Here is a 71,201-nt window from a genome sequence, read left to right on the forward strand (position 1 = left end):
GTAGGGTCAAATGTTATGCACTGCACCTGCTACATATTACAGATACAGGTGGTCTGGGATCTGCCAGCTGACAGTGGGAGTGAGTTTGCCCCGCACAAGGAGTCCTTCATTTCTCATCTTGTAGCAACTCTGTGGGTGGAGTGTGATTACTCTCATTTTGCAATGAGAATATTTAGGTTCAAAAAGGAGACAGCTGAGGCCACAGCCATAGATGGAGTTAGTGGCACTGCAAGACTGGACCCCAGCTGGGTGCTCAGGTTCCTTTTCTACCTCAAAGGAAAGGTAGAAACCATCCCTATCTGCCACAGAGGAGCACACTCCAGAGAAGCCAAAGCCTAGCCAGCGAGTAATCATAACAATGTCCGTCTTTTAGCGAGTGTTTGTCATGTAGCAGACACGTTATTGCACACTCCCACTTAATGGTTACATGACCTTGTCCGGTCTATTTTCACGTTAGCCAAAGGGAAGCCGAGAAGTCCACAGTCCCCAGGAGCTGGAAGCCAGGCAGTGACAGCGCCAGCGTATTCTTCTTGACTTGATTTTAAATTTCACAACTTTTGTAGCTTCAATAGGGAGGAAGAGGAGGGGCGCCGGCTCCCGCCCGCAAAGGCGGCGCGGAGCGGATAGCCAGGTCCGGAGCCGTCCTGTGCCGGGCCGTCCGGTGGGGGGCACTGCAGACCGCGCGGGCGCTGCGCCCGCCTCTAGTTCCGGGCGCAGAGGGGTGGCCACGCTCTCCTGTGTCGCTCGCGCCCCTGGCCGCGCCTGGGAGAGCGGACTGGCCTCCCAGAGAGGATGCGGGGGAAGCCGCACCGGGGCCCACGGGGACCGGGTAAGAGCGCGGGATGGGATTGGCTCTGGATGTGGGTGCCCCCCGAGCCGCTCCCCACCCCGCGAGCGCTCCCATTTGCACCTCCACTTGAGCACGGAGCTTCAAGAACGGGCTATTCTGGGGTGCGGGTTCCGACACTAGGCCCCATACGGATCTGGGGACTCGTTTGGCTACGATCTGGCGGAAGAGGGGAAACCTGGCCTGAGAACGGAGACTGCGGGACGATCCGGGGGCGCACTTAAATCTGGCTCCGCTGCTTCCTCGCCCCGCCCCCGCTGTCACCTTCCTCTGCTTCTGCGCTGCGATTCCACACCCCACTCCACCCATCCCACCCAGACCGCTCACCCGATTCTGACTTTGAACCCAAAAGCGATCAGGCGTGTTCTGGGCTCGGCCACAGCCAGCTGGCGCTCTGGGCCTCGCAGAAGCCTCCGCAAGCGGGCATCGCTGTCCCCGGGGAGGGGACCCCAGCTAGCACCAGTAGAGGTGCAGTCACCCTTTTTAAGATTACTCGGAAGCTAGATACACGGCATCCACTGACCTTGATCTTTTCCCACAGTCACCTGGGACCCAGGCATATAATGTGGGCAGTTTAATGAGGTGTAAACGAAGTGCAAATGGCCTAGAAGCCCCTTGAACTTGAAGCAGGATGGAGGCTTTCTTTAGAAGGGGGGTTTATGAGTAGATTACTCACTCTGGGAATTCTGGTAACAGCAATAGTCTCTGATTGTTAATTGATCATAATTACTTTGTTAGAAGTCTGTACACCATTCCAAGTTCTAAGGCGGCAAGAGAAAGAATATTTCTGACATTTACAACTGGGAGGGAAACAGCGTATTACTTTCTGCATTAGGGTATACATTAGCATATTGTTGAATTGAATTTTCCGCCTTCACTTTTTAATATATTTCCAATTTCCAACTACTCCCTGGAAAATTTTAAAAAGGGGCAGCAGAAGGATTGGTGATGTGCACGCCACAGATGGGAGATGGAAAAACTGCCCAGAACATGTTGACATTTGTAAAAAAGTTAACATCCCCCCACACTTTAAAACTATGATATTAGGAACAGTATAATGGCAAAAGTTACTCGTACAACATCTGTTCCTTCCAATGGGAGGATTTCTTTCCTGCCAAGAATTTATGAATTTTCTATAGGAGCTTGGTTCTGTTTGGGGAAGAGGGAAGGAAGCCAGCCAAAGCAGCCCCTTGGCTTCGGGGAATGCACGGATGCATTGCTCCCGGCTTTTAGATGGCTCCTGAAGCTGCTGATGGGGCCAAAGTCACCCTTCAGAAGGACTTGGCTGCAAACAAGAAAAATCTCCAACAGCCACCCATGGTTTATAGTGACTAGGCCGTCACTAAGAAAGGTCAAGGCCATATGGCCTGAGGATGGAGATGAGTTGGTTATATCTCCCATTCACAGAAGACCTAATCCTTTTTGGAGGGCAAAGGAAAGAGTTTATTATAGGGATAAAACCCAACCAACTCCTATCAGTTCATTTCAAATGTTTCATTCATTTTCACATTGACCAGATAAGTGTTTGTTCACTCATCTCAGAAACTTCAATCTCTTCATCTACCATCAATTGTCTTTTACCCTTGCTCAGTTGAATCTGGTGACTGGAAACTTTTATCTTTCTAAAAAACCATGACGTGAGTGCTCAAAACAGCCATCTAGGTGAACAGGACACTAAGTAGATTAGCAGTTGAAATATTAATGATTCACTTTTGACTCAAAGCAAGTTTATCTAAGCAGATTTCCAATGGTCTTCTCTTTTGCAATCAAAAGAACTTTCTGCTCTAGGGAAGGCTCTGTCCAGGAAGGGGGAGATTACCTTTTTGCACTTTAAAGTGGACCATTTTAGGTTCTTGATTTTTGTTGTTGTTGTAGAGACAGGGTCTCACAAAGTTGCCCAGGATGGCCTTGAACACCTAGCCTTAAGTGATCCTCCTGCCTTGGCCTCCCTGGGATCACAGCAGTGAGCCATCATGCTTGGCTTTTTTTTTTTTTTTTTTAAGACAGAGTCTCTCTGTCACCCAGGTTGGAGTACAGTGGTGTGATCTCAGCTCATTTCAATGCCCCCCCACACCCCCGCTCTGACCCCGCCACTCCGATGCTGGGTTGAAGAGATTCTCCTGACTCAGCCTCCTGAGTAGCTGGGATTACAGGTGCCTGCCACCAAGCCCAGCTAATTTTTGTATTTTTAGTAGAGATGGGGTTTCACCATGTTGGCCAGGCTGGTCTCATACTCCTGACCTCAGGTAATCTGCCTGCCTCAGCCTCCCAAAGTGCTGGGATTACAGGCATGAGCCACTGCACCCAGTCTTTTTTTTTTTTTTCCACTTGGAATATTTTTAACGAAATATGAAGAAAAACTTTCAATCCATTTAAGTATCAGGAATCTAAATTGGGAGGCTCTCTGAGCCTACTCTGGCTCAGGAAGCTGCCTTATAAAAATAATAATAATGATAATAATCTAAGTTGTTCCCATTTGGCAGTGGTTGCGGGGTGGAGAAGGACAACAGCAACCAACATCAAGGGTTTGGTTCAGTCTTTCAAATCAACAATGTTTATGGAACACCTACTACGTGCCAGGTAGTTTCCTAGGCATTGTCCTCCTCCTCATTCTAGAGGGAAGCTAGAGAATAAATAGATCCAGTATATGTTACAGTTCAGGTAATGGTAAGTGTCATGAGACAACATCAAGCAGGTTAAAGAGATAATAACATGAGCAAGGTGGGAGGGCTCTTTTAGTACAGTCAGAAAAGGCTGCTTCAAGGAATTGATATTTAAGTGGCCCTTCTAGAATTTTCTGAGTGCATATATACCCCCCAACACATAAACATAAATGTATTTTACCGAGTTGGCTAGTACTTTCTAAGCTCCTCTCCTTCACCCCACCCCCTCCCTGTTAACTTCTGAACATTCTTCTGCATATAATGAGCAGGTGGCTCAAGAATATGGGTCTGAGTAGAATCAGGTTTAAATTCCAGCTCCATCACCTGCTTGTTTTGTGACTCAAGGTAGGTTACCTAAGTTCTTTTTGCCTCAGATGCCTCATCCCTAAAATGAGAACAGTCATGACTACCTTATAGGATTATTGTTGGGACTGAATGAAAAAAAATGCCTGTGAAATGCTGAGTACAGAGACGGCATGGAGTAAACCTTCCTAAATGTTGGCCCTTATTTATTATTGTTTGTTTGTTTTTGGAGACAGAGTCTCGCTCTTATCGCCCAGGCTAGAGTGCAATGGCGCGATCTTGGCTCACTGCAACCTCCACCTCCCGGGTTCAAGCGATTCTTGTGCCTCAGCCTCCCGAGTAGCTGGGATTACAGGTAACCTGCCACTGCCCCCAGCTAATTTTTGTATTTTTAGTAGAGACGGGGTTTCACCATGTTGCCCAGGCTGGTCTTGAACTCCTGACCTCAGGTGATCTGCCCCACTTGGCCTCCCAAAGTGCTGGGATTACAGGCATGAGCCACTGCTCCCGGCCTTTATTATTGTTTACTAGATAATTTTAATGGCACATAGGAGTCCATTCTAGGGATGTCAGAACTTATATAACCAATGTCCTACTGTTGGGCAGAGAGAATGGGATATAAACCTAGCAGATGACGTGAATGAGCTAAAGGAGAAAAGTGAAACAACAACTAAACAAAATAAACAAAACCCAACACATGTAGAAAATAGTCCAAATCAACACATTTTCTAGGAGGGACTCATTTTTCTTCTGCTATCCCTGATGCTAAACATACCCACTCATAAAAACCTGCCTGCTTACCTACCACCTGCGTCTTGGTTAGGAGACCCCCTAGGTCTTGCTTCTATGACCTCATGTGCAGGCAGGCAGAGGACGAGGGTCAGGAAATGTCAGGTTGGAATGAAGTTCTGCAGTGGCCTAGCTATTGGGGATGTGAGGTCTCATCTTCCTCATTTGTGCAAAGCAGCCTTGAAATAAAATGTTCTTTGGGGTTGGGCACAGTGGCTCATGCCTATAATCCCAGCACTTTGAGAGGCCGAGGCAGGTATATCACTTGCGGTCAGGAGTTCGAGACCAGCCTGGCCAACATGGTGAAACTCCATCTCTACTAAAAATACAAAAATTAGCCAGGCATGGTGGCGGGCGCCATAATCCCAGATACTTCGGAGGCTAAGGCAGGAGAATCTCTTGAACCTAGGGGGCAGAGGTTGCAGTGAGCCAAGATTGTGTCACTGTACTCCAGCCTGAGCGACACGGTGAGACTCCGTCTCAAAAAGAGAAAAAAGAAATAAAATGTTCTTCGGAACACCTTTCAGCTCTGTCACTCATTTGTTCCCAGACTATGCTGGTGCTCCAAAGAGCCTTCCTTGCTTCTGATATCTGAAATGGCTCTCTGAGTCATTTGTTCATGCCCAGTGACACAGACCCAGATCTATTTTAGGCTGAGATCCTGTTTAGGGGAAAGAAATTATCTTTAAATATTGGTAGCACTAGGAGAATGTTGGCAAAGCATTTTGGAAGATGAGCAGAGAAGCAGGAGTGTTTCCCATGGGCCATGGCCGAGAATGTGGGCTCTAAGCACAACACTCGAATGTGCCACTCCTGGAGTGAACTTCCTCTCCCGCGTTCTCCATTTAAGGAGGCCTCAGAGTGTGTGACCTTCAGAAAAGATTCTTTCTTCGGAGTACTTCCAACTGGCCCAACTATAAAAAGGGCTGCTAGTTTTTGTTTCAATAGATTGAATACATGCGTAAAATGCTTTGAAATCCGTGAGCAAAATACCCGAGAAGAAAGGCAATGACCTATTTACTCTTGGTGATTTTATAGCGGTCATGAGGGTGCTACCATGCAGAAAACTGTTGCCTTTTCTTAAGTCACTATCCAAACTGGATCCTAGAAGAATGTGGTGTATTTTTAATCGAGCCACAGATAAGATTCCTTGCCTTGCCGGGCGCGGTGGCTCACGCCTGTAATCCCAGCACTTTGGGAGGCCGAGGCAGGCAGATTACGAGGTCAGGAGATTTAGACCATCCTGGCTAACACGGTGAAACCCCTTCTCTACTAAAAATATTTAAAAAATAGCCGGGCACGGTGGCTCACGCCTGTAATCCCAGCACTTTGGGAGGCCGAGGCGGGAGGATCACGAGGTCAGGAGATCGAGACCATCCTGGCTAACATGGTGAAACCCTGTCTCTACTAAAAATACAAAAAATTAGCCAGGTGCTGTGGCGGGCGCCTGTAGTCCTAGCTACTCGGGAGACTGAGGCAGGAGAATGGCGTGAACCTGGGAGGTGGAGCTTGCATTGAGCCTAGATAGCACCACTGCAGTCAGACCTGGGCAAAAGAGCGAGACTCTGTCTCAAAAAAGAAAAAAAAAAAAACAAAACAAAATTAGCCGGGCGTGGTGGTGGGGCCTGTAGTCCCGGCTGCTCGGGAGGCTGAGGCAGGAGAATGGCGTGAACTCCAGCCTGGGCGACAGTGCGAGACTCCGTCTCAAAAAAAAGATTACTTGCCTGTATTAGAAAAGGGATGAGTTAGGCCAATCTTGCCCATATAGCTTCACGTGCACCAAATATAACCCTTGTTCAGAAGAAAAAATCAAACACACATTCCAAGGAGGTAAGGAGCAGATAAAGCAGAAGTTAGCTTTACTTTATCTGACAAATGGTGTGATATGGCAGTAGGAGCCTGGGCTTGCAATCCGGCACATCTGGGTTCCAATCACAGCTCTGTGACCTCGGACATGTCACTTGACTCCTCTGGGCCTCAGTGTTATATAATAACAAATTCCTAAACATCTAGCAGAGTTCTTGGCATACCATAGGTGTTCAATGAATGTGAATGCCTTTTTCTATTCTACCTCCAGCTCAATCAACCAGCAACTGCAATTTTATGTTTCCCAGTACATTCATCCTGACATGCAAAAAATGTTTTCCTGTGGCCAATGGCAAAGATAAAGGAGCAAGAATCTGAAGCGTTTAAAAGGAAACAAACAAATAAACCACGTGATCTAAACCCACAATCTGAGAAATTGTCCCTCCTCACGCAGTTTCTATTCCAGGCTTCACGTGGCCAATTTGAGAAGGTTCTCAAAGCAAATGTTAATTAAAAATGTTTACCACACTGGGCTTGGTGGCTCACACCTGTAATCCCACCACTTTGGGAGGCTGAGGCGGGTGGATCACCTGAGGTCAGGAGTTCGAGACGAGCCTCACCAACATGGAGAAACCCTGTCTCTACTAGAAATACAAAATTAGCTGGGTGTGGTGGCAGATGCCTGTATTCCCAGCTACTAGGGAGGCTGAGGCAGGAGAATCGCTTGAACCCGGGAGGCAGAGGTTGTGGTAAGCCGTGATCGAACCATTGCACTCCAGCCTGGGCAACAAAAGCGAAACTCTGTCTCAAAAAAAAAAAAAAAAATGTTTACCAGGGCCGGGTGTGGTGGCTCACCCTTGTAATCCCAGCACTTCGGGAGGCCGAGGCTGGAGGATTATCTGAGGTCAGGAGTTCGAGACCAGGCTGATCAACATAGCAAAATCCCGTCTCTACTAAAAATACAAAAATTAGCCAGGCGTGGTGGTGGGCACCTTTAATCCCAGCTACTCGGGAGGCCGAGGCAGGAGAATTGCTTGAACCTGGGAGGCGGAGGTTGCAGTGAGCCAAAATCACGCCACTGCACTCCAGCCTGGGCAACAGAGCAAGACTCCTACTCCATATCAAAAAAAAAAGTTTACCAAAGGACAGGTAGTTAAACATCGTGTACAGCTGAGAGTATTGTTATCCGAAACCTAAAATAATCTTTCTCAAACCTTTATTTATAAAGAAAGACATTGAACAGGAGTGTTCAAATATGTCCCCAGGCAGTCAGAGGCTTTTCTCTTTCATTCCTTCTGCAGATCCATTGTCTGGCCATATCTCTGTGTGCTTTCTTTCTCTAACAAAGAGCCATGCATTCTAATTAAGGAAATCAACGAAACGTGCAGACCTCTACCTATGAGTTATTTGTCAGTTGGCAAATAGATTACTGGCTTGGTTTTGCTGGAGCCCAGGTAGACTCCACCATTCACAGAGAAGACCAATGTATCACACTTCCTAATCAGTACAACCATTCGACCAAGCGGTTTTATCAACTTTTTAACAAATAGTATCATTTGTGTATCGGGACAAGAAAACAAAAATAAAAGAGAACTAAACCTCCAATGGGGTCATGTGTTTCCAAATGCAAATTGAGATCCAAACATTAAACAATAGAGATCATCTAATCCTTTTACAAAGACCCAAATTGCAAATCCAATTCCCATGCCAGAGTGGCTTTGTCTAACAAAGTTGTTAATGCAAAGAATCCCCTAGGCAAAGCCTCTTCTGTTTCTATGGGCTTTGGCACAGAGAGAGCTATATGTGATGTTAGTTGTGCTCTCTCGCTGTAAAGTTAATTGTGCGTAAAACAAAATCACATGTTCTCGTGGTCTAGATATGCAGTTTCCAATCCATAGCAACCCAAGGTGTCTTGGTTTGAAAATTAAGACCCATTCTGACCAAATTATTAATTCCAACAGAATTTTGTGATATTTTTGAATAAGGCCAAAACCTTCATGCTGAATCTGAAAAACACATCTTAATATGCCTTAACATGCACCCGATAAACAAGTTAGATGTATCTAAAAAATAATAAGCAATCGGCCGGGCATGGTGGCTCACACCTGTAATCCCAGCATTATGGGAGGCCGAGGTGGGTGGATCACAAGGTCAGGAGTTCAAGATCAGCCTGGCCAAGATGGTGAAACCCCGTCTCTACTAAAAATACAAAAAAATTAGCTGGGCGTGGTGGGCACCTCTACTCGGGAGGCGAAGGCAGAGAATTGCTTGAACCCAGGAGGCAGAGGTAGCAGTGAGCTGCGATCGCGCCACTACAATCCAGCCTGGGCAACAGAGCAAGACAACGTCTCAAAATAATAATAATAATAATAGTAATAATAATAAGAAGCAATCAAGAAAATTGCAGGGGGGAGAGTGGTATATGTTGTTGTAGTTTACATGGTTGAGTCTTGCAAAGAATCATGTATCACTTTTTCAAGAAAGGTAACAATTTTTTTACTGGGGCTAGAATGCTGACTTTCATTTAACTTACACTTTATGCCCTTTGCAGAGCAGTTGCAGGAGGAAACAGTATCTGTAAACCTGTATTTTTTTTTTTTTTTTTTTTTTTGAGACTGAGTCTCACTCTATCACCCAGGCTGGAGTGCAGTGGCACCATCTCAGCTCGCTGCAACCTCTACTTTCTGGGTTCAAGTGATTCTCCTGCCTCAGCCTCCCAAGTAGCTGGGATTACAGGTGCCCACCACCACACTCAGCTCATTTTTGTATTTTAAGTACAGATGGGGTCTCATCATGTTGACCAGGCTGGTCTCGAACCTCTGACCTCAGGTGATCCACCCACCTCGGCCTCCCAAAGCGCTGGGATTACAGGTGTGAGCCACTGTGCCTGGCCATATTTACAGATTCTTACTCATCTTTGCTTCTCCTGCCCTTTGCACAGTGGCTAGTAAAGTAGATCCTTGAATTGATTACATGTGTTTGAATCAATTGCATGGAAAGATAAAGTGGAACAAAGCCAGAATGATACTATAACACTTTGAGGGAATGGTTCCTATGTTCTCTCTAGAGGGAACACAGTGACCAGTGAGTAGTCCTGTCCTAGCTGGCCGGTAACAGAGCGCTATACGGAAGGATGATAAAGCACGGTAATATACTTTTTTGGATGTTAGAGCACAACATTACATTGAATTTAGAACTTTCCAGGGCCAGGCACTGTGGCTCATGCCTGTAATCCTAGAACTTTGAGAGGTCGAGGCCCTTAAGCCCAGGAGTTAGAGACCAGCCTGGGCAACCCTTGTCTCTACAAAATAATTTTTTAAAAAAATTAGCCAGGTATGGTGGTGCATGTCTGTGGTCTCAGCTACTTGGGGGGCTGAGAGGGAGAATCTCTTGAGCCCAGGAGGTCGAGGCTGCAGTGTGCTGTGATTGCACCTCTCAGCCTGGGTGACAGAGTGAGACCTCATCTGCCATCTCAAAAAAAAAGGAAAAAAAACAACAACAACAAAAAAACAGAACTTTCCTCTGAAAACCATCTTTTCTGCATGGTGTTTGTTTTTTTGTTTTGTTGTTGTTTCTTTGTTTGTTTGTTTAGAAACTGATGTTTATTTTCCATCAACCTTATTTCCATGTTGCTTAAGAGCCCGTGCAAGAACAGAAAAATATGGAACGCTTCATGAATTTGCGTGTCATCCTTGCGAAGGGGCCATGCTAATCTTCTCTGTATCGTTCCAATTTTAGGATATGTGCTGCCAAGGTGAGCATGGTGTTTTTTGTTTGTTTGTTTGTTTGTTCGGTTTTGTTTTGTTTTTGAGACATAGTCTCTGTCACCCAGGCTGGAGTGCAGTGGTGTGATCTCAGCTCACTGCAACCTCTGCCTCCCAGGTTCAAGCAATTATCTTACCTCAGCCTCCTAAGCACCAGCTGGGATTACTGGTGCACGACACCATGCCCGGCTAATTTTTATATTTTCAATAGAGATGGGGTGTCGCCATGTTGGCCACGCTGGTCTGGAACTCCTGATCTGAAGTGATCCACCCACCTCGGCCTCCCAAAGTATTGGGATTACAGGCATGAGCCACCACGCCCAGCCAGCAAGATTTTTTTGATCATCTTGATTCCTCTAAGCTTCCCTTGGGCTGTTAGGATGAAGCCATGGGTAGTTGGCCTGTTAAGTAAATCAGATCTAGGTGCTGGTTGCTCAGATGTCAACTCGATGTGACCCTGGGCAAGGTCACAAGTCCTTTATCTGGGTCTTTTCCTTGAGTTAAATGGTCTTGAAGATGCTTTCCTTTTCAAACATCTTACGTAATTTTATTTTATTTTTGAGAGAGGGTCTTGCTCTGTCACCCAGGCTGGAGTGCAGTAGAACAATCATAGCTCACTGCAGCCTCAGCCTGCTGGGCTCAAGGGATCTTCCCACCTCAGCCTCTTGAGGAGCCGGGACCACAGGAACATGCCACCACTCCTGGCTAATTTTGTTATTTTTTATTTTTTATTTTTTGTAGAGACAGAGTCTCCCTATATTGACCAGGATGGTTTTGAACTCCTGGTTTCAAATGATCCTCCCACCTCCGCCTCCCAAAGTGTTGGCATTATAGTTGTGAGCTACCTACGCTTCAGTCCTTGCAACGTTACCCATTCCTAGGTGAGGCGGTAACAGTGCCTCAAAGGCAGGGCAATGGTCAATTCCGTGCACTGTCAGAGTGAGTTTATTTAGATGTATTCAGAGGTCAGAAAACTACTGTCATCCAGGCAAACTAGAAGAGTCTCAAGCTTGAAGTGGAGCAAACCAAATGGGAGGGTTTCACAGCACCCAAAGCTAAACCTTCCTGTTTGGGAAGACTGGCCCACTCAATATCCTAGAGTAGAAAGTACCCTCTTTTGGCCGGGCGTGGTGGCTCAAGCCTGTAATCCCAGCACTTTGGGAGGCTGAGGCGGGCGGATCAAGAGGTCAGGAGATCGAGACCATCCTGGCTAACACGGTGAAACCCTGTCTCTACTAAAAAATACAAAAAACATTAGCCGGGCATGGTGGCAGGCGCCTGTAGTCCCAGCTACTCGGGAGGCTGAGGCAGGAGAACGGCTTGAACCCGGGAGGTGGAGCTTGCAGTGAGCCAAGATCATGCCACTGCACTCCAGCGTGGGGGACAGAGCGAGATTCCGTTTCAAAAAAAAAAGAAAGTACCCTCTTTTAGCTGGTGTGGTGGCTCACGCCTATAATCGCAGCACTTTGGGAGGCCAAGGCAGGTGGATCACGAGGTCAGGAAAGTACCCTCTTTTAGCTTTTATTTTATTTTATTATTATTTTTTGAGATGGAGTCTCACTCTGTTGCCCAGGCTGGAGTGCAGTGGCACGATCTTGGCTCACTGCAACCTCCGCCTCCCGGTTTCAAGTGATTCTCCTGACTCAGCCTCCTGAGTAGCTGGGATTACAGGTGCCCACCACCATGCCCAGCTAATTTTTGTATTTTTAGTAGAGATGGGGTTTCACCATGTTGGTCAGCCTGGTCTCGAGCTCCTGACCTCAAGTGATTCGCCTGCCTCGGCCTTCCAAAGTGCTGGGATTACAGGCATGAGCCACCGTGCCTGGCCTAAGCTTTTAAAGTGCAATTTTTTTCTTCTTTTTTTAGCCTTCATTATTTGTCATATGTCCATGGTACACATACCTTTTTTCTTGAAAGGAGGCACAATGGGTCATCCAAAAAAAGGATAAAATATCTCCTTTCCCCGCTGGGTGCGGTGGCTCATGCCTATAATCCCAGCACTTTGGGAGGCTGAGGCGGCTGGATCACGAGGTCAGGAAATCGAGACCATCCTGGCTAACACGGTGAAACCCCGTCTCTACTAAAAACACAAAAAAAATTAGCCAGGTATGGTGGCGGGTGCTTGTAGTCCCAGCTGCTCAGGAGGCTGAGGCGGGAGAACGGTGTGAACCAGGGAGGTGGAGCTTGCAGTGAGCTGAGATGGTGCCACTGCACTCCAGCCTGGGCAACTAAGCAAGACTCTGTCTCAACAACAAAAAAAAATCTCCTTCCCCAAATTTTGGCATCCTGGAGGACATGCCCAGTGGTCTCTTAATTGCTTCCTGTAGGTCACCTGACATCCATCTGCCTTCACCAACACACAACAAACCCCTCAAACGAACAAAACTCTTTCCAGAGTCAATGCAGAGAATCACTTGGCAAGGAAGAGTTCACAAAAAGGAGATGCCAGGATTTGAGACAGAGTCTCGCTCTGTCGCCCAGGCTGGAGTGCAGTGGCGTGATCTCAGCTCACTGCAACCTCTGCCTCCCAGGTTCAAGCAATTCTCTTGTCTCAGCCTCCTAAGTAGCTGGGATTACAGGTGCATGCTACCATGCCCGGTTAATTTTTGTATTTTCAATAGAGATGGGGTTTCACCATGTTGGCCACGCTGGTCTAGAACTCCTGACCTCAAGTGATCCACCCACTTCGGCCTCCCAAAGTGTTGGGATTGACTCTGGAAAGAGTTTTGTTCATTTGAAGGGTTTGTTGTGTGTTGGGGAAGGCAGATGGATGTCAGGTGACCTACAGGAAGCAATTTAGAGACCACTGGGCCTGTCCTCCAGGATGACAAAATTTGGGGGAAGGAGATATTTTATCCTTTCTTTGGATGACCCAGGATTTTGGCTAAATATTCAGTAAATTATTACTTTTATTCAATTAAGTTTAGTAATTGAGGGTATTCAAGGACAAATCAAGAAACCTCCTAGTGCCCTCCAGAAGCTCACGTCTTTAGGGGAAGCCAGACCCATAAGACCTTATAATAGACTGGGTGCAGTGGCTCACACCTGTAATCCCAGTGCTTTGGGAGGCCAAGGCAGGAGGATCGTTTGAGGCCAGGAGTTAGAGACCAGCCTGGGCAATATAGTGAGACCCCATTTATACAGAAAAATAATAATGAAATTAACCAGGAGTAGTGGCATGTGCCTGTGGTTCCAGCTCCTCAGGAGGCTGAGATGGGAGGATCATTTGAGCTCGGCAGTTTGAGGTCGCTGTCAGCCATGTTTGTACCGCTGCCCTTCAGCCTAGGCAACAGAGCAAGACCTTGTCTCAAACAAACAAACAAAACACACAGAAAAACCCCACATAACCTTGTAATACATATGAATAAGTGTTTAATGCAAGATCTAAATAGAATGGAGGAGTATTCTTAAGAGCTGGGCTTTAAGAGACATATAGGCTTTTGTTAAGGTAGTAGGGGTCTTTCCAGAAGCAGTGGAGACCAGTATCTGCAGGCAAGTTTCAAATGCTGAAACAGCCATGTGCACTGGAGGACCAGAAGTTGTTGAGCATGGCAGGTTTACATAAGGAGGAACTAGATAGGGTCTTTTGTTATTGTTGTTGTTGAGACGGAGTTTTGCTCTTGTCGCCCAGACTGGAGTGCAGTGGCATGATCTCAGCCCACTGCCACCTCCATCTCGGGTTCAAGCAATACTCCTGCCTCAGCCTCCCAAGTAGCTGGGATAACAGGCTCCTGCCACCATGCCCAGCTAATTTTTTTTTTTTTTTTTTTGAGACGAAGTCTTGCTCTCATCACCCAGACTGGAGTGCAATGGCACAATCTCAGCTCACTGCAACCTCCACCTCCTGGGTTCAATTGATTCTCCTGCCTCAGCCTCCTGAGTAGCTGGAATTACAGGCTCCTTCCACCACGCCCGGCTAGTTTTTGTAGTTTTAGTAAAGCTGGGGTTTCACCATTTTGGCCAGGCTGGTTTCGAACTCCTGACCTCAAGATCTGCCCGCCTTGGCCTCCCAAAGTGCTGGGATTACAGGCGTAAGCCGCCACACCTGGCCCTAGATAGGATCTTGAACAAGCAGCTGGAAGCCACAAATAGGGACGTGACCATGTTAAATCTATATCCACTAAGCACTGGGGACCATGGGAAGTTACAGAATAGGGGATGGGCTTGACTAGATCTATTTGACCAGGAGAGCTATGTGCTGGGCTAGAGGTGAGGCCAGAAACAAGAACTTCAGAATGAAAAGTATGAATTGTGTACATGGCATAGTGGCCCCAGCTGAAGAAACATCTGCAGGAAACTGCTTTCCCTATCTGTCTACTTTGACAAAGAAAATAGTACATTGATTGGGAGACAGAAAGTCTGAGGCTTTTGACTCTTAAACAGGTTTACTGGAAGAACCTGGACGTTAGCAAATCCTTTTGAATTGGGGTGGATCCTTTATACCTGTAGCCCTACCTGCCCAGCAGACTGAAACAAAGGTATTAGAAGAGAAGAGCTTTGAGTATGTCAGCAAGAATGAGAAGTGACAGCAAAATGCTAACCTGTAAAGGGAACCTGAGTTTCTTCATCTGCATACTGGAGAAGGGAGAGGAAAATCCCATCCCTACTTTGTAAGATTGAGGTAATGTAGGGTGTAAGTACTTTGTAAGCCTCATAGAGCTGTGCAGAAGGGATTGTTATACACTGACAAAAAGTGACCTGGAGCAGGCAAGAAGCATGCTCATCCTTACAGAGAAAATCTCTTCTATTTGTCGTGTCTAAGAGATTATTCTTTCATAGTTTGTAACAATTACTATCTCCTGGTCTTTCAGCAAGTGTATCCAGGGTTTCTCCAATTTCTCCATAAAGTTATTTGCTCATTTAAGCTTTTAAATGGATATATAGGTATAGCACCTGAGTGCATTGGTTTTGTATCATGGGGATTTGGCCACTATTTAGTAATATATTGATCCAGTGCCAGTTAGTACAGATACAAATATTATCGGTGAGACAGGAATTATAGCCCCACTTGACCTTCTGGTCCTCTCTCTCTCTCTAAAAAGCTAACTTTCTTGTTTCCTGCTCTATTTAGATTATATTATTATAACATGTAAAATGGACATGAAAAGAAACATAACCAGCCTTGGCAACATAGGGAGACCCTGTCTTTACAAAAAACAAAAGCAGGCCGGGCACGGTGGCTCACGCCTGTAATCTCAACCCTTTGGGAGGCCGAGGCTGGTGGGTTACTTGAGGTCAGGAGTTTGAGAACAGCCTGGCCAACATAGTGAAACCCCATCTCTACTAATAATACAAATTAAAAAAAAATGCTGTGTTAGGTATCCTCAGGTGAGATGTCAAAGGGATTTCTAACTGTGAATTTACTTTTTGCTGTTATTAAATTGAATTTGTGTATTTCCTCCTTTCCTTTAAGAACAAGTGGAGGCCGCGCGTGGTGGCTCACACCTGTAATCCCAGCACTTTGGGGGACAGAGGCGGGCGGATCACTTGAGGTCAGGAGTTCGAGAACTGGCCAGCATGGCGAAACCCCGTCTCTACTAAAAATGCAAAATTAGCCTGGCGTGTTGGTGCTTGCCTGTAGTCCCAGCTACTCCGGAGGCTGAGGCAGGAGAATGGCTTGAACCCGGGTGGCGGAGGGTTGCAGTGAGCCAAGATTGCGCCACAGCACTGCAGCCTGGGCGACGGAGCAAGACAACGTCTCAAAAAAAAAAAAAAAAAGACCAAGTGGAGAAAGACATTTGGGCGAATGATTACAACATGCTGACTCATCTAGGGTGTCGAGAAGACCGAAGCAATTTAAAAAACTATATTATTTCAAGGGCACCGTGGAAAACAATTAAAAAGATGGGCTCCAGATGCACATGACTCCAGAGAAGCAATTTGACTAATATTTCTACCCCATGAACCCGTTCCTCCCCAGCTAAGTTAACTGGCTGTGGTAGCCTTGATTCCAGCCTGAAAGATTTTTCTGTCTGTGCTAACATTTTAGCAGTTGCTTTCCCTCTGTTTTGACTGTGACCACGGGAGTAAAGCACCAGGCTCTTCAAACGGATTTAAGAATTTATTAGTTTTTCAGGAGATGGTGAGAAATTTACTCAAGATTCACCTTTTTGTTTAAGGTAAAGTTTTCCAAAGGGAAACTTTCCAACTTTCATTTTAGTTTCATTTAATGTAGAAAAAAAGTTTTTATTTTCATGCAGTATTCTAACTTTAACAGTAGTTTGTGGTCCCCCCCATCTCCACAGGTAGAACATTCCGTGATATTTTTTACAGCATTTGTTATGTAGACTGGTCTTGGAGGTTTTATATGAAATATTATTGAATGACTCTGCGTGTGAACAATGAATGATAGTTTCGTAAACAACCTTTAGGAGGCAGACATAGCTTCGGTTTAGCACTATAAAAACATGTCACTATACAATAGCCTGTAGAAGGTGCTATGAAAATACAAAGAAGTAAAACAAATAGATAAAATGCAATATGTAATAAAATCATGAATAAAATGATAAGAATAATACATAAAGTAAAAGGGTTTATGTGGGACTGGGTGGCATTCATGTCTGTATGAGAGACAGGGAAATGGACAAGAGTGGGTTGAGGGAGTATCTAGGCTACAAATCCATCTATGTATGTATCTTATGTTGAATGGAGCTTCAGAAGCCAGAACATTTAATAGGACAGGTGGCTGATACAGGCTGCTAAATTTAGATAATCCCATTTGTTGAAGTACAACAGGTACCACCGCTGCTTGTTTTAATATTTTCTCTGGACTTGCTTCTGTAGCATAAAGACTACCTCCCCTGGGCTTCCTTATATGGAAATAAATTATATGTAAAAATTATTCATCTCCACCTGTGAAGAGCTTTTCATGTTTCTAAAAATTGTAACACTTTTTCAGTGATTTTTTTTTTTTTTTTTTTTTTTGGTAGAGATGGGGTCTTGCTATGTTTCCCAGGCTGCTCTCAAACTCTTGGCCTCAAGCAATCCTCCCACCTTAACCCCACAAAGTGTTGGGATTACAGGTGTGAGCCACCACACCCGGCCTGGAACAATTTTTGGAAGAGAAAGAAATATTTCCCATAACCATCCTACTTGAGATAGTGAAGGCATCTGTTTTGTTTCACAAACTGAAGCAGGATAGCAAGAGTCAAATACGTTTTCAGGCAGAAAGAATTTTATCAGAAGAGACATTTTGCTGGAAAATAGGTGGACTGAAAGTCTGTTGATGTGTGTAGGAAACATCATCGTTAATCCTTTGTGTGTGTAGGCACACAAGTTAAAATAGAAAACAGTAAAATTAAGTGTCGTAAGGAAAATATGATAAGCAGGCATCACAATTATTAGATACTCTTTATTGTATAGTGTATAAATGGCTCTGTAACACCATAATGACAGTACACCTAGGAGCCCACGGCTGATAGGTCCCAGAGTAAATAATTTAGCTATTGGTGTATATTGAATAGTATTTTGTTTGGTCACAGTTTTGGGAAATCTTCCTCATTCATTTTAGATATTGAGGCTTTCTTTTTCAGGCTAGAAAAAGTTAATGTAGGCTGGGTGCTATGGCTCATGCCTGTAATCCCAGCACTTTCGGAGGCCGAGGCAGGAGGATTGCTTGAGCTCAGGAGTTCGAGACCAAACCTGGGCAACGTAGTGAGACCCTGTCTCTATAAAATTTTTAAAAATAGAATTAAAAATTAAAAAAATAGGGGTTGGGGAGAGAGAGCATCAGTTAGAATAGCTAATGGATGCTGGGCTTAATATCTAGGTGCAGCAAACCACCATGGCACACATTTGCCTATGTAACAAACCCTCACATCCTGCACATGTACCCCGAACTTAAAAGCTGAAGAAAAAAAATTAAATAAAAAATTAAAAATAAAGAAAAAATTAACGTAGAGGAATGTTAGCCTATGACATCAGAAAATTTTGAATAAATTTAAAATTCTTGATAGTTTATGCCTGTTTCTTCTATTCGAGATAATATGCACTTAGTAAATATAAAGATGGCATTTTACAGTCATTTTCATACACCGTGTGCCAAAAGATTCTGTATAAGAGGTGGATTATGAAAGCAACCAACCACAATTTAACAGAAATTTAAGAAATTTAAACTTAAAGGAATCTAAACATAATTTACAGAATAATGTGTTCTAATGAGGGCTTTTTGTTTAAATTATTTTAATTGCTCTTTATTTATATCTTCATTCTTATGAAAAAGTTTTCCAAACTTATTATAGCTGTTTTAGAATGTTCGAAAACTTCAAAAAAGAAAATTTAGGCTGGGCGCGGTGGCTTATGCCTGTAATCCCCGCACTTTGGAAGGTCTAGGTGGACGGATCACTTGAGGTCAGCAGTTTGAAACCAGCCTGGCCAACATGGTGAGACCCTGTCTCTACTAAATATACAAAAATTAGTCGGGTGTGGTGGTGGGCGCCTGTAATCCCAGCTACTCGGGAGGCTGAGGCAGGAGAATTGCTTGAACCTGGGAAGTGGAGGTTGCAGTGAGCTGAGATCACACCACTGCACTCCAGCCTTGATGACAAGCAAGAATCCATCTCAAAAAAAAAAGAAAAGAAAATTAAAACTGAGAAAACCAGTATGAATATTTTGGCAGTTCCTTCTAGGGTTTTCTCTTAATTTCCTTTTGTTTCTCTCTCTCTCCTTCAAAGCACACACACTTAAATGTACACAGTTGAATTTGTACTGTTTATAGTCTTATATCCTGCTTTTTCCACTTAACATACTATGAGCATTTTTCCATGTCATTAAATATGCTTTGAATATGTTCTTGGCCACATAGAATTCCATCCTATTGATGCACCTGTTTTCTTTTAAGCAGAGACACATGCCATGCTTTCCAGTCATGCTGGACTCTCAAAAGCCAAAGAAAATACCTTGTGTTGATCTACCATAAGCCTCTTATAAACGTCCATTTTTTATTTCATTTATTAAATGTACCCATGGTACAAACGCACCTCTGGACACTAGATACAATCAATAGTTAATAAGCAGTCTAAAGAAAATGCCAGTGAGCAGTGAGCTCTGTCCCCTTGATGATAAGTATTAGTCACCCACGTCTCTATTACAAGTTTATAAGGTGTCAACAAGTGTCACAAATGCTTTTTCCATTTTGTGATAGCCCCAAATGAATTTCAATCTCTCAGGTACCCACCTCAAGAACTTCAGATTCTAACAGGGCAGTTTTGAGTTTTAATATTAAAACTTCTAATATAAATGCTACAAAATTCCAAAAACACCATTTAACTTTACACTTAGTTTTGTGAATTTGAATAATTTTTAAATTATTTTATTTCAGTTTGTTTTCCCACCTTCAATCAGGGTAACTGATTTAGCTTTAAAACAATCTGCCAGAAACTTTGGTTCTGACCTCTTTAGGGCTGTAACTAGAAGTAATGTATCTGTAACACACACCAAGCATAAATGAACCCTTTAATCCTCAGGAGGGCACTGTGGAACTACGTTCTTAGGGTTGTCTGCTGTGGGAAGGTTCTTTTGTTACTCAAATGTGAGGGGTGCTGGGACAGGCCTCCACAGAAAACTTTTGTATTTTTATTTACTTTAAAAAACAAACCATAAAGATTTTTTTCAAATATGAAACTGAAATGTATATATTTCATAAATATTTTCATACTAAACTGAGCAAATTTAAGAATGATTAAGCTGTTTCTACTGGGAAAATCATAGGTAAGGAAACTGCTTTCATGTAGCTTTATGTACATTTGGAAAGATTAAACCTGAACTGGGTTTTTAATCTTATAATTTTTAAACGTACAATATTCAAGAGTTCTCAGCCCTATATTGATAGTACTTATTGTAAAACTAAATAGTTTTTTCAAATAAAAAAAGGTATTTTAATTTGTTGACATAAAGTTGGCTTTTTTGTGCGTTCTTCTTACATGCCTTATTATCCCGGTGTGTCTAAACCAAACACTGTTCATATTTTTCCAGGAGGAAAACAAAACAATAAAGAACATTCAGATAAAATATTATAGGTTTATTTAAAACTTAATTCTCACCTTGAGTATGCAAAATACAAACTCCACAAAATGTTCATTTTACTTTGTAGTTTACAAATATACAAAATAGACGTTTGCTTAAATTTATATTACATATTTATTAAGGCAAGGAACTATATAGAAAAACACATTTGTTCTGCTTAAGGCATACTTGGGAATAAACCATTGTACAAATTATTGCACATCTGAAACCACAGTGCATAACAGACTGTCTGCATAAAAATGCTAAAGAAGTAAACCAGGTATATTACCTGACTTAGGTCATAAATGTAGATCGGAAGACAAATATAGATTTTCCTTGTCAAAGTATGCAGCAGTTTGAAAACTTTGGCTTCCTTGTTTGGTACCTTTAGAACCAAGACTCACCAAGCACCATCATTTAGGCTATTTAAACATGTTTTCTGTACCTGAATTTCTTCCTCTGCTTCTAACATCATAATAATGGCTTTTAGAAGGTAAAGAGAATACAAGGTGATCTTTTATGCTTATATTGCATCAATACACAATTCAAGGGAATTCTGGTCTTCCCTCCCCCCAACTCACGGATATAATTTATACCCTGATATCCACAACTTCCAGTCACCCCCTTGGCATTTTGTAAGTCCAGGAATATTCAAGTTGGATTTAGAATTGGAATGATAGAAGATCCAGTCACAGACCCCATCTATTCTTTGATTTTTGTCTTTTGAATTCCTCATTTTTCCTGATTATCCACTCAACAAGATGACTCAGTTGGGAACTTGACCATGATTGTAGTGCTTTCTGGCTGGGCTCCTTCCCTCATCGGGAAGACAGTGTGAAAAGTAAAAAATACTGAATTCTCTTCTGGCAGTGTGGGTCATATCCACTGTCTGGGATTTAAAAATGCCTCTTCATGTGTAAGGCAAGGTGGTCCGACCTGGAAAATGCTCGGTCGCATTTTTGGCACTGGAACGGGCGGTGCCCAGTGTGTTTACGGTAGTGCCTGGTCAGTTCATCTGAGCGGGCGAATTTCCATCCACAGCCGTCCCAGTCACAGTGGTAAGGTTTCTCACCTGTAAAGGTAAAAGAAAAAAAAAAAATTGACGCCATTGCTATATCAAAGAATCGCCCCTTTTAAAAACTGAAGGCCAGATATCAAACCAACTCTGCCCCCATCCCTAAAGGAATCCAGGATGTCTTTATACCACTGAAGGGCTGTATTGAATTCCATATCATAAACAGGAATACATTCCATGTCTTAAGTATTTGGTCTTGTTTTTAGGGGGTCAGTTAAGCACACAACCACCACCCACACCTATACTAATGTTTCACCAAAAACACACAAACACCACCTAAACCTATACTAATGTTTCTTTTGAGTCAAGACATCTCAGTGGTAGAAATGAAATTTGGAAATTGTGATTGGTAGTGTGCCCAAACCAGGCAATCTTATTCCTACTACGACTGGGGATAAAAAGCCACAGGTGGCTACTTTTTTTTTTATCTTTACCTTATTGAATGCTGCATCTAAATGACTCTGGGTACCTACTTACATTGACATGGAAGTGCTCTGCAGTGACAACCCTAAATCAGAATCTCCCCAGCAATTTTGACCCTCATATTCTTGAAGTTAAAATAAAACCTTCTGCTTGCGGGGGAAAAAAAATAAAAATGTAAATCAAAACAAACAAAAAATAAAAAATAAAAAATAAGACCGAATTGTTAAGACCAGAATTCAAAATAATAGAAAGGGAGGGTGAACCTGGGAAGGGAACAGTAAAAAACGATTTTTTTAAAAAGGCATCATGCTTTTGCATAGCAAAGTATAATTTCTTGATTACAATGCCAAGCTAGGAGAGGCCCACAGACCGCGGGGAATCTCCTGCCTTTTAAAGGCCTAACAAAATTGCACATTCAAGCACAGATAGCATCCATCAAGCAAAAGGCTCCTGGGCAGAAAAGTCGGCGCCGGTTTGCTGTTCTCTCCAGTTATCCCTGAGATCAAGGCGATAGACTGCCCTGGGAAGCCAACGAGACACTGAGGAGTGTCCACTGGTAGCCTATGGGGCTGGAAGCTAACCTCTTCCTTCTGCAGTTTGTCCCCCTACCTGTGTGGGTTCGCAGGTGTGCCTTGAGATGGGAACTCTTTGTGTAGGTTTTGCCGCAGCCCGCGTAATCACAAGTGTGGGTGGCGGTCCTTTTCCGGGGCCACGATCGTCTTCCCCTCTTTGGCTTGGGCTCCTCCGGCATGCACGAACCGGGTGGCATGAGCTCTAGGGGTGAAGAAGGTGGGGTGAGCATCATCCCGTGTGCCCCGAGGGGCCAGCACACACAGGGCTCCCCAGCCCAAGCTACAAATCCCCGGGACTGACCTTGGTAGTGGAGCGGCGGGACTTGCGGCTGCATCTGGTCGGGCAAGAAGGATGGGTAATTGGGCCCCGGGTGGGGATGGAATCCGGGGGGAAGCGGCAGGGCAGGGTGACAGTCCCTGCTGCTCAGCACTTCCTCAAGACCCAGGGTCGGGGTAGTCCTGCTGGGGAGCTGCCGCCCCAGGGGGAAGTCGTGTGCAGCCGGCCGGTGGCCATTGCTGAGAGGGGGTCCAGCGCCCAAGTGGGTGCACGAGGAGACCGCCTCCTGCTTGATCTTGGGACACGTGCGCGGCGGCCCGCCGTTGTAGGGCGCCACCACCACCGGGTGGCTGCCGTCAGGGCTGCCTTTGCTGACGCTGATGACCGACGGGCTGCCGTACTCGCTGCCAGGGGCGCTCAGCGACGCCTTCAGTACGAACTTGCCCATCAGCCCGCCACCTGGCGGCTGCGGCTGCTGCGGCGGAATGTACACCGGGTCCAATTCTGGCCGCAGGAGCTCGGCCACGAAGCCGCCCGAGGGGCTCACGTCGTTGATGTCCGCCAGGTTGAAGGGAGCCGTCGGAGGGGGAGCGGACTCCCTGCCATAGAGGAGGCCTCCGCCCGTGCCGCCCGGCGCCACGCCCGGGTCGTTCCCGGCCCGGATCGGATAGGTGAAGCTGCAGGTGGAGGGCGCGCTGGCAGGGCCGCTGCTCGACGGGGACGACGAGGAGGAGGCTGACGCTGACGAGGACACGGTGGCGGCCACTGACTCCGGAGGATGGGTCAGCGAATTAGAGAGGATAAAGTCCAGGTCCAGGAGATCGTTGAACTCCTCGGTCTCTCTCCGAGGTAGGGGCACCAGGTTGCTACCGCCGCAAGCCGCACCGGCTCCGCCGCTCTCCAGGTCTGTGGCCACGGTCGCCGCCGCCAGGTCATAGGGGCGACCGGGAAGCACCGGAGGAAGTCGCTTCATGTGGGAGAGCTCCTCCCGCCAGCGCTGCGGGGACAGGGCGGGAGAGACCTGTCAGTGGTGGTCCCCTGTTGCCACCCGACATACTGACGTGCTGGCGGGCCACGCGCGACTGTACCGCCCAGACATGGGGACTGGTCAGGCAGGAAGCACCCGGGAACCCAGGGCGCCAGCGCTGCAATCTGGGCCCACACCCGGGTCGGAGAAGAGGTGATGCGTCTCTATCGCGGGTGTTATGTCCTGTCTGCCCAATTGCGTGTGAGCGAGCGCCGCGGCTGGTCCCTCCCCCCGCCAGGTCCCGTGGACGTCCCCGGAATTGGCACACCGAGGCTCTCTCGGTGCGCTCTCGCCACGGGGCCGCCTACGCGCTAAACTCACTCTGGCCCAGCCAGTGTCTGGGGACGCGGCCACCTCCCGCCCGGTGGACCGCGCGCGCCCGCCCTGCCGACAGCGCGCCCAGGGACTGGTGAAGACCCGGCTTGCGCCCCAGGCGGCTCCGCAGTGCTCGCACCACGGGCATATACAGCTGAGCCAAGGGCACGGAAGCTATCCCGGGAAGGCTGCGGGATATCCCGTGCGGTGGCCGCTTCTTACCCTCGTTCAGTGGCTCTTGGTGACCCCAAGGCTCCGCCCGCCCCCACCACACCCACGGAAACCCACCGGGCGGTCCCGGCGGCCCGGGACGATACTCACGTTATTCGGGGCACCTGCTTGACGCAGTGTCTTCTCCCTTCCCGCCGGGCCAGACGCGAACGTGGAGAAAGATGGGAGCAGCGCGTCGCTGACAGCCATGTCAGACTCGCCAGGTGGCTGCCTGCGAGCAGGGCAGGGCGCAGAGACAGGAGTCAGGGGCGGCTTTCGGCCGTCGTTCCGGCGCGTCCCACCGGTCCTCACCCCTCCCTGCTCCCAGCGCCGCGCGCCTCACCTACCTCATTAATGTGGGGGCCCAGAAGGTCCTCGGGAGCCCGAAGCAGCTGGGGCACCCGAACCCCAAAGTCAACGAAGAGAAGAAACGAAGCCAAAACCCAAAAACCCAAATTGGCTGAGATCCTTCTTCTTTGGATTAAATATAAATTGGAAGCGTCCTTTTTAAAAAGTTCCTTTGTATACAAAAGTTCTTAGAAAAGTTGTAAACTCAAAAATAGACAATCAGCAAGGCGAGTAAGTAGGTCTGGTGGCCGGGCTGCGCTCTCTTCCCCTCAGCAGCGTCCCCCACCACTGTCGCGGTCGCCTCGAGTGCTGCCGTGGGCGCAGGGGCTGTGGCCGGGGCGGTGGGCGGGCGGTGCCGCCAGGTGAGACTGGCTACCGTGGCGCGGAGCTGCGAACTGGTCGGCGGCGCAGGGCGCGGAGTCCGGAGAGTTGTGTGGAGCGCGCGCGGCCATGGGCGCGGGCCACGGGCGGGTGGGAGGGTGGGGGGCCAGAGGGACGGGGAGGGTCACTCGGCGGCTCCCGGTGCCGCCGCCGCCCGCCACCGCCTCTGCTCCCCGCGCGCCCGCAGACACGTTAGTTCTCTCTGGTCGGGGAACTGCCGGCCGCCGGCGCGCGCTCCTTACTTATAACTTCCTTCGCTACAGCCTTTTCCTCCGCCTTCTCCCATGCCCCGCCCCTCCCTTTCTTCTCTCCGCCCCCCCGAGGCTCCCCTCCATCGTTGCTATGGCAGCTAAATCAACAAACTCGGCGCACGTGGGGGCGGGGGAGGGGAAGGAGGGGCGCGGGCGGGGCTGGGCCGGGCCGTGACGCCAGCCAGGCAGCTGGCGGGCTGGAGCCGAGCTGACGCCGGCGGCAGTGGTGGTGGCGGCGGCGGCGTCCGCCCCAGCGCGGGGCGCGAGGAACCGGGCGCAGGTTCGGTCGCTGCGCGACCAGGGCCGTACTCACCGCCATTGTTGGCTCTCTGGGTTCGAAGCCCGCGAAGACTGGTGGGGTCAGCGGTCAGGACGGTCACGCGTCTTCACCCCTGCTAGCATACGCGCTTGCCGCGCTGTCTGCGCGCTGGAGAAGAGCTCGATTATCCGCGTGACTCATCCAGCCCTCCATCTCCCCCTCCCTTTCTGCGCTCGCAGGAGTCCGCTCTCGCCGCTCAGCGCCAGTGCCGGTGCCGGTGCCGGCGCTCGGCCTGACCTCGCACGGTTCCTCGCGGGCCCTTTTGCCGAGGAGTGGGGGGCGCTAGGGGTGTGGAGAGGAGGCGGTGCCCAGCAGTGTGCAGCGTGAACTGGGAGCCTCAAGAGAAGGCCAGAGGAGTGTTCCGCCGGGAACAGGCGGAAAGAGGCACGAATGGGAAGTTATGGTTTTGATACTTTAAATAGCGAGAAAGGGAGTGAAAGGGCTTAATATTTACTCAGAGGCGTGAGGGAGATAAGAGGGACTGTGAGGCGCGGAGACAGTTTTCAACCAGCCATCTCGAAGCACTTTCATTTTTTTCCTTTCTCTCTTTTTTTTTTGAGACAGCTTTGCTGTGTCGCCCAGGCTGGAATGCAGTGGCACGATCTCAGCTCACTGCCTCCGTCTCCTGGGTTCAAGCAGTTCTCCTGCGTCAGGCTCCCGAGTAGCGGGGATTACAGGCGTGCGCCACGACGCCGGCTAATTTTTGTATTTTTCGTAGAGACGGGGTTTCACCATGTTGGCCAGGCAGGTCTCGAACACCAGACCTCAAGTGATCGGCCTGCCTCGGCCTCCCGAAGTGCTGGGATTACAGGCGTGAGCCACTGCCTGTAATCTTTGATGACTAAATTGCACTGTGGAATAATAATAATAGAAGACACCCATTAAAGAAGAATTAAACACTCACTGGTGACTTTTCAAGCCACGCACTCTCCTTTCCACTTTATGGACGAGAAACTGAGTCATCAAGAGGTGAAATGGCCAGTAAAGGTCAAAGGACAACTCGTTCCTTCGGCTCAGGCTCCGGGTAGGTCAGGCCCCCCGAAAGGGACTTCGCTGGGAAGTGACCATGTGCCAGGAAGCGGAGCGATGCGGTGGGATCCTAGCTCCCAAAAAGTGCACACCGAGCCCGCCGCAGGCGTCCTTGCCCACCGGGAAGGGAATAGGAAACGGCGATCTTTACTTCAGTCTTATAACGCTGCCTGCCCCACCGCCACTCTCCCCTTGGTTTGTGATCAGTAATTTTCCAGCTGGGAAATGTTTTGCTCTCATCTTCTCAGCAAACAGTATTTTTTTTTTAAACGCGATGTGGTGTTCGGTATCACTTTCTAAACGTAGGTTTGGCGAGGTGTTTACTTTGGATTCGGGCGTGCGGCGCGGGACTCCGCCCCCTTCTCCACGGAGCCCGCTCACCGGTGAACGCTGGCGCTCAGGCTGGTGTCAACCTAGGAAAGAAAAGAGAGGGGACACTGGGTAAAGGGGTGGAAGCTCGGGCACCGGGCAGAGAGTGCACTCACCCCTTTTTGAGTTCTAGTTGCCAACGTCCTTTGTCGTTGTCACCTGTTTGAACCCTGCGATTCTGGTACCTATTAGGTTTCCTCAGAATATTTGTGATACCTGATTTTTCCACTCCTCGCCGACCACAGAAGCATTCTTGGAATGCATCTCGCCCCGAATGAATTGACTCGGCCCTCCCTGCCAACGCCAGGAATCCCTCTAAGATCCAGAGTCGGACGCCCTTGAGTGTGACTTCCATCTTCTAGCTTGGCTCTGGCCAAGGGCTGCCAGGGTTGCAGCTGGGGGAGGAGAGTGTTTTGGCAGGGAAACCGAGGTCCTCCTTCCTATGGCCTCGAGGAGTTCAAACCCACCCCCATAGGATCAGGCCAGTTACTTTAACTCTGATTTTTACTTTAAGCCCTTTTCAAACGGAGGAACCAAAAAAGGAAGACACCTGCCACTTCCTCCTCTACTCCTTTAATTGTGATGGCAACATCTTGGGATGCTGTGATTTGAGGGCTGCATGGGAAACTCACCACTTTTTCAGGAAAGCCAAAGTCCCTCACCCTGAATGAACAGTGGATGAGCCCTTGATTGACAGCCATCTCCCTTGGGACGTAAACATGTGGGTCAGGACTTGGAATTTCCAACTTAGGTAGGCAGCACACTAGATTATTTCTGCTTTACTTTCATTTCTCTAAGGCAGTAGCCCTTCCCCCTCAAAAAAAACTATCTGTAACCACCACAATGAAAAAACAATATTGCACGGATGAATTGGAAAGCCACCATTATTATGTCATATAATCAAGACAAGATTCTGGAACTCAATTGAAAAAGATGAACTTGTCTCCAACCGGCCTTCTGAAGGATAAAAGCCAGTCTCTCTTCGTGGCAGGCAACTAGCTGGTTATTCCTCTGATTGCGTCATAAAGGGAAATCTGTATATTCACCCCAGATTTCTAAAAGAAGCAAGAAACTTCAAGTTCACAAATCATCTTTCAAGGCAGGTGCCCTGTATGACAAGGAGGTTATGGCCCTCCCTGTCTTCAGAACAGGTAGGGCCAGAAGACTTAAATCCTTGCCGTATATAATTTATAAACATGAGGCTGAGTAAACCTTTGATGACGAAATTGCACTGTAGAATAATAATAATAGAAGACACTCTTTAAAGAAGAATTAAACACTCACTGGTGACTTTATTTCAGCAAACTGATATTACTAGTTTTGTGGACTTGAAGTTAATTATTAATGTCCTTGGAGTTATAAAATAATTTTTTTTCCAGCACAAACTGCATTAGTTGGCAGAAGATGTGATGAACACCATTAGTGCTAGGGGATTAATGTGGAGCCATGGAGGGCTGTGATATGCTGAAGAAGCTGCATCCATGTTTCAAATGAAAGATTCAGCACCCATAACTGGGTATGGGGTCTGGACACATAGAGCACCCCATGACTTGGCTGCACCCTGGCTGGGTGTCTCTGCATAACTGCCACAGGACTCAAGAAAAACTGCTTTTTTTCCTTTTTTTTGAGACGGAATCTCACTCTGTAGCCCAAGCTGGAGTGCAGTGGCGTGATCTTGGCTCACTGCAACCTCCACCTCCAGGGTGGAGATGGAAGCGGTTCTCACGCCTCAGCCTCCAGAGTAGCTGAGACTGCAGGCGTGTTCCACCATGCCCAGCTAATTTTTTGTATTTTAGTAGAGATGGGGTTTCACCATGTTGCCCAGGGTGGTCTCCAACTCCTGAGCTCAGGCAATCCACCCGCCTCCGCCTCCCAAAGTGCTGGGATTACAGGCATGAGCCACTGCGCCTGGCCTGAAAAACTGCTTTTTAAAAAAGTGAAAACAAGAGATGATTTTAAGTACCCGAATTGCTTTGAAATGAAATCCCTGCTAATAAATAACTGTAAAAGGAGCTTGCAGCTTTCACAAGGTGGCAAAGCTTTTCTCAGCCTCCACACTCATCTGCTTGTGAACGCCAGCCTTTTTTTTTTAAATTTTATTATTATTGTACTTTAAGTTTTAGGGTACATGTGCACAATGTTCAGGTTTGTTACATATGTATACATGTGCCATGTTGGTGTGCTGCACCCATTAACTCGTCGTTTAGCATTAGGTATATCTCCTAATGCTATCCCTCCCCCCACCCCCACCCCACAACAGTCCCCGGCGTGTGATGTTCCCCTTCCTGTGTCCGTGTGTTCTCATTATAGACCAATGGAACAGAACAGAGCCCTCAGAAATAATGCCGCATATCTACAACTATCTGATCTTTGACAAACCTGACAAAAACAAGCAATGGGGAAAGGATTCCCTATTTAATAAATGGTGCTGGGAAAACTGGCTGGCCATATGTAGAAAGCTGAAACTGGATCCCTTCCTTACACCTTATACAAAAATTAATTCAAGATGGATTAAAGACTTAAATGTTAGATCTAAAACCATAAGAATGCCAGCTTCTTTTTACCCTCTGTCTTGTGTAGACTTTAGAGGTTAGGAAAGTAGGCTTTGACCCTGTGTTTCCCAACTTGACTCTGCTGCTTTCTAGCTGGGCAAGTTACTGACCTCACTTTGCCCTTTGCCTGTTTCCTCTTCTGTAAAATGGGGATATTAATAATGCCTACTTCTTAGAGTGATGAGGATCAAATCAGATAATCTAAAGTAAAGTATTTAGCACAGACTTAACACTCAATACATAGTAGCTATTACTATCACCAGTATTCCCCAGGGTATCATAAACATGATGAGGCTGAGGCTATTGTTTTGTTCACTGCTATATCCCCAGGTCCTATTATAGTGCCTACCTAGCACATGGTAATACCCTATAAGTGTTTGTTGAATGAATGAATAATGCACGTTTAATGTGCTTTTTCTTTTTGAATAATCCATTAGCAGGAAGCTCATCTTTCAGCAATCCACTGTAGACTCATTAATCCCCTTTCTTATCAAGAACCGCAACACACCCAGATTTAAAATTTCATCATTCTCTCCCCGGTTTCTAAGATAGAAACCTAGATTTTCTTCAACTCCTCCCTTATTTTCTTTGACCTGAGCATCCAGACATCCACAAAACTCAGCCATTTCCATTCCTAAATATCTCCACTATCTTTTTACTACTCTCGGGCTGCTTTGGTTTAAGCTTGCCTTATTTACAGCTTTTTGTTGTTGTTGTTGTTTTGAGACAGGGTCTCATTCTATTGCCCAGGCTGGAGTGCAATGGTACTATCTTGGCTCACTGCAACCTCCACTGCCTGGGCTCAAGCAATCCTCCCACCTTAGCCTCCCGAGTAGCAAGTATCTTGTGGCACTGATTCTTCTTTTTTTTTTGATAGAGATTTCGTCATGTTGGCCAGGCTGGTCTTAAACTCCTGTGTTTAAGCCATCCACCCACCTCGACCTCTCAAAGTGCTGGGATTACTTACGTAAGCCACTGTGCCTAGCCTCATTTACAGATTTAATTATGTCTGTACACTCCAAATAGTCCTCTTGTCTCCTCCCTCAGAGCCCCACTGGCAGTCTCCAGCTAGATCTAATCCATTTTGCTCACAGACCACCACAGTTCTGTCTCTACTCACCTCCCCACCAGCCAATCTTTCAACAGCTCCGCTTTGCCTAGAGGAATAAAACCAAACTGTTTGGCTTGATGTACCCAACACTTAGCCCTATACAAACTTTCCAGAATCTTCTCTAGAGACTGACCTCACCCTCTCTAAACTCTTAACTGGATGTTCTCTCAAATCTCTGAATACAGGATGTATATTTTCATCAGCTGTTTTTCCTGTCTGAAATGCCCTTTCTCCCCTCAGGGCCCTCATCGTACCCAAACTCCAAAAAGTCCCTCTTAATTGTTCCTTGGTCTATGAGTTCCCTTTTAAGCCAGTCCTTTTTCCTCTGAGCTCTAACAAAGCTGTGTAATGACTGCTATGATGTTTACCCAGTGGACTTGCATGATCTGGTTGTTTGTAGCTCCTGTTCCCCTGTGGCATCTTCAGGACAAATGCCCAATGACCATTAATTGTAGAATGAATGAAGAGAGCAAAACTGACTTGGCAAACTATTAATGAGATGGAGGCAGGGAGTCGGGGGACCTGGTCCTTGTCAATAGCATTTCTCTCTAGTTGAGAGGGTCGTTGGTTTGGTACTTCATTTTCCATCCCTTCTCTTTCTTCACCACTTCATCTCTTTCTTTGAAAAGTTCTATGAAGGAAAACTTTTCAAAGAAAGTTATGAAGGAAATAAAATCCTTCATAACTGTACTCTCAAAAACAGTTGGACAAAGTAATAGAACAGTGCTGGCCAAGGCATTGTAATAAAACAAACTTGAAAACACAAACAAAAATAACCAAAATCCAAACCAAAACCAAATGGAGAAAGAGTCCACTCTTTTCTGCAGCCAAATTCATTGCCTTTCAAAACCCAAACCTTAAGGGTTGAAGTTTTTAGAGCAGAAAATGAATCACAGACATTTAAAAATCAATTCTCAGAAATTTCATTAGAATCTTTTTCGTGAACCCTTAGGTTTGATCACTTAAGTTACATTCTTAGCTCAAAAAACTTAGGCCCAATACATACTTTAAGCTATTTAAAAATAAAATCTAAAATTAATGAAATTATCTTCAAGACTTTTGAAGTAGTCTGACTGCAATATATTAAATTCAGCTTTTCAGGGTCCTCAACTTGTTCTGAGATATTAAAAAGGATACAAAAAAAAATCCCTCTTTTTAGGTTGCTTTTTTTTTAAATTTATTTATGTATTTATTTATTTTTTAATAAATAAATAAGCCACCACACCCGGCCAGGTTGCTTATTTTTAAATGTCTGTTTAAGTAGAGAGAAATATTTTTTCATGGCTCACACCTGTAATCTCAACACTTTGGGAGGCCGAGGTGGGTGAATCACAAGGTCAGGAGTTCAAGACCAGCCTGGCCAACATATAGTGAAACCCTGTCTCTACTAAAAAATACAAAAATTAGCTGGGCGTGGTGGCATATGCCTGTAGTCCCAGCTACTTGGGAAGCTGAGTCAAGAGAACAGATTGAACCCGGGAGGCAGAGGTTGCAGTGAGCCAAGATCGCACCACTGCACTCCAGCCTGGGCAACAGAGCAAGACTCCGCCTCAAAAATAAAAAAAGAAATATTTTTTAAGAGTGAGGTGCATCTCGGTAATATTTCCCTTAACAAAACATTTTGTAAGAGTGGGGGGCATGTCAGTAATATTTTCCTTAGTAAAAGAAATTACGGGCTAGCATTTACCATCTTCATAGAACATGACTCCAATACTATATGCATTTGAAACACATTTAAAAGTAAATGAACTAGCAAATTTTAAAAGTATTTAAATTTTAATGAAAAAAAAAGTACTTAAATGAACCAGCAAAGAAGTCAGTGGGCAGAGAAAAACCTGTTGCTGGAATTTTCTTCTTCACTTGGTTTACCAAGTTTTGCCTGCTTCCCCTGGGGGAGAATTATCTCTGAAAAGAGAACCAAGATTCTACTTCCTTTATTTAAAAGCCTCAGTGCCTCAGATTCTTAGACTAAGACAATGTCGTTCTGAGGAAAACAAAGTCCCTAGGTTTAGATTGGATTGGAGGTAACATTTTTGTTTTATGGAAAATGTAGGAATGTTGAAGGTACAAAAATGAATGCTTCACACCCTGAGAAATGCAAACAAGAAAAAAACAATTCTGTGTTTAATTCTCTTTCAGTCTGTGGGCCGGACAAGAGGGGAGCTTATTTTTGCCAATTTGAAATTATGTACTTTGAGCCAGGGAAATGATTTAAAAAAAAAAATTAAGAATGCATTTTATTACTCTGTAGTTGACTTTTTTTTTTCACAAACATTGTGTTTGTTAATCAATTTTAATGTCCTGGCTAGTGGGAAGGGGGCTAGCGAGTGCCAATGTGGAGAAAAAAAAAAAAAAGCCAAACGAATGTTCTGGCAGCAACTAAATATCTCATACAGTGTGTGATGCCTTATTCAAACTCAAATCTAGACGCAAACTCCTCTTATATCCAGGGATGACCAGAAGCTTCTTAAAGGGGGAAACCCCTGGAATAGTTACCAAATCTTAGAAGAATTCCCAGCATTATCATTGATAATAAAAAAGGTAATCTAGTGAAAGAGTGAACTTGGTCTGTGGTGTCAGTTATTGATGAATTTTTCTGATTGCTACATTTACCTAACAAAGTTCTCAGAGCAAAGTGTTGAATTTCAATGTTCTGATGTTTCATTCAGCAAACTCAGTTTTCCATTTGAAAAGAAGCTCATTTGGGTTTCTTTAAAGACAAGACAATATCTTTGGTCTATCTGAGTGCAGATTAGAGTGTCCTTGTCTGACTTTAATTCTTAGAGCCATCTTGCCGTAACTCAATTAAGGAGGAGAACTTGACAGAATTCACTGGGCTGTGGGAGAAGAAATGACAGGGATGAGTAGTGCACAGACTCTGGGGGCACAGGTGGGATCTGCCACGCAAGGGTTTGGACTCCAGGCCCTGAGTTGCTTCTTACTAGCCAGGTGACCTTGGACAAGCTACATCATCTAGTTGCACTGTACTTTCCTTGTCTGCAAAATGAGTCTACGAATGTACCTGCCTCACAAGGCTAGTGTGAACATTAAGTGAGATACTGGCATTAATGTTAGTGTGTCCCCTCTACCAGTGAAACCTTACATAGTTAATCCCCCTTTGATAACTTCAAATTGGTCCTGCAGTATTCAGCACTGGAAGATGATATAATATCTTGGTTTGAAGAGTGAAATGCTTTGTCACAGTATTTTCTTTCCCCAAAATATTTCAGGGTCACTACAGATCCACAACCAAAGACCAGGCTCACTGAAAATCTCACAAAGACACTGTTTTAAGTAGGGAAGGTATACATTAACTTGGGAATCTCACTTCCTAGGGTCACTCCATGACTTGCAAAGGCCTTTTGTGTCTGTGTCAAATCCCTAAAGACAGTGACCTTGACCCTTGATAAGCCAGTCAAGAGTTTGCTTGGACGAAAGATAATTTCAAAGTCAAATTCAACATTGAAGAATTCTATAGTCATTGACAGTGTTAGCAAAGTTCTAACCTTGTCTTTCCTAGAAGGGTACTGAAAGGGTCTGCTGGGTTCTCCCTCCAGGAAAAGGAGGGAGCAGGGACCTTCAAATTCATTAACATCACTGCTCTCAGACGCTGTACCAGGTAACTGTGATAAGTACTTTCATGCATCAAGTCACTTGTCTTCACATTACTTCTCTGAGGTTGGTGCTGCCATTGCTGCTAGAATGCAGGCTTCAGGGGGCAGAGACGCTGCCTGTGTGTGTATATTTTAAAATATACTCTTTTGTGTGTGTATATTTTAAAAACTGATATATCACAGTTGAATGACTTTTTTATTTTTTATGTTATTTTTATTTATTATTATTATTATTTTGAGACAGAGTCTCACTCTTGTCGCCCAGGCTGGAGTGTAGTGGTGTGATCTCGGCTCACTGCAACTTCTGCCTCCCAGGTTCAAGCGGTTCTCCTGCCTCAGCCTCTTGAGTAGCCAGGACTAGAGGACGCGCCACCCTGCCCAGCTAATTTTTTTTTTTTTTTTTTTTTTGAGACAGAGTCTTGCTCTGTCGCCCAGGCTAGAGTGCAGTGGCGCAATCTCGGCTCACTGCAGCCTCTGCCCCTCGGGTTCCAGTGATTCTCCTGCCTCAGCCTCCTGGGTAGCTGAGATTACAGGCGCATGCCACCATGCCCGGCTAATTTTTGTATTTTTAGTAGAGACGGTGTTTTACCATGTTGGTCAGCCTGGTCTCAAACTCCCGACCTCAGGTGATCCCCCTGCCTCAGCCTCCCAAAGTGTTGGGATTATAGGCATGAGCCACTGTGAGCAGCCATTACTTTCTTTTTAATCATGAGTTTTTGTTTTATTTTGTTTTGTTGTTTGAGATAAGGTCTTGCTCTGTTACCCAGGCTGGAGTGCAGTGACGCAATGGTGGCTCACTGCAGCCTGGAACTCCCTGGCTCAAGCAATCCTCCTATCTCACCATCCTTAGTAGCTGGGACCACAGGCATGTACTACCATACCTAGCTAATTTTTAAATTTTTTTGTAGAGACAGGGTCTCACTGTGTTGCCCAGGTTGGTCTTGAACTCCTGAGCTCAAGCAATCCTCTTGCCTCAGCCTCCCAAAGTGCTGGGGTTACAGGCGTGAGCCACCTCACCTGGCTGACTTACTTTTTTTTTTTTGACCTATCAGCAGGAAGTAACTGACTTACTTTTATTACAGAATGTAATACGGTTTGCTGGCACATAATAGGTGCTCAATACATACTTGTTTAATACATAAACCCCATTTTACAGTTTTAAAAAAACTGCAACATTGGCTGGGCATGGTAGCTCATGCCTGTAATCCCAGCACTTTGGAAGGCCGAGGTGGGCGGATCACCTGAGGTCAGGAGTTTGCGACCAGCCTGGTCAACATAGTGAAACCCTGTCTCTACTAAAAATACAAAAAATTAGCTGGGCGTGGTGGCGGGCGCCTGTAATCCCAGCAACTCAGGAGGCTGAGGCAGGAGAATCACTTGAACCCAGGAGGCAGAGGTTGCAGTGGGCTGAGATCGCGCCATTGCACTCCAGCCTGGGCAACAAGAGCGAAACTCCTTCTCAAAACAAAACAAAACGAAAAAAAATTAGCCGGGCATGATGGCATGCACCTATAATCCCAGCAACTTGGGATTGAGGCAGAGAATCACTTGAACCTGGGAGGAGGAGGCTGCATCGAGCCAAGGTCATGCCACTGCACTTCAGCCTGGGCGACAGAGGGAGACTCCATCTCAAAAAAATAAATTAATAAAAATAAAAATAAAATAAAAACAACCAAATAAACTGCAGTATATAGTGGTTAAATCCAGCCCAGGGTTGTGCAGCTAAGTAAGGGAGTCAGCCAGTGTCTCCTGGAGCCCACCCAGAGGAGGAGGCCTGCTGTATGACTGCTCTTTGAGTAGCCTATCCTCAGCTGTGCCTGGCTTCTCTGAGTTCAGAGCCCCTGGATCGAGTTCCCCAGAGAGTAAACCTCTAACCTTCTGTCCAGGCTGGGGGAAAAGCAGTCACACAGCTGAACGGGGCTAGTGAGAAATCTTGGGGCCTGTATGTACGTATGGGTGGATGGATAGATGGATTGTCTAACTGCTTGAGAGATATATATATATTTAATTTTATTTATTTATTTGAGATGGAGTCTCACTCTGTCGCCCAGGCTAGAGTGCAGTGGCATGAGCTCAGCTCACTGCAACCTCCGCCTCCCAGGTTCAAGCAATTCTCCTGCCTCAGCTTCGCTCATAGCTGAAATTACAGGCACGCGCCACCATGCCTGGCTAATATTTTTTTTTTTTGAGAGGGAGTCTCACTCTGTCACCTAGGCTGGAGTGCAGTGGCGCGATCTCAACTCACTACAACCTCCGCCTCCCGGGTTCAAGTGATTCTTCTGCCTCAGCTTCCCAAGTAGCTGGGACTACAGGCATGTGCTGCCATGCCCAGCTAATATATTTTTTTTTTTTTTGAGAAAGAGTTTCGCTTTTGTTGCCCAGGTTGGAGTGCAATGGCCTGATCTCGGCTGACTGCAACCTCTGCCTCCTGGGTTCAAGCGATTCTCCTGCCTCAGCCTCCAGAATAGCTGGGATTACAAGCATGGGCCACCATGCCCGGCTAATTTTTTTGTATTTTTAGTAGAGACGGGGTTTCTCCATGTTGGTTAGGCTGATCTCAAACTCCTGACCTCAGGTGATCCGCCCACCTCGGCCTCCCAAAGTGCTGGGATTACAGGTGTAAGCCACTGTGCCTGGCGCGCCCAACTAATTTTTGCATTTTTTAGCAGAGATGGGTTTCACTATATGTTGGCCAGGCTGGTCTTGAACTCCTGAGCTCATAAATTTGCCCACCTTGGCCTCCCAAAGTGCTAGGATTATAGGCGTGAGTCACCGCGCCCGGTCTGTTATTTCATTTTTTAAAGGTACATTTTTTTTTTCTGGTTTCAAAATGCGTGCTTATTTTTTAAAAAAATAAATCAATACGGCTGGGCACGGTCGCTCACACCTGTAATCCCAGCACTTTAGGAGGCCGAGACAGGTGGATCATGAGGTCAGGAGTTTGAGATCAGCCTGGCCAAGATGGTGAAACCCCGTCTCTACTGAAAATACAAAAATTAGCCAGGCTTGGTGGTGGGTGCCTGTAATCTCAGCTATTCGGGAGGCTGAGGCAGGAGAGCTGCTTGAACTCAGGCAACGGAGGTTGCAGTGAGCCGAGACCAAGCCGCTGCACTTCAGGCTTGGCGATAGAGACTCTCTCAAAAAAACAAATCAGTAAATTAATACATGTGTATTTTAAATAAAATCCACAGCCTGCCTCTCCAGATATGACCACAATTCAGTTTGTTGTATAAGTCTTCACATTTTTTATACATATGTGAAAATAATAAAATTTATTTATTTATTTATTTACATAGTGCCTTGCTTTGTTGCCTGGGTTGGACTGTAGTGGCAGGCTCATGGCTCACTGCAGCCTCGACCTCCTGGGTTCAAGTGATCCTCCCACCTCAATCTCCTGAGTAGCTGGGACCGCAGGTTCTTGCCATCACATCTGGTTCATTACTTTTTGTAGAGATGAGTTCTCACTATGTTACCCACACCGGTCTGGAACTCCTGAGCTCAAGGGATCCTCCCACCTTGGCCTCTCTAAGTGCTAGGATTACAGTTATGTGCCACCACGCCCAGCTCAGTCTCCTTTCGATGGACATTTAGATTGTTTCCAACTTTTCATTACTACAGAATTTCCATGTGTACTCTTATTCACTTATTTCCTCAGGCTCAATTCATAGAAATTGATTTACAATACATTTCAACCATTTCAAATTGTTCCTCAAAAAATTTACATCAGTTTACATTCTCATCAGCAAGATATCAACACGTTGGTTTCCTTACGTTCTAACCAGTACCGAATATTATGATCTTAATCTTTCAAATGTTAGCATCTACATAATCAGCTTTTGGCTGGTGAAACTTTCATGGCAGTTAGTTTGCACTTCCTTGAAACTCTGAAGATATGGCAATTGTACATTATTAGAATATAATTGGAAGCCCCCCTTTGCACAGATGAAAGGGGCCTGGGGAACAGAGGTAACTTACCCATGCCACACATTGGCAGAGCTAGGACGAGAAAACACATGTCCTAACTCCTAGCCAAGTCCAAGCCTCCTTGCCTGCATCAGAGAACAATGACACAGGAACCCCTGACACATCACTTCTTTTTTTTTTTTTTTTTGAGACAGTTTCGCTCTTGTCACCCAGACTGGGGTGCAATGGCATGATCTTGGCTCACCGGGTTCTAAAGATTCTTCTGCCTCAGCCTCCCAAGTAGTTGGGATTACAGGTGCCCACCACCATGCCCGGCTAATTTTTGTATTTTTAGTACAGACGGGGTTTCACCATGTTGGCCAGTCTAGTCTGGAACTCCCGACCTCAGGTGATCCACCCGCCTCAGCTTCTGCAAAGTGTTGGGATTACCGGCGTAAGCCACCGCACCTGGCCCTGACACTTTACTTTTAGGAGCCCATCTACCTTTCGAAACCAGAAGCATGGACCTCAGAAGAGGGTGAAAACCAACATTTTTTTTTTTTTTTTTTTGAAACGGAGTCTTGCTCTGTCACCCAGGCTGGAGTGCAATGGCACAATGTCATCTCACTGCAACCTCCGCCTCCTGGGTTCAAGCCATTCTCCTGCCTCAGCCTCCTGAGTAGCTGGGATTACAGGCGCCCGCCACCACGCCCAGCTAATTTTTTGTATTTTTAGTAGAGACAGGGTTTCACTATGTTGGCCAGGCTGGTCTCGAACTCCTGACCTCATGATCCACCCGCCTCGGCCTCCCAAAGTGCTGGGATTACAGGCGTGAGCCACGGTGCCCAGCCGAGAACCAACACTTTTAGAGAACCTATAAAAAGCCTGAAACTTCTCCATATACTTTGCATATGTTATACCCAAAATAATCCTGCAAAGTAGGTATTATTATTATTATTATTATTATTTTATTAATTTTTAGAGTCAAGGTCTCACTCTGTTGCCTAGGCTGGAGTGCAGTGGCATGATCATAGCTCACTGCAACCTCAAATATCTAGGCTCAAGTGATCCTCCCCCTTCAGCTTCCTCAGCAACTAGGACTTCAGGAAGCCACCATTAAGCCTGGCTACTTTTAAAAAGTTTTTTGTAGAGATGGGGTCTCGCAGTGTTGCCCAGGCTGATCTCAAACTCCCGGCCTCAAGCAATCCTTCTACCTCAGCCTCCCAAAGTGCTGAGATCACAGGCGTGATTCACTGTGCCTGACATAAAGTTTATTAATTCTATTACACAGAGGAGGAAATGAAGGAACTGGAGATGAAATTGATCAAATTAGTAATCTCCAGCCAGTCCTGAGGAGATTTAGCACTGGGCAGTGTTCGAGTTGGATTTAAGAAGAGGCAGAGTGGTACCACCAGTTTGCCCCACGTGGGTAAGGGAGAGATTTTCTGGCAAGACTGAAGACATTCTGATACCCTCCTCTCCCCTAACATACGCTTACACAGGTGTAAGAGTAATTCAGGCATAAGAGTCAGCAAAAACACTTTCTCAAGACGCTGTCTAGCTGTCTCAGGATCTTGTCCCGCTCAGGGTTGAACACAATCCTTGCTGGCCGGGCCCTGTTCTGGAATGACTGAGCTGTCCAGCATGGCCAGTGTGTAAATGTCAAGTAAACACCAAATTCAAGTGCAATCTAACTATTGTGCTGGGACTGTTTGTTTTAGATATAATAGTCAGCAGGAAGGGAGAAGGGGAGGGAGGGGGAAGTATATATCACTTCACAAGGCAAAACATGACTATCGTGAGCCCTCCCTTGGTCAACTTGAATGTCGAGAAACCAATATCAAATAAATAAAGAGCCTGCACTCCATGCTGCAAAAATAAGCATGTCCATTTGCTTGAAAAAAAGATTTTTTCAGATGAGGGAACATTTTCCAGTCAATCACCCTGCAGCAAAGTCATCCTGTTGAATTTGTGACTCACAGGCTCTCTGTGTCAATAGACAGACAGAGTCAGCCCAGAGTTATGACTTCACTGAGAGATGAAGCAAAAGCTGGGAGAGGAGGCAGGACCAGCTTTAAAAGAAGGCTGTAAGCTCAGACAACAAGTAGCAAAAGAAACACTGACCACTCACAGGCTGGGTAATTGCATTCGTTACTTCTTTTTCTTTATTTCTTGCTCATCTCCTAGAAAAGAACCAATCTGACTTTGACTTCATCCTTTCATTGCATTAACATTGATGGGGGACATGGTCATTGTCAGGGCTATGACTTTGCCTGGTGCTCCATATACATTGTTATCTCATTCTGTTCTCACAGCAATTCTATAAGGTAGGTGTTATTCGTGTTATTTTATTTTATTTACTTTTTTTTTTTTTTTTTGGAGACAGAGTCTTGCTCTGTCACCCAGGCTGGACTGCAATGGCGCGATCTCAGCTCACTGTGCAAATTCCACCTCCTGGGTTCAAGCGATTCTCCTGCCTCAGCCTCCTGAGTAGCTGGGACTACAGGTGCATGCTTCCACATCTGGCTAAGTTTTTGTATTTTAGTAGAGAAGGAGTTTCACCATGTTGCTCAGGCTGGTCTGGAACTCCTGAGCTCAGACAATCCACCTGCCTCAGCCTCCCAAAGTGCTGGGATGACAGGCGTGAGCCATTGCGCCTGGCCTTTATTTACTTTTATTTATTATTTATTTTTATTTTTATTTATTTATTTTTGAGACGGAGTCTCACTCTGTTGCCCAGGCTGGAGTGCAGTGGCGCAATCTCAGCTCACTGCAACCTCTGTCTCCCGGGTTCAAGCAATTCTCCCTGCCTCAGCCTCCCGAGTAGCTGAGACTACAGGTGCCCACCACCACACCCAGCTAATTTTCATATTTTTTAGTAGAGACAGGGTTTCGCCACGTTGGCCATGCTGGTCTTGAACTCCTGACTTCAGGTGATCTGCCTCCCAAAGTGCTGGGATTACAGGCATAAGCCACCGTACCTGGCCTGTTTATTTTATTTTATTATTATTATTTTTTGAGACAGAGTCTTGCTCTGTTGCCCAGGCTGGAGTGCATTGGTGTGATCTTAGCTCACTGCAACCCCCTCCTCCTGGGTTCAAGCAATTCTCCTGCCTCAGCCTCCTGAGTAGCTGGGATTACAGGCACATGTCACCATGCCCAGCTAATTTTGTATTTAGTAGAGACAGGGTTTCACCATGTTGGTCAGGCTGGTCTCAGACGCCTCAGCCTCCTGAAGTGCTGGGATTACAGGTGTGAGCCACCGTGCTCAGCCTATTTATTTTATTTTTAAGAGGCAGGGTCTTGCTCTGTTGCCCAGGCTGGAGCACAGTGGGCACAATCATAGCTCATTGTAACCTCAAATTCTTGGACTCAAGGGATCCCGCCACCTCAGCCTCCCAAGTAGCTGGGACTACAGGTGCGTGCCACCATGCCTGGCTAATTTTTCAATTTTTCATAGAGACAGAGTCTCGCTTTGTTTCCCAGGCTAGTCTCAAACTCCTGGCTTCAAGCAGTCTTCCTGCCTAGGCCTCCTGAAGTGCTGATATTACAGGTGTGAGCCACTGCACCTGGCATGTATTATTTTATTTATTTTTCTGAGATGGAGTCTCGCTCTGTCGCCCAGGCTGGAGTGCAGTAGCACGATCTCGGCTCACTGCAACCTCCGCCTCTCAGGTTCAAGCAATTCTCCTGCCTCGGCCTCCTGAGTAGCTGGGATTACAGGCATGTGCCACAACACCCAGCTAATTTTTGTAGTTTTAGTAGAGATGGGGGTTTCACCATGTTGGTCAGGCTGGTCTCGAGTGCCTCACCTCATGATCCACCCGCCTCGGCCTACCAAAGTGCTGGGATTACAGGCATGAGCCACCGCACCTGGCTGCCTGTTTTATTTTATATGAGAATAATTATGAGAATAATTGAGGCCCATAGAGATTAGGTAACTTTGTAAGCTTCTGCTTAAGGATTCTCACCCAGTTCTCCCTGGCTTCAATTTCAAATTTTGTGTGAGTTTCGGACAGCCTCTTATTTTGTTATCCTACTATAAGCCAGACATGTACCTTGACACCAGGGTCTCACCAATAAATCAGACATAGTTCTTGCCCTCAAAGAGCTTGGGGCCAGCCAAAATACTGTTGTCTTGGTGTTCAAGACCAATGCAGCACAATTAGTTTAGGCTGCCTGTAAACAAGTTAATATTGAAGAAAAGATAGTACCAAGAGACTCACTACTTGTTTTCCAAGTTGCTACTATTTGCAGATTTCTCAGGAATTCCTGTGGGGATGAAAAGCCACTAAGAGATAATAAACCATAGAAGAGCGTACATGGAGTGAAAACGGCTGATCTGAAGGCAAAGCTTGCAGCCAGTCAGCTTTGCCTGGCATGCTGGTTGTGGGGAGGTAGAGGCTTAACGTTTGGTCTTGTCTAGCCACAGAGCAGGCTAGGCAGGGACAGGGCCTGGCTGCGGAGATGGAAGGCCTGGGCTGTAGTCTGAGCTTGGCTACCACACACTTGGAGGCTTAGGTCTGCTGTTTGCTCTGTTCAGAACCTGTTGAGGTTCTGAATCTTCTACACGAAGGCAGATGAAAGCTGAAAATTGACTTTGATATGTGATTAAAGTCCACAGGTGGTTTGGTGACTCTCAGACAAAGATTAAGTAGACCTTTGAGGCTGTGACTTCACTATAGAGACACAGTGTGGAGAATGGATTGAGGCTGTCATATACAAATCCAATCCACCGTTAAGATTGTCACTCTTGGCTGGGCATGGTGGCTCATGCCTGTAATCCTGGCACTTTGGGAGGCCGAGGTGGGTAGATCACGAGGTCAGGAGTTCAAGACCAGCCTGACCAACATGGTGAAACCCTGTCTCTACCAAAAATACAAAAAAAAAAAAAAAAAAAGTAGCCGGTGTGGTGGCACACAGTTGTAATCCCAGCTACTCAGGAGGCTGAGGCAGGAGAATCACTTGAACTTGGGAGGCAGAGGTTGCAGTGAGCTGAGATGGCGCCACTGCACTCTAGCCTGGGCGACAGAGCAAGTCTCTATCTCAAAAAAAAAAAAAAAGGAAAGTTGAAAAATTGACTTTGATATGTGATTAAAGTCCACAGGTGGGTTGGTGACTCTCAGACAAAGATTAAGTACACCTGTGAGTCTGTGACTTCACTATAGAGACACAGTGTGCAGAATGGATTGAGGCTCTCATACACCAATACAACAACGTTAAAATTGTCACTCTTGGCAGGGCGCAGTGGCTGACGTCTGTAATCCCAGCACTTTGGGAGGCCCAGGCGGGTGGATCACCTCAGGTGAGGAGTTTCGAGACCAGCCTGGCCAACATGGTGAAACCCTGTCTCTACTAAAAATACAAAAATTAGCTGGGCGTGGTGGCGGGTGCATGTAATCCCAGCTACTTGGGAGGCTGTGGCAGGAGAATCTCTTGAACTCACGAGGCGGAGGTTGCAGTGAGCCAAGACTGCGCCACTGCACTCCAGCCTGGGTGACAGAGTGAGACTGTCTCAAAAAAGAAAGATAGTCATTTGTGCACTTGGACCCAACATATAAAAGGTGCTGACTCTCATACCTAGACACAGGACAGGTGGGGGATACTTAATCTCAGCTCTGGACCTTCCTGAAAGTGTGGTTGTGACATAGCCCATAGTGGCTAGGCTCTTTATCTGTAGCAAGAGAAGGGAGAGAAGCCAGTCTTTGTGGCTTAAGAGTGTCAGGATTCATCAGGATGGCTAGGTCAGTTCTTGATTTTGGGTGGAAGGCTTTCGCCGAGATATTCTATTAAAATGTTTTTTTCCTGGGCTCAAGTGATCCTTCCATCTCGGCCTCCCAAAGTGCTGGAATTATAGGTGTGAGCCACTGCATGTGGCCCAGTCTAGATATTCTCACATTAGAAAGGTAAAGAGCAGTGGACCAGCTGGCTCTCAAGGCTGAGACATTCTTTCTCCTTAGCTCTTCTTGCAACTCTTCTGAAAATTGAGCTTGTAAAGTAGCTTTGATCCTTTAAAAAAAAAAATCTGTTGTCTGCTTAAACAAAAGCAGTTCTTAGAGTGGCTTTGCCTTTATTTTAGTATAACACAGATTCTTTCTCCTTTGTTTCTGTTGTCTCAGTGTTCTCCCAGTTCTAAGAAGCTGTCAGCGTATATAATATATTACCTGGTTGCCTCAGTTCCCTTCAGATTTCCATCCTTAAGGGTTTTCTTTCTAATGGTTGGGAAAATTCTTGAAAGGACACGGTCAATATGCCTTTGCTGGGATATACTTTTAAAAAATTTATTTTGGCTCTGTGTTGTTTGTCAAGGCTTCAGAGAGCCCTGCAAGTGAGAGTGCTCCGTTTACCATTGTGAATTTCTCCCCTTCTGGTTGGCCAACATCGTGTTTCCACTGTAATCCACCTGAAAAACAAACAGGAAAGTTTACACAGGTCTCTGTGTTCAACCATCTGCCTCCACAATGATCTCTACAACAATGTAAGAGTTAGAAGACCAGCTCTGGTGTGTGTGTGTGTGTGTGTGTTTGCGCGCGCGTGTGATATTTGGGGAGCACGAGCTATGTGTCTGGCTCAGGGTTGGGCATTCGGAACATCAATGGCGAACAAAGATAGATGTGATCCCTACTCACAAGGAGCTGATAGTCTACTGCCAGAAGAAAGACATTAATCAAACAATCACAAAAGTAAAACCAGACTGCAATCACTGCTATGAGGGAGGATGCACAGTGTAGCAAAGCATATCATAGGGAAAACTGACCTAGTTAGAGTTTGTAAGGAGAGTGGTGGGAAGAGGAAAGTCATGTTCTCTTTGTGACTTCTGAGTGCTGATAAATGATTAAGACAAGCATTTGGGCCCTTGTATTTCTAAATCTAATATGGTCTCCATGATTTTTTTAAAATCATGTAACGCCCCCAGCTAGGAACTCAGGGCACAGAGATAAACAAGACATTGCCTAGGAGACAAACCCTGAAAGAAACTGTAATACAAAGTGCCAAGGTGATACTAGCAAGAGGGGTGTGCAAGGACGCCTAGGAGCCCAGAGGGCACAGGGGATTGGTTCTGCTTGGGGTGCGCCTGGCAGATAGGGAACAGGAGGGGTGTCCAGGCAAAAAATTCAGCATAAATAAGCCACGGAGATGGGAGAGTACAGGGTATGCAGGTGGACCAGGATAAAATTCACGGGGGCCAGCATAGAGTGTGTAGGTAGAATAAGTAAATCTTTGGAAAAGACACTTGGAACCAGAAATGGAGAGGCCCAGGGTCACAACTTCTCTTAAATCAAATAGTTGCTCAAGACCCACATGTGTGCCGGGCGTGGTGGCTCACACCTGTAATCCCAGCACTTTGGGAGGCCGAGGCGGGTGGATCACAAGGTCAGGAGATCGAGACTATCCTGGCTAGCACGGTGAAACCCCGTCTCTACTAAAAATAAAAAAAATTAGCCGGGCATGGTGGTGGGCGCCTGTAGTCCCAGCTACTTGGGAGGCTGACGCAGGAGAATGGTGAGAACTCGGGAGGCGGAGCTTGCAGTGAGCGGAGATTGCGCCACTGTACTCCAGCCTGGGCGACAGAGCGAGACTCCATCTCAAAAAAAAAAAAAAAAGACCCACATGTTAAAGCTGTCTTTTCCACAACTTCTGTGATCCTAGAACTATGTTCAGTTTTTTGGCACAGGTGTGTTGATTAGTCATATTATGATAATATTTTTCTTTAAATCCACTCATTTCAAAAATATTTTGAAACTTTAAAGTATATTTAATAATAATATGTGTAATATTGCAGTTTGGATATGCTAGCTCAATGTTTTGTAAAGCATAATATAATAAATGCATAACGATTAAAATAAATGTTTCCCTGTGTGCCACATTAAATCACCTTGAATCCTATCAGTGATATTTGTATTCCTTGATTAAAAAAAAAAAATTATACCAGGCATGGTGGGTCACACCTCTAATCTCAGCATTTTGGGGGGGCAAGGCAGGAGAATCACTTGAGACCACATGTTCACGACCAACATAGCGAGACCCCATCTCAAAAAAGAAAAAAAAATTCTACCGCAACTGTAGGACAATATAGATGTTAAAAAACAAAAACTCATTATTTTTTTCCATCATTTATGTATTATATTTAGTGATTGAGCAAAATCTTTTCAATCTAAACAGCTGGTTTGTATGACTAGCAGATAAAGACCACTGTGTCTTTCTGCCTTTGGGCCGAGACTCTCTTTTCATCTAATTTTGTCCAATTTCTGTAGTGCTGAAAAGAATGCATTGTCCATACTAATGACAACCCACTGTGTACCTCCTCCCATGGTCTGTAGCGGTGCAGCTTGTGGTGGTCAGTTGCCTGTTTTTCCTTGCTGTGAACGCTTTTCATTAAAAGTAAGGTAATTTGCAATATTAAGCATGTCTTCTCTGAATTAATCCTCAAAACAACTCTAAAACAGTAGTAGATACAGCCCTATTTTACAGATAAAGAAAGGGGGCTCAGATAGATCCAAGTGACTGCCCCTGTTAGTGCTGTGTGACCAGCCAGAGATGGGTTTGAATTTAGAATTATTTGGTTTGAAGCCTGGGACTCTCTTTGGCTTCTAACTGACTGCATTCACTTGGGTGGACTTTTTTCCCTATCCGTTTAACAGATATTTTCAGAATGCCAGTTATGTAGAAGGTATTCTGCTGTATGATGGGAGATCCAGAGATAAGTATAAATGGTATAAGCTGTGCTATCAAGATGCTTATAGCCGCCAGGCACAGTGGCTCATGCCTGTAATCCCACTATTTTGGGAAACTGAGGCAGGCACATCACTTGAGGTCAGGAGTTTGAGACCAGCCTGTCCAACATGCTGAAACTCTGTCTCTACTAAAAATACAAATATTAGCCGGGTGTGGTGGTGTGCATCTGTAATATCAGCTACTCAGGAGGCTAAGGCAGGAGAATCGCTTGAACCTGGGAGGCAGAGGTGCAGTGAGCCGAGATCGCGCCACTCACTCCAGCCTGGGCAATAGAGTGAGACTCCATCTCAAAAATAAAATAAATAAATAAATACATAAATAAATAAAAATACAAAAATTAGCTGGACATGGAGGTATGTACCTGTAGTTCCAGCTACTAAGGGGATTGAGAGAGGAGGATTACCCTAGCCTTGGGAGATCGAGACTGCAGTGAGCTGTGATCACACCACTGCACTCCAACCTGGGTGACAGAGTGAGATATTGTCTCAAAAAAATAAATAAATAAATAAATAAAAGCCCAGGCGTGCTGGCACATGCCTGTAATCCCAGCACTTTTGGAGGCTGAGGCGGGCGGATCACCTGAGGTCAGGAGTTTGAGACTGGTCTGACCAACACAGTGAAACCCCATCTCTCTGAAATACAAAAAATTAGCTGGGCGTGGTGGCGCAGGCCTGTAATCCCAGCTACTTAGGAGGCTGAGGCAGGAGAATCACTTGAACCAGGGAAGCAGAGAGGTTGCAGTGAGCTGAGACCTCAACATTGTACTTCAGCCTGTGCAACAAAAGCGAAACTCCATCTCAAAAAAAAAAAAGAAGACAGAAAAGAAAAAGAAAAAAAGAAAAAACGCTGGGTGCAGCGGCTCATGCCTGTAATCCCAGCACTTTGGGAGGCCGAGGCGGGCAGATCACTTGAGGTCAGGGGTTTGAGACCAGCCTGACCAACATATCATATTTTGTAATAATACAAAAATTAGCTGGTTGAGGTGGGAGGTGCCTGTAGTCCCAGCTACTCAGGAGGCTGAGGCAGGAAAATCGCTTGAACCCAGGAGGCAGAGGTTGCAGTGAGCCAAGATGGTGCCATTGCACTCCAGCCTGAGTGACAGAGCAAGACATCGTTTCAAAAAAAAAAAAAGAAAAGAAAAGAAAAAGAAAAAGAAAAGAAAGAAAGCTTTTAGCTCCTTCTTGGGAGAGTCAGAATTATGAATGGTTACATTTAAACAATTACTTTTGTTTTAACTAATATAGACACTAAGAAATTTAAACGGTTGGCTGGGTGCGGTGGCTCACGCCTGTAATCCCAGCACTTTGGGAGGCCAAGGCGGGCAGATCACAAGGTCAGGAGATTGAGACCATCCTAGCTAACACAGTGAAACACCATCTTTACTAAAACTACAAAAAAACTTAGCCGGGCATAGTGGTGGGTTCCTGTAGTCTCAGCTACTCATGAGGCTGAGGCAGGAGAATTCCTTGAACCCAGGAGGTGGAGGCCGAGATCGTGCCACTGTACTCCAGTGTGGGGACAGAGCAAGACTCCGTCTCAAAAAAAAAAAAAAAAGAAAGAAAGAAAGAAATTCAAACAGTTTATGAAATGTCAAAGAACTGTTCTGCAGATGAAGCCAGCATGAATCGCTTCTTCATATTTTTACTTTACTCTGCCACTCTGCAAACTATTTGAAGTGACTCACAGTGAAGAATATATTTTTTTCCATTATAAAGTTAATAGTATAGAAATAGAAAACCAAGTCATTAAAAAAAAGAAGGAAACTAGCATGTGATATAGTTGCTATGATTGAGCATCACATCTTAGCAACTTAGCTTCCTGGCAGCCAAGACAAAAAGGGAACGAGCTAAGTTCCGTAGCTCTCATTATCAGAAAGGAAGAAGTCCGTTGCTATTTTGGTCCTTAAACCTTAAGCTCACTTCTCACCTGTAAGCCCACAGAGGGACATTGATAGACACAATAATTAATGTTTTTGGCAACAGCCTTACCACAATTGCCAATTTTTGTCTGCCCTTTCTTGTGAAGGCCTTTAATTAAGGTCAAGGGCTTAACACTGAAGCAGACATCAGTGAGGGCTTGGCTAACCTAGTTCAACAACTGTCTGTAACCCAAAGCGGAATGGAATCAGGAACTAGTTAACACTACAAGTGAAGTATAAAGGATCTCAAGAGGATCATGCAATTACAGCTGTCCTTTCATATTCATGGGAGATTGGATGCTCAAGTTCCTTGTATAAAATGACATAGTATTTGCATATAACCTGTGTATATCCTTCTGAATAATTTAAACCATCTCTAGACTACTTACAATACCTAATACAATGTAAATGCTGTGTTTGTTATACTGTATTCTTTTATTTGTATTATTTTTAATTGTCGTATTTTTTTTGTTGTTGTTTCTAAAAAATTATCTCTGCTGGGTGCGGTGGCTCATATTTGTAATCCTAGCACTTCGGGAGGCTGAGGTGATCTCTTGAGCGCAGGAGTTCAAGACCAGCCTGGGCAACATGGTGTGACCCCTCCCCCTGCTGTCTCTACAAAAAATACAAAAATTAGCTGGGTGTGTGCCTGTAGTTTCAGCTGCTTGGGAGGCTGAGGTGGGAGGATCACTTGAACCAGGGAGGTGGAGGTTGCAGTGACCTGAGATTGCGCCACTGCACTCTAGCCTGGGTGACAGAGCAAGGCCCTGTCTCAAAAATAAAGAAAGAAAGAAAGAAAGAAAAAGAAAAAATTATCTGTAGGTTACTTACCATGCCTAATACATTGTAAATGCTATCTAGTTGTTACAGTGTCTTGGTTTTTATTTGCCTTATTTTTTGTTGCTGCGTTGGTTTTCTTAATTGTTTTTTCCCACCGAATATTTTCCATCCACAGGGATTCAGAACCTGCGGATGTGGAGGGCCAGAGGGCTGAATTTGCAAGTTGGGCAATGGGGAAAGCCTTCACAAAGGAGAAAGCCTTTGGGCTGGAATTGGAGGTGTAGGAGTCAATAGACAGAGAAGAGAGTAAAGGGCAAGGCCATCACTCCAGGTTTAGGGAGCAAGTACAAAGACACAGAGAAATGAAAAGGCTTGGCCTGTTTGGAGAATGTCAAGCTGTCTGGGGTTGAGAGAAAGAGATTCTAACAAGGCTTCCATTAAAGAGGCTAGATTTGCTGCTTGGACATTTTCTAGCTCTTCTGAGAGAACTTTTTGTTGAGTTAAGCGAAAATGAATGAAAATCAGATGGACCATATTTCTCTTGAATACACACGGGCTTAAAAACGAAGGGGAAAAAGAACTTGACAGAATGTGTCTTGGCTTTTGCCAAACCCAAAGTATTTGAAAAATCACACAGTACTCATCTCGAACCCAAAAACATGCCTGGATTCTACCACCCCTAATTGCAGCTGCAGCCACTTAATAAAATGAATTGTGTACAAGAAAATGGGGTCCGAATGGAGCGAGCTTCATTAGAGAGAATGACTGATGTAGGGCGGTTGGCTGGTGCCCTTGAGAAAGTACATATCTCATTGCCCTTGCAGAGAAAGAGAGAGGCCCAATGTAGAGCTTGCTAACCACGCTATTGAATCAAGCTCTCTTGTAGAGAACAGCTAAAACCCCACATTATTTAACTTTATTGTATCATGTGTAGGAAGAATTCAGCATCTCTTGTTTCTCTCCCGCTCTGTTTCTCAGTTTTACACTGTGAAGTATGACAACTAAAAGAAACATGTTTTACATCAGTCTCGATTCACATAAATGGATACCAAATAAGAGATGGTGGAAATAGAACAAGATTGCTAATATACTATTTATTCCTGTTCAAAACTCTTGGCTTGAGCATCATGGACATTTGAAAAGTGGAAGAAATCTGAGGCCCAGAAAGGTTAACTGATTTGTCCATGGTCCACAGTTGGTTAGTTGTAAAGTTAGGACTCAAACCTGGACCTCTGATTCCTGTTCTTTCATAGCAAACACATTTTTTTTGTTGTTGTTAATGTTGCAGGGCGAGGGTCAGGCTCAGGTACTAGACGTCCCAGAGATTCCTCCAGCTTAACATGTTCCTAATATTTTTACACCAAACCATCTTGGGTCCCTCAGTTTCTGATCTTAGTAGCACTGTCACCTCTGGGTTACTCACTCCAGAAACCTGGGCATTCCTCTTGACTGCTCTTTCTCCCTTATACCTCTTATTTAAATAATCTTCCAGGCTGGGTGTGGTGGCTCACTCCTGTAATCCCAGCACCTTGGGAGTCCAAGGCCAGTGGATCACTGAGGTCAGGAGTTCAAGACCAGCCTGGCCAACATGGTGAAACCCCATCTCTACTAAAAATACAAAAACTAGCTGGGCATGGTGATGGGCACCTGTAGTTACAGCTACTTGAGAGGCTGAGGCAGGAGAATCACTTGAATCCAGGAGGTAGAGGTTGCAGTGAGCTGAGGTCATGCCATTGCACTCCAGCCTGGGTGACAAGAGTGAAACTCAGTCTCAGATAAATAAATAAATAAATAAATACATAAATAAATAAATACTCTTCCAGTTGGACTGATCTCCCTTTCTAAAAATTTCTTAAATATGTCACTTTCTCTCTAGCCCTGTGTTCACTGGCCTAGTTTTGACCCTATTTGTCTTTCTCTCACTCTTCCACTTAAAAACAAAACAAAATTGGCCAGGCGTGTGGCTCATGCTTGTAACCCCAGCACTTTGGGAGGCCAAGGCAGGAGAATTGCCTGAGTCCAGGAGTTTGAGAGCAGCCTGGGCAACACAGTGAAACCCTGTCTCTAGAAAACATACAAAAATTAGCCAGGCATCAGATCACCTGAGATCTAGAGTTCAAGACCAGCTTGAGCAACACGGTGAAACCCCGTCTCTACTAAAAATACAAAAATTAGCCGGGCGTGGTGGCGGGCACCTGTAATCCCAGCTACCCAGGAGGCTGAGGCAGGAGAATCACTTGAATCTGGAAGGTGGAGGTTGTGGTGAGCTAAGATCACACCATTGCACTCCAGCCTGGGTGACAAGTGCAAAACTCCGCCTCAAAAAAAAAAAAAAAATTAGCCAGGCATAGTGGTGTGCACCTGTAGTCTCAGCTACTGGGAGGGTGAGGAAGGAGGATCGCTTGAGCCCAGGAGGTCAAGGCTGCAGTGAGCCAAGACTGCGCCACTGCATTCCAGCCTGGGTGATAGACTTTGTTTAAAAAAACCCCCAAAAACAAAACCAATAATACTCCATATTTTGAATTTATTCTGCCAATTTATTTTTTGTTTCATCTTCATTAACCTGGATTATTGCAATATTCCCTAAACAGCCTCCCTACCTGGGAACCATTTTCCACACTGCTGCCGAGGTGATTTTTTTTTTTTTTTTTTGAGATGGAGTTTCGCTCTTGTTGCCCAGGCTGGAGTGCAATGGCGCAATCTCGGCTCACCGCAACTTCCGCCTCCTGGGTTCAAGCGATTCTCCTGCCTCAGCCTCCCGAGTAGCTGGAATTACAGGCATACACCACCATGCCCGGCCAATTTTGTATTTTTAGTAGAGACGGGGTTTCTCCATGTTTTTCAGGCTGGTCTCGAACTCCCGACCTCAGGTGATCCTCCCACCTCAGCCTTCCAAAGTGCTGGGATTACAGGCATGAGCCACCGCGCCCAGCCTTGATTATTTTAGTTAGCAAATAACCTGTCACTGCCCATCCTTGGTGTCCCTCTATGGCAGCATTCAACTCTTAACAAGACTGGTCTTGATTATGCCTCCATGACTCCATCTCTTGCTCTTTCCAATTTCAAACTTTATGCTGAGCACCATGACACCTTGTGGCTTCTTGAGCAAGGCAGGCTGCTTTTTATTTGTTTGTCTGCTTGTAGTTATTGTTTGCTTGCTTTTGCTCACTTTTGTTTTTACCTCTGTGCCTTTGTTCATACCGTGACCTCCACTGGCAACGCCCTTCCCATCCATCAGGTACTGCCCCAAGGAGTTTTCATCCTCAGCATCTGGCATGAAAACAGCCATAATGTAGATATTCAATAAAATGTTTTTAAGTGCATTCTTGACTTATGAGCACAGTCCAAGATGCCCATTCACTCATTCACCCACTCATTCATTCATCTGTGTGATCTCACTTAATCTTTGCAGAAAGCCCATAGGCAAAGCGCCATTTATGTGATACACACTGGCATAAGCTGTGCCATTGAAACTGCTGCTGAGATATTATGTCAACATTGTAGTAGTTGGTAAATAGCCACTGTCCTGAGACCACTGAGTGTCCCCCACCACACTGGCTCCTCTCCTGGAGTGCCCTGGTCCTCCCTATGGTTCAGCTACTAAAGGGTTAACTTTGGGTACCTTCCCCCAAGCCCACCAGGAACCTATGGCAGTACCCTTGTTGCGGTTCTCCTGCCATCTGGATTGTTAAATGCACACTGGCACTTCTGCGCATAGGGAGGGTTTCACAGACTCTATTTTATGCCTGAAGCTTAGAGAGGTTAAGTGACTTATCAAGATCACTCAGCAAGCTCCTGGTTCCCCTCTCTGCAAATCTAGAGCTCTTTCTAGGACATATTGAAGCCTTCTTCTCCTGTCTGTTCTATTCCTTGTGATGTCCAACATCTTGGCTGACCAGAACCTGCCCCAGTTTTGACACACTCCTCTGTGCACTGGGTGAGGCTCAGGGTAGCCAAGTGTCAGGGCTTGAGTACAGCCTCCTACATTTACCAAAACTTAAAATACAACAGCAAGAAATGAGGTCTTTCTTCTTTTTTTTTCCCATGTGAAGGTTTGTGTGTATGTGTGTGTGTGTGTTCTGCAAATTCAAGATCAGCCAAAATAAATTTTAGTTCAACTTATTCAAACAAAATTACATTCACTTGGAAACACAGTGGGGTGTTTCTGGCCTGATGTATAATTACTTTCCTTAGGTTATAACTGTTTCACCTTCTCTCTTTCTTCATAAAAGAAAGTCCCTTTTCCAGCTGGAGCTTCACTGAGGGAGAGTGGGGCAACCGGAGACAGAGCACAGAACACAATATTCATTGCTGTTTTTGGACATGGAACCCAAAGGTCTACCCATACATAAAAACACACTTCTAAAGGCCAAGGTTTTGTGCTCTGAAGTTCATAGTCTCAGCTTGATCCTGCTGAACAACAGAGGATTTTTTTTTTTGATATTTTATGTATTTATTTTTCTGCTTTAGCGTTTTGTTTGTTTATTATACTTTAAGTTCCGGGATACATGTGCAGAATGTTCAGGTTCGTTACATAGGTGTACACACGCCATGGTGGTTTGCTGCACCCATCAACCTATCATCTATATTAGGTATTTCTCCTAATGCTATCCCTCCCCTAACCCCGCTAATGCTATCCCTCCCCAGAACCCCTGGTGTGTGATGTTCCCCTCCCTGTGTCCATGTGTTCTCATTGTTCAACTTCCACTTATGAGTGAGAACATGTGGTGTTTGATTTTCTGTTCCTTTGTTAGTTTGCTGAGAATGGTGATTCCCAGCTTCATCCATGTCCCTGCGAAGGACGTGAACTCATCCTTTATTATGGCTGCATAATATTCTATGGTGTATATATGCCACATTTTCTTAATCCAGTCTATCATTGATAAGCATTTGGGTTGCTTCCAAATCTTTGCTATTTTGAACACTGCTGCAATAAACATACATGTGCATGTGTCTTTATAGCAGAATTATTTATAATTCTTTGGGTATATACAGTAATGGGATTGCTGGGTCAAATGGTATTTCTGGTTCTAGATCCCTGAGGAATCGCCACACTGTCTTCCACAATGGTTGAACTAATTTACACTCCCACCAACAGTGTAAAAGCATTCCTATTTCTCCACATCCTCTCCAGCATCTGTTGTTTCCTGACTTTTTAATGATCGTCATTCTAACTGTCGTGAGATAGTATCTCATTGTGGTTTTGATTTGCATTTCTCTAATGACTAGTGATGATGTGCATTTTTTCATCTGTCTGTTTGTCTCATAAATGTCTTCTTTTGCAAAGTGTCCATTCATATCCTTCGCCCACTTTTTGATGGGGTTGTTTTATTCTTGAAATTTGTTTAAGTTCTTTGTAGATTCTGGATATTAGCCCTTTGGCAGACGGATAGATCGCAAAAATTTTCTCCCATTCTGTAGGTTGCCTGTTCACTCTGATGGTAGTTTCTTTTGCGGTGCAGAAGCTCTTTAGTTTAATTAGATCCCATTTGTCAATTTTGGCTTTTGTTGCCATTGCTTTTGGTGTTTTAGTCATGAAGTCCTTGCCCATGCCTATGTCCTGAATTGGTATTGCCTAGGTTTTCTTCTAGGGTTTTTATGGTTTTAGGTCTTACGTTTAAGTCTTTAATCCATCTTGAGTTAATTTTTGTATAAGGTGTAAGGAAGGGGTCCAGTTTCAGTTTTCTTCATATGGCTAGCCAGCTTTCTCAAGACCATTTATTAACTAGGGAATCCTTTCCCCATTGCTTGTTTTTGTCAGGTTTGTCAAAAATCGGATGGTTTAGATGTGTGGCATTATTTCTGAGGCCTCTGTTCTGTTCCACTGGTCTATATATCACAACAGAAGATTTTAAACACCTCATATCTACCTCTTATCTTCCCGACAGCAACGCCACTCCTTGACCTCTTTTCTCGTGGGATACCAGGTCCTCTTCTGTGGCCCAATGCTGCTTGCTTCTCTCTACCTCCTCCCGAATGACCTTCTACAGTGCAGCCTTGCTACTGCCCTGTCATTCTGGAAGCCTTGGACATGTAAGAGAAGTCCAGGGCAACATAGAAATGACAGCCAGGCATCGTAGCTCATGCCTGTAATCCCGGCACTTTGGGAGGCTGAGGCAGGAGGATTGCCTGAGCCCAGGCGATCAAGACCAGCCTGGGCAACACAGAGAGACCTTGTCTCTAATACATATATAAAATATATATATAATTATTTTATGATTATTATTTTCCAATTAAAATAAATTTTGAAAATGCATTGGCAGGCAGCTGGGTGCAGTGGCTCACGCCTGTAATCCCAGCACTTTGGGAGGCCGAGACGGGCAGATCACAAGGTCAAGAGATCGAGACGATCCTGACCAGCGTGGTGAAACCCCGCCTCTACTAAAAATACAAAAATTAGTTAGGCATGGTGGCGTGCGCCTATAGTCCCAGCTTCTCGGGAGGCTGAGGCAGGAGAATCACTTGAACCCAGGAGGTGGAGGTTGCAGTGAGCCGAGATCATGCCACTGCACTCCAGCCTGGTGACAGAGCAAGACTCCGTCTTCAAAAAAAATGTATTGGGAGGCTGCATTTAATGAAATATGATATATAAGAACATGATCCTGCTGGGCACAGTGGCTCGCTCCTGTAATCCCAGCACTTTTGGAGGCCAAGGCAGGAGGATCGCTTGAGGCCGGGAATTTGAGACTGGTTTGGGTAACATTGAGAAACCCCATCCCTATTTAATAAAAAATGTGTTTAAAAAATTTTTTTAAAAAGCAGAAGTTTCACAGTGAGAACAATGCCCAGGTTTTCTCCCTCTAGAAGACCTGTCCCTGGGAAGCCAGAGTGTGACCTGGAGGTTACCAGGTGGGCCTGGAATCCAGGCAGGTTAGTTTTGGGCCTTCACTGTTCAAAGGTATTGGTCCCAAGCAACCTGCCCTGTACATCCCACCATTGGGAGAAGGCTTAAAATCCAATGGTGGCCCGGCATGGTGGCTCACGCCTGTAATCCCAGCACTTTGGGAGGCCGAGGCAGGCGGATCATCAGGTCAGGAGTTTGAGACCAGCCTGACCAACATGGTGAAACCCCGTATCTATTAGAAATACAAAAATTAGCCGGGCATAGTGGCGGCTGCCTATAATCCCAGCTACTCAAGAGGCTGAGGCAGGAGGATCGCTTGAACCCGGGAGGTGGAGGTTGCAGTGAGCTAAGATTGTGCCACTCCACTCCAGCCTGGGCAACAGAACAAGACCTCGTCTCAAAAACAACAACAACAACAACAACAACCACCAATCCACTTGTGAAGACCCCTCTCCCCTGAACAGGAGTGGGATCTGCCGTAGGTCTTGCCAAATCTTTGCAGTGGCCTGCAAGGCCCTAGACCACCTAGCTCCCTGTTCCCCTGCTGACCTCATCTCCTCCTCCCCACTTGCAAAGTCCCTTCCAGCACTGACTTCTTCACTGTTGCTCCAGCGCTCCAGGCCTCCTATCCCAAATATTTTGCCTTTGTGGGTTCCCCTACCTAGAATACTCTTCCCTAGACACCCAAAGAGTGAATTTCATCAACTTCAAGTCTTGCCTTAGTACCAACTTTCTGCCATAGTCAGCCTTTTAAAAATTGCAATTCCGGCCGGGCACAGTGGCTCATGCCTGTAATCACAGCATTTTGGGAGGCCAAGGCAGGCAGATCACCTGAGGTCGGGAGTTCAAGACCAGCCTGACCAACACAGAAAATCCCCGTCTCTACTAGAAATACAAAATTAGCCCGCTGTGGTGGCGCATGCCTGTAATCCCAGCTATTCGGAAGGCTGAGGCAGGAGAATCACTTGCACCCAGGAGGCGGAGGTTGCAGTGAGCCGAGATCACACCATTGCACTCTAGTCTAGGCAAAAAGAACGAAACTCTGTCTCAAAAAAAAAAGAAAATTGCAATTCCTCATCCCCAAACTTGGAAATCTATATTCCTCTTAATGAATTTTTTTTTTTTTTTTTGAGATGGAGTCTTGCTCTGTTGCCCAGGCTGGAGTGTAATGGTGCAATCTTGGCTCACTGCAACCTTCGCCTCCAGGGTTCAAGCAATTCTCCCACCTCAACATCTCAAGTAGCTGGGATTACAGCCATGTAACACCACGCCCGGCTAATTTTGTATTTTTAGTAGAGACGGGGTTTCACCATGTTGGCCAGGCTAGTCTCAAACTCTTGACCTCAGGTGATCTCCCCACCTCAGCCTCCCAAAGTGCTGGGATTAGAGGCATGAACCACCATGCCTGGCCCAGGCCAGTCTTGAACTCCTGGACTCAAGCCATCCTCCTGCATCAGCCTCCCAAAGTACCGGGATTACATGCATGAGCTACTGCATCCAGCCAAGTTTATTTTCTCTGTATCTTTTACCTGCATCTGCCATATAACTTATTATATTTGGTTATCTTTTTTATTGTCTGACTTCCTCCCTAGAATATAAGCTCTGCAAGGTCAGGGTTCCAACTGTGTGTGTTACTCACTCTATATCCTCATACCGAGAACACTGCCTAGCATAGGATGAGAGTTTAGTAATCATTTGTTGAATAAATGAATGAATATGGCTGGGTACGATGGCTCATGCTTGTAATCCCAGCACTTTGGGAGGCCAAGGTGGGCAGATCACCTATGTCAGGAGTTTGAGACCGGCCTGGCCAACATGACGAAAGCCTGTCTCTATTAAAAAACACATAAAAATTAGCCAGGTGTGACCAGGCACGGTGGCTCACTCTGTAATCCCGGCACTTTGAGAGGCCGAGGCCGGTGAATCACAAGGTCAGGACTTCAAGACCAGCCTGGACAAGAGACCAGCCTGGCCAATATGGTGAAACCCCGTCTTTACTAAAAATACAAAAATTAGCCAGGCATGGTGGCAGGCGCCTGTAATCCCAGCTATTTGGGAGGCTGAGGCAGGAGAATCAAGTGAACCTGGGAGGCAGAGGTTGCAGTGAGCTGAAGATCGCACCATTGCACTTCAGCCTGGGCAACAGAGCGAGACTCTATCTCGAAAAAATAAATAAATAAAAATAAATAAATAAATAAATAAATAAATAAATAACTCTGCTTTTTCTGTGACTCCCAGGCTGACAAAGTCCCTTCCCTTCCTACCCTCCGCCAGCCACTCCTGGGCACATTCCTTCTTTAGATACATTAATCCTGAGTCAAGTTTAGTTTTGTTTTGGGACAGCCATCCAATCTCTTTTCAGCTCTGCATATCTTTGCCCTAATGCTTTAGGGCATGTCACTGTCACCTCTGTAAAGCTCCCATCTGTAAAGGTCTTGTGACTGGCCTATGACTGACTTGTGAGTGGCCTGGAGAAGGAGGTAGTGGCAGCATTAGAATCAGACCCCTGGACACCCATTCAGTCCTCCCTATCTTGGGCCCTAGAAGTGGGTAACAAAGCCCTGCACGGTGGCTCACGCCTATAATCCCAGCACTTTGGGAGGCCAAGGCAGTGGATCACTTGAGGTCAAGAGTTTGACGTCAGCCTGGCCAACATGGTGAAATCCCGTCTCTATTAAAAATACAAAAATTAGCTGGAAATTGCCTGAACCCGGGAGGCAGGGGTTGCAGTGAGCCAAGATCGTGCCACTGCACTCCAGCCTGGTGATGGAGCGAGATTCCGTTTCAAAAAAATAAAATAAAACAAAAATACAAAAAAATTAGCCAGGCGTGGTGGCGGGCACCTGTAATCCCAGCTACTCAGGAGGCTAAGGTGGGAGAATCACTTGAACCTGGGAGGCTGAGGTTGCAGTGACAAAGCGGGGGGGTTGGGACCCACAGGTCTACAAGCTGTATTTTGTCGTTTGCCCAGTTTAGCCTGGGCGACAGAGGGAGACCCTGTCTCAAAAGAAAAAAAAAGTGGGTAACAAAAGGTCAAATTGGATTTGAGAGTTCGAGAAGGAAGGTAGCAGAGAAAGAAGACAGCCTAATAACAGGGACCAGGGCCATTATCTAGATTGGAAATTCAGGAGCAGCTGTGGGTCATTTGAGGCGTGCCCTGTCTGCGACATTTGTTTCTGTTCTGGTCAAAGCCCACTTAATGGGAGAAATGAATTTTGGTTGAGCAGTTTTATAAAATAATTTTAAAATTTATTTACTTTTTACTTTTTTTTTTTTTGAGACTGAGTCTTGCTCTGTCACCCAGGCTGGAGTGCAGTGATATGAACTCGGTTTGCTGCAACCTCCACTTCCTGGGTTCAAGCAACTCTCCTGCCTCAGCCTCCCAAGTAGCTGAGATTACAGGTGCGTGCCATCGCACCTGGCTAATTTTTGTATTTTTAGTAGAGACTGGGTTTCACCATGTTGGCCAGGCTGGTCTGGAACTCCTGGGCTCACGCAATCCACCCGCCTTGGCCTCCCAAAGTGCTGGGATTACAGGTGTGAGCCACTGCGCCTGGCCTAAATTTTTTTTATTAGAGACAGGTTCTCACTCTGTTGTCCAGGATGGAGGAGAGTGGCGCCATCATAAGTCACTGCAGACTCCAGGCTCAAGTGATCCTCCCATCTCAGATTCCCAAGTAGCTGAGGCCACAGGCCAGTGCCACCATGCCTGGGTAATTTTTAAAATTTTTTGTGGAGTGGGAGTTTTGCTGTGTTGTTCAAGGTGGTCTTGAACTTCTAGGTTCAGGGAATCCTCTCACCTCAGCCTCCCAAATCATTGAGATAATAGGCATGGGCTGGGCACAGTGGCTCACACCTGTAATCCCAGCACTTTGGGAGGCCAAGGCAGGTGGATCACGAGATCAAGATCAGCTTGGTCAAGATAGTGAAACCCCGTCTCTACTAAAAATACAAAAATTAGCCGGGCCTGGTGGTGCACCTGCCTGTAATCCCAGCTACTCAGGAGGCTGAGGAAGAGAATTTCTTGAACCGAGGAGGTGGGGGTTGAGTGAGCCGAGATGGCACCACTGCACTGCATTCCAGCCTGGGCAACAGAGCGAGACTCCGTCTCAAAAAAAAAAAAAAAAAAAAAGGCATGAGCCACCACGACTGCCCTAATTGAGCAGTTCATAGTTAGCTTGGTTTGAGACGGGTTGGGTTGGGGATAGGGGGTGGTTGGGACCCACAGGTCTACAGGCTGTATTTTGTCGCTTAAAAAATATTCTTTTTAGGCGGGGCGCGGTGGCTCATGCCTGTAATCCCAGCACTTTGGGAGGCCAAGGCAGGCGGATCACAAGGTCAGGAGATTGAGAGCATCCTGGCTAACACGGTGAAACCCCATCTCTGCTAAAAATACAAAAAAAAAAAAAATAGCCAGGCGTGGTTGCATACGCCTGTGGTCCCAGCTACTTAGGAGGCTGAGGCAGGAGAATCGCTTGAACTCGGGAGGCGGAGGTTGCAGTGAGCCGAGATCACGCCGCTGCACTCCAGCCTGGGTAACAGAGCAAGACTCCGTCTCAAAAACAACAACAACAACAACAACAAAATTTCTTTTTGAGACAGAACCTCACTCTGTCACCAGGCTGGAGTGCAGTGGTGCAATCATAGCTCACTGCAGCCTTGAACTCCTGTGCTCAAGCGAGCCTTCCCCCTCAACCTCCCAATGTGCTGGGATAGCTGGGATTACAGACTGACCCAGGGTACCGAGCAAGCAAGCTGTATTTTGAAGGGACTTCTCCAGTATGTACGGAGATGGACGCAGCCAGGCTGCCCGCCTCCCAGCAGGGAAATGACTCATTGCCTCCAGGGAACCCTCTACACTCTGGGCTGGGAGAAAGACCAGATTGAGACACCCACAGCTGCCTGTACGGTTCAGATTTTTTTTTTTTGAGACACAGTCTCGCTCTGTCCCCCAGGCTGGAGTGCAGTGGCACAATCTCGGCTCACTGCAACCTCCGCCTCCGGGGTTCGAGCGATTCTCCCGTCTCAGCCTCCGGAGTAGCTGAGACTACAGGCGCGCCTCCATGCCCAGCTAATTTTTTGTATTTTTAGTAGAGACGGAGTTTCGCCATGTTGGCCAGGCTGTTCAGATTTCTTATCACATGAATTTGTGATAAGAAATCTAGATGGGGAGAGCTCTGGGAGCAGGAAAGCCCCTATTTGCCCATCCCCTCCTTTTTTTTTAATTATTAAAATTGTGGTAAAATATACATGACACAAAATTTACCACTTTAACCACTTAAAAAAATTTTTTTTTTTATTGAGACGGAGTCTCGCTCCGACGCCAGGCTGGAGTTCAGTGGTGCAATCTCGGCTCACTGCAACCTCCGCCTCCCGGGTTCAAGCGATTCCCCTGCCTCAGCCTCCCGAGTAGCTGGTATAGGTGCGTGCCACCACACCTGGCTAATTTTTTTTTTTTTGTATTTTAGTAGAGACGGGGTTTCACCACGTTGGCCAGGATGGTCTTGATCTACTGACCCAGTGATCCCCCCGCCTCGGCCTTCCAAAGTGCTGGGATTACAGGTGTGAGTCACCACACCCTGTCCATTTTAACCACTTTTAAGTGTGCAGTTCAGAGACATTAAGTACATTCACATTATTGTGCAACCATCATCACCATCCATCTCCAGAACGTTTTCATTTTCTCCTACAGAAATTCGGTCCCCATTAAACCCTAACTCCTCATTCTCTTCTCTCTGCAGTTCCTGGTAACCTCTATCCTACTTTGTGTCTCTATGGATTTGACTACTCTACTTATATAGGTAAAATCCTCCTGTGACAGGCTTATTTCCTTAGCATAATGTCTTCAAAGTTTATCCATGATGTAGCATGTGTCAGAATTTCCTTCTTTTTCATGGCCGAGTACTATTTCGTTGTATGTACGCACTGCATTTTGTTTATCCATTCATCCCTTGATGAACGCTTGAGTGGCTTTCCCATTTGCTATTGAGTTGTCTCACATCCACAACACTGGGTCAATGTTCAGTAAGTGTAATGGATGAACAAAACTCCAGCGGCATCTCAAGAAGGTCTGCGGTGGAGGAGAGTTGAAGAAAGCTGCCCCCTTGAAATAGTGGGTGCCATCCAGGGAAGGCTGCTATCACTTTTGGAGGATGCTGATGAGGGAATCTGTACAAGTTCTGAAGCCTTTGTCATTTCACATGTGGGTTCCTTTGTCTCCTGTTCCTAGCAGTGTTTAGCAGTAACATTCTCTCTCTCTCTTTGTTTTTTTTTCTTTTTTTTGAGACAGAGTCTAGCTTTGTTGCCCAGGCTGGAGTGCAGTGACGTGATCTCAGCACTGCAACTTCTGCCTCCCAGGTTCCAGCTATTCTCCTGCCTCAGCCTCCTGAGTAGCTGGGATTACAGGCATGTGCCACCATGTCCAGCTAATTTTTGTATTTTTAGCAGAGATGGGATTTTGCCGTGTTGGCCAAGCTGGTCTCAAACTCCTGACCTCAGGTGATCTGCCTATCTCAGCCTCCCAAAGTGCTGGGATTACAGGTGTGAGCTACCGCACCCAGCCTAATTCTTGTATTTTTAGTAGAGATGGGGTTTCACCATGTTGGGCAGGCTGGTCTTGAACTCCTAACCTCAAGTGATCCACCTGCCTTGGCCTCCCAAAGTGATGGGATTACAGGCATGGGCCACTGTGCATGGCCTTTTCTTTCTTTTTTTTTTTTTTTTAATTATTTGTATTTGTTTTTTCTTTCTTTTTTTTTTTTTTTCCTTCACCACTATCACGTGAGAAGCAGTAACTTTCTCAACCCTCAAAAGGCCCATGGATCTGTTTTTAGGAAAGAAAAGGAACCAAGGACTGGGGCATGTCCATCCCATGCCCAACCCGCTCCAAGAAGAAAAGCCTCAAAGTCAAGTGCAAGAATTTAGCATTTCTTAAACACCTATGGGCACCAGGCATTATACTGGCTGTCATTCATCTGATTTCACAGATTCCTCCTAACCAGCCATGAGGTCAGGATGATCACTCTCAGGTACTCACTGAAGTCCTGAGGGCTGGAGCTGGCCTGAGGTCTCACAGGTGTTAGAGCGGGGCTTGGGCTGCTGCCACAACCTGTGCCTTACTCGTAAACCCCGCTGTCCTCATGGGGACTGAGCCATAGTTGTGATTGGCATTTGGAAAGTATGCACCAGATTCTAGGACTAGGGTCCAAGGTCTTCCCCACAGAGCTCCCAGGGCTTGTATAAGATCAGTCAGGAATAGGTGCCTGGACATGTGGTTCCAGTATGAGTCCAACAGCTTCCATGACCCTTTAGCCAGGGCTCCTCAACTTAGTGCTGGTGGCTTCTGGAAGGTCTTTTGGCACATCCAGAGGCCAGTGAGTCTGGGTCCTGACCCCCATTAACTGAGTACTCCTTGCCTGCTGTAGGAGGCCCCAGGTAGTCAGGGAAGAGCCCACGGAAAGCTGGAAGTTGATTTGCCTTCGACAAAGAGTGCCTTATCTCCTATCCCTCATCCTACATCCTTGCCCCCTTGCCGACCCGGAATCCTCCCTCAGGCATCCAAATGCCGGAGTCACTCCGCTCCAGCCTTTATTCTCATTCTGGAATCTGACACTGCCCGGCCTCATGTCCTTGGACTACTCTCTTATCTTCTATGTCTCAATTTCCTCTTTCTGAAAAATAGGTGTAATTATCATACCTACCTTACACTGTTGATATGGGATTTAAAGGAGCTTGTACTTGTAACTTGCATAGCATTTAGCATAGAACCTGTACATTATGGCTCAATACAATTTTTTTTTTTTTTTTGAGACAGAATCTCATTCTGTCACCCAGGCTAGAGTGCAGTCGTACGATCTCGGCTCACTGCAACCACTGCCTCCTGGGTTCAAGCAAGCATGTTCAGCTAATTTTTGTATTTTTAGTAGAGATGAGGTTTCACCATGTTGGCCAGGCTGGTCTCAAACTCCTGACCTCAAGTGATCCACCTGCCTCAGCCTCCCAAAGTGCTGGAATTATAGGCATGAGCCACCATGCCTAGCCAGGTCAATAAATATTAGTTGTTATTAGTACTCCCTTCTAGGTGTGCCCCTCCACCTTCCCGTGGTCTCTACTGCAGGCCTAGCTCCCCCATAACCTCCTCCAAGAAGTCTTCCCCAATTCTGTCCTGAGAGATGAAGCCCTTTAAAGACCCTAAAGGTTTTTGTTTTGTTTTTGTTTTTACCCTCTTTCTCTTGGCATTTGTTATTTGGGCCTGAATTCTCTTGTTTGCTGATTTGCAGGCTTCTTCGGGCAGAAACAATGTCTTTTTCACTGTGTAGGCTGCCCTTCACCAAGCAGGTTCCTCCTCTTCATCTTCTTGGTCTTTGATCCTGAGGCCACATGGAGATTACACATAGTGCATTGGGGTCAGGAGACCCAGGACTCAATGGAAAATTCCATGGATCATCAGCTTGGGCATATCTCTTTTCCTGGGCTCCAGGTTCTCCAGCAGTACAATGCAAGGACACTGGATTAGATGACTTCCTAAGACAATTTTCTTTTCTTTCTTTCTTTCTTTCTTTCTTTCTCTCTCTCTTTCTCTCTCTTTCCTTCCTCTTTCTTTCTTTCTTTCTTTCTTTCTTTCTCTTTCTTTCTTTCTTTCTTTCTTTCTTTCTTTCTTTCTTTCTTTCTTTCTTTCTTTCTTTCTTTCTTTCTTTCTTTCTTTCTTTCTTTCTTTCTTTCCTTCTTCCTTTCTTTCTTTTTCTTTCTTCCTTTTCTTTCTTTCGACATGGACTCACTCTGTCACCCAGGCTGGAGTGCAGTGGCACAATCTCGGCTCAATGCAACCTCCACCTTCCAGGCTCAAGTGATCCTCCCACCTCAGCCTCCCGAGTAGCTGGGACTACAAGTGTGTGCCACCATGCCCAGCTAATTTTTTGTATTTTCGGTAGAGACAGGGTTTCACCATGTTTCCCAGGCTGGTCTCGAACTCCTGAGCTCTGATGATCCACCCACCTCGGCCTCCCAAACTGCTTGGATTACAGGTGGGAGCCACTGCACTGGGCTGACAATTTTCTTTCTTTCTTCTTTTTTTTTTTGAGGCCATCCAGGGAAGGCTGCTATCACTTTTGGGGGATGCTGATGAGGGAATCTGTACAGATTCTGAAGCCTTTGTCATTTCACATGTTGGGTTCTGTTGTCTCCTGTTTTTAGCAGTGTGTTTAGCAGTAACATTCTCTCTCTCTCTCTTTTTTTTTTTTTTTTTTTTTTTGAGATAGAGTCTAGCTTTGTTGCCCAGGCTGGAGTGCAATGGCAGATCTCGGCTCACCACGACCTCCGCCTCCCGGGTTCAAGCGATTCTCTTGCCTCAGCCTCCCAAGTAGCTGGGATAACAGGCATGTGCCACCATGCCTGGCTAATTTTGTATTTTTAGTACAGATGGGGTTTTTCCATGTTGGTCAGGCTGGTCTTGAACTCCAGACCTCAGGTGATCCATCTGCTTTGGCCTCCCAAGGTGCTGGGATTACAGGTGTGAGCCACCGTGCCCAGCCTGGGTGGACAATTTTCTAAATAAATAGAAGGTACTAAATGTTTCAGGAGATAATTTCTTTCATCTGGCAAGCTGTACTTCCAAGCTTCCAAATTCCAGCTGAACATCAATGTGTTCATCATTGGGTTTAGAGCTTGGGTGCTGGAGTCACAGAGACTTGGGTTTGAATCTAGGTCATTAGTAATGGTGGCTGAATGCAAGTGACTGCCTCATTTCTGGGAAACTCCCTTTTCTCATCCATACATTGGGTATGATAATAACAACCTCAGAGTTATTACAGAAGGGTATTACACGAGAAATTTTAACGGGCTTAGCACTGTGCCCTTTAAGATGTGGGTCAATCAACTATAGCTATTACCCCACTCCTTAAAAAATATGAGAAATTAAAAAAAAAAGTCTCTTGTGTCTTTATCTTTGACCAAATCTTTACATAAACAAATAAACAGTTGTGTTTAAGTGCGGGGTGGTGATAATATAGGGCATTATTAATTAATCTGCTTTTTTTTTTTTTTTTTTTTTTGAGACGGAGTCTTGAGCTGTCGCCCAGTCTGGAGTGCAGTGGCGCGATCTCGGCTTACTGCAAGCTCCGCCTCCCGGGTTCATGCCATTCTCCTGCCTCAGCCTCCCAAATAGCTGGGACTACAGGCGCCTGCCACCACGCCCGGCTAATTTTTGTATTTTTAGTAGAGACGGGGTTTCACTGTGTTAGCCAGGATGGTCTTGATCTCCTGACCTCATGATCTGCCCGCCTTGGCTCCCAATGTGCTGGGATTACAGGTTTGAGCCACTGCACCTGGCTTTTTTTTTTTTGAGACAGGGTCTTGCTCTGTCATCTAGGCTGGAGTGCAGTGGTGCAATCTTGACTCACTGCAGCCTTAACCTCCCAGGCTCAAGTGATCCTCCCACCTCAGTTGCCTCAGCAACTCCCCACTCCTGAAACCACCCCCAATCCTTTTCCCCATTAGTTGGGACTACAGGCATGAGCCACCTTACCTGACTAACTGCATTTTTTGTAGAGACGAGGTTGTGCCATGTTGCCCAGGCTAGTCTCAGACTCCTGAACTCAAGAGGTCTGCCTGCCTTGGCCTCCCAAAGTGCTGGGATTACAGGAATGAGCCATTGTGCTGGGTCAATTTATCTGCTAACTTATTTTTACTAATGGTAGACCTTAGTTCTCAAGCCTTGTTGCATAAGCACGCCTTAAAGAACACAAGCCCCCGTTGGGCGTGGTGGCTCATGCCTGTAGTCCCAGCACTTTGGGAGACTAAGGCGGGTGGATCACCAGGTCAGGAGTTTAAGACCAGCCTGGCCAAGATGGTGAAACCCCATCTCTACTAAAAATACAAAAATTAGCTGGGCATGGTGGTGGGCACCTGTAGTCCCAGCTGCTTGGGAGGCAGAGGCAGAGAATTGCTTGAACCTGGGAGGTGGAGGTTGCAGTGAGCCGTTATCACGCCACTGCACTCCAGCCTGGGTGACAGAGCGAGAGTCTGTCTCAAAAAAAAAAAAAAAAAAAATACAAGCCCCCTAGAGAAAACATTTCTAGATCAGTGCCTTCCATCATTTGACCTGCAATCCCTCTCTGTCACCTTGCCCTTTCCACCTACCCCTCTATGTACCCTTTGTTTTTTTTTTTTGAGATAGAGTTTCGCTCTTGTTGCCCAGGGTTTAGTGCAGTGGCACAGTCTCAGCTCATTGCAACCTCTGCCTCCTGGGTTCAAGCGATTCTGCTGCCTCAGCCTCCGAGTAGCTGGGATTACAGGTGTGGACCACCATGCCCAGCTAATTTTGTATTTTTAGTAGAGATGGGGTTTCTCCATGTTGGCCAGGCTGGACTCAAACTCCCGACCTCAGGTGATCCACCTGCCTCGGCCTCCCAAAGTGCTGGATTACCAGTGTGAGCCACCGTACCCGACCCAAAGTCTCTTTTAAGCCCAGACCTCCATACCCATCCAAAGGTAGGATACAAGTTTTGCTCCATTGAGAAAGGTGATGGTTACACCTTTTCTTAAAAACAAACTGATGACAATATTGACTAATTAAAACCAGTCCATGCCAGGCAGCAGAAAAAGAGCCTCATATGAATAATTAGCTGATCATATCCTCTTTTTTTTTTTTTTTGATGGAGTCTTGCTGTGTTGCCCAGGCTGGAGTGCAGTGGTATGACCTCAGCTCACTGCAGCCTCTACCTCTCCGTTCCAGCGATTCTCCTGCCTCAGCCTCCTGGGTAGCTGGGATTACAGGCATGCACCACCACACCCAGCTAATTTTTGTATTTTTAGTAGAGACGGGGTTTTGCCATATTGGCCAGGCTGGTCTCGAACTCCTGACTTCAGGCAATCTGCCCCCCTCGGCCTCTCAAAGTAATGGGATTACAGGCGTGAGCCACTGTACCCGGCTGGTCAAATACTCCTTGATATGATCTGCAATAGTTATTGCTATTATCCCCATTTCTCAGATGGGAGAATTGAGACCAGAACCATAAGGAAACTTGCTTGAGATTACAATGCTGTTAGTAAGTGGTTAAGTGGCTGTTAGTAAGTGCTTAAGTGGCTGTTAGTAAGTGGTTAAGTCAAGATTTAAATGAACCATTCTGAATCCAGGTTCCCCAAGATTAACAACTGGGCTTTATCTCCTCCATCGACAACAGAAGGAGGCTTACAGATTTGGGAAAGACCGCTAGAGGAGGTGATTATAGGAAACAGAAAAGAGTGAGGCTATCAGCGTCTCACCTCTCCAAAGTGCCTGTTGTAATTCAGGCATTCACTTTTTCTCCCACAGGGTTGCATCAACTGAGCCTTCTACTGTTCCACACCTCCAGTCTGGTCACTCTGGGGTCAATCTACTATGCTGGAGTCCTTCTGCTATACTAAAGGAGATCCTTGTGATACCAAATCTCACTATCCAACTTGTATATTATTGAAATACACAGGAACAAGTAGGGAAAGTATACATTATTCAAGAAATGGAGCTGGAAAGATTGCCTACCATTCAGGAAAAAAATTATGTGCACACACACATACAGTTGGAATCCTACCTCAGATCCTGTGCAAAATAAACTCCAGGTGATTTATATATTTAAAAATAAATGAGGCCACACCTGGTGGCACATGCCTGTAATCTCAGCACTTTGGGAGGCTGAGGCTGGAGGACTGCTTGAGTCCAGGAGTTCCAGACCAGCCTGGGCAACATGCTGAAACCTCGTCTCTACAAAAAATACAAAAAAGCCAGCCAGGTGTGGTGGCCTGTGCCTGTATTCCCAGCTACTTGGGTGGTTGAGGTGGGGGCATTACCTGAGCCCGGGAGGCTGAAGCTGCAGTGAGCCGAGATGGTGCCATTGCACTCAACCCTGGGCAACCAGAGCAAGACCCTGTCTCAACAAAAAAGAAAAATAAAACCATATTGGAAAAATTGTGTTTTTTCCGGTTGTGGCACTGCGTGGTGGGCAGCTCTAATCTACCTAGCCAGGCCACCCAAGGGCGGGTTGCAGTCTGTTTAGGTCTTCAGATGCAAGAAGAAAGCCACAGCTGTGGTGCATGGCAAACGCCCTAATGGCCTGGTGAAGGTGAACTGGCGGCCCTGGAGACAATTGAGCCAGGCAGGCTGCAATACAAGCTGCCAGAACCAGTGCTGCTTCTGGGCAAGGGGCGATTTGTTGGTGTGTACATTCATGAAGGGTGATGGGTGATGGTCATGTGGGTCCTATATTTACTATCTGTCAGTCCATCTCCAAAGCCCTTGTGGCCTGTTGCCAGAAATATGTGGGCGGGTGAGGGCTCACGCCTGTAATCCCAGTACTTTGGGAGGCCGATGCGGGCGGATTGCTTGAGCCTAGGAGTTTGAGGTCAGCCTGGGGAACAGGGCAAAACCCCTCCCTCTACAAAAAAATGCAAAAATTAGCTGGCCGTGGTGGCGCGCGACAGTGGTACCAGCTACTTGGGAAGCTGAGATGGGAGGATCCTTGAGCCCAGGAGGCGGAGCTTGTAGTGAGCTGAGATCATGCCACTGCTCTCCAGCCTGGATGACAGAGCCAAACCTTATCTCAAAAAAAGAAAAGAAAACCCTATCTCAAAAAGAAAAGAAAAGAAAAGAAATATGTCAATGAGGCTTCCAAGAAGGAGATCAAAGACATCCTCATCCCGTATGACATGTATCCTTCTGGCAGCTGACACTGGTTGCTGCAAGTCCAAAGTTTGGAGGCCCTAGTGCCCATATTCGCTACCGTGAATCCTGCTGATAAGCCCATCAAGAGGATCAGAATTCACTTGTATAATAAACAATGTTTGAGGGATTTTAAAGTTTCAAAAAAAAAAAAAAAAACAAGAAAGGAAAGTATTTTGCAAAAATATCATTTATAACAGATTGGCAGGCTTTACTATATAAACAGTTAATGGCCAGGCACGGTGGCTCACGCCTCTAATCCCAACACTTTGAGAGATTGAGGTGGGCGGATCACCTGAGGTCAGGAGTTTGAGACCAGCCTGGCTAACATGGTGAAACCTCATCTCTACTAAAAATACAAAAAAAATTAGCCAGGTATGGTGGTGCACACCTGTAATCCCAGCTATTGGGGAGCCTGAGGCAGGAGAATTGCTTGAAACTGGGAGGCAGAGGTTGCAGTGAACTGAGATCACACCATTACACTCCAGCCTGGGTGACAGAGAGAGACTCCATCTCAAAAAAAAAAAAAAAAAAAAAATTCACATGTCTAAAAAAAGAAAACCCACCACAAGTAAAGTTAAAAGGATAAAACCAAATACTGGAAAAATATTTGTGATGTAACAGAAGAAAATTTAATATCTTTGCTATATAGAGCATTCTTGCAAAATCACAAGGAAAACATAATGGCAAAGTGGACAAAGTAGGTGAAACCAATTAAAGAGATAAAAATGACCAACAAATACATTTTAAAAATTCAGTCTCGGCTGGGTGCGGTGGCTCACGCCTGTAATCCCAGCACTTTGGGAGGCCGAGGTGGGCGGATCACGAGGTCAAGAGATCAACACCATCCTGGCCAACATGGTGAAACCCCGTCTCTACTAAAAATACAAAAATAAGCTGGGCGTGGTGGTGTGCGCCTCTAGTCCCAGCTACCGGGGAGGCTGAGGCGAGAGAATTGCTTGAACCTGGGAGGTGGAGGTTGCAGGTAGCCAAGATGGCATCACTGCACTCCAGCCTGATGACAGAGCGAGACTCCATCTAAAAAAAAGAAAGTTTCGTTTCATTAGTCATCAAAGAGATAAAGTAAAGCAAGACACATTTTTCACCAATCATGTGGACAAATGGTGCCAATATATACCTCTAGTGGTAAGCTGATCCCTTTGAGGAAGACGATCTTTTTCTCCTCCCCCGGCAACCCCCAGCCTTTAAAAAAAAGAGACAGGGCCTCCCTATGTTGCCGAGGCTGGTCCTGAGCTCCTGGACTCAAGTTATCCTCCCACCGT

At 45.8% G+C, this 71,201-nt stretch overlaps 1 protein-coding gene, 1 long non-coding RNA gene and 1 other non-coding gene across 4 annotated transcripts; 1 reads left to right on the forward strand and 2 right to left on the reverse strand.

Moving 5' to 3' along the window:
* Positions 1–703: 703 nt before the first annotated feature.
* Positions 704–17,013, forward strand: LOC129047980 (uncharacterized). The gene is made up of 3 exons (XR_008509931.2): positions 704–829; positions 10,047–10,162; positions 15,586–17,013. It is a non-coding gene; the product is annotated as an uncharacterized LOC129047980 (long non-coding RNA).
* On the reverse strand, positions 10,064–10,170 carry LOC112135088 (U6 spliceosomal RNA). Its single transcript, XR_002916386.1, has one exon. It is a non-coding gene; the product is annotated as a U6 spliceosomal RNA (small nuclear RNA).
* A 3,156-nt stretch (positions 17,014–20,169) lies between the features above and the next one.
* Positions 20,170–29,304, reverse strand: KLF4 (KLF transcription factor 4). 2 transcript variants are annotated; one of them, XM_002820073.6, is made up of 6 exons: positions 27,403–29,304; positions 24,421–26,814; positions 24,185–24,305; positions 22,546–23,518; positions 22,282–22,446; positions 20,170–21,246 (listed from the first exon to the last, which is right to left on the reverse strand). In XM_002820073.6, the coding sequence occupies exons 2-6, from the start codon at positions 24,423–24,425 to the stop codon at positions 21,071–21,073; spliced, it is 1,440 nt and encodes a 479-aa protein (XP_002820119.1). In that variant the 5' UTR covers positions 24,426–26,814; positions 27,403–29,304; the 3' UTR covers positions 20,170–21,070. The 2 variants fall into 2 exon arrangements, with proteins under 2 accessions (XP_002820119.1, XP_009243005.2); XM_009244730.4 differs by lacking the exon at positions 27,403–29,304 and having other exon boundaries at positions 22,282–23,518; positions 24,421–25,068.
* Positions 29,305–71,201: the final 41,897 nt, after the last annotated feature.

This window comes from Pongo abelii, chromosome 13, assembly GCF_028885655.2.
Source record: "Pongo abelii isolate AG06213 chromosome 13, NHGRI_mPonAbe1-v2.0_pri, whole genome shotgun sequence".
Classification (NCBI taxonomy): domain Eukaryota; kingdom Metazoa; phylum Chordata; class Mammalia; order Primates; family Hominidae; genus Pongo; species Pongo abelii.

Coding starts and splice junctions, on each gene's coding strand:
- KLF4 (XM_009244730.4), bottom strand. Junction 23,519..24,184: donor AAGCAGGTGCCCCGAATAAC/GTGAGTATCGTC, acceptor CTGTCCCCGCAG/CGCTGGCGGGAGGAGCTCTC. Junction 21,247..22,281: donor ACACCTGCGAACCCACACAG/GTAGGGGGACAA, acceptor TTACCTTTACAG/GTGAGAAACCTTACCACTGT.